Raw genomic sequence first — 72,089 nt, forward strand, 5'->3', positions numbered from 1 at the left:
GTAGAAGGGCGTCACGTAGTGTCCTTCATTCATAAAAATCTTCTTTGTAGATTTGAAATCCCTCATGTTACAGTATCTGATAACGGGACTCATTACAAAAATAATAGGATGAGACAGTTTTGTAGTAAATACCGTATCACACATCATTTTTCAGCTCCTTATTAACCCCAAGGTAATGGGAAGCAGAAGCCACCGATAAGATCCTGATCCGAATCTTAGAGTAGACTACGAAAATTGGAAAAGATTTTCAAAATGCTCTGTTGGCACATCGCACGAGAATGAGAACTCCAACAAATTCTACTTCAGCGGAGGTGGTCTACGGAATGGAAGTGCTTCTACCATTACATGTGATAAAACCTACTTTGAAGTTCGCTTCTCTCATATAGCTTCCTCTAAATCAATATCAGTAGAAGAGACTAATGTAGCTTGATTTGCTAGATGAAAAGAGACTAAAAGCGGCTGAGCATGCTGAAGCCTATCACCAAAGAGTAGCTAGACAATTTGCAGAGTCAGTTATCGAGAAACATTTCAAAGTGAATAACTTGGTCCTACGATCTGTGGTATACCTCAGAGGACGACCACAGGGTAAGTGGGCACCCAACTAGGAAGGCCGATATGTTATTAAAGAATCCTTACCCTATAACTCATAACGGTTGATTGATGCTGATGCGGTGGAACTTGCCAATCCTGTTAACTCTCTTCACCTCAAGAAATTTTACACATAGTCCTCTTGTATTCACTTTTCAGTCAATGACAAATATTTGTGTTCTATACATTCAGTCTACCATTCACTTTGGATTCTTTCTCGTCATAAAGCGTAATGATTACACTGGGACATTTTTATTATTATTATTATTATCATTCAAGATTAAAGAGCTACCTATGCAGATAAAGGATTAAACGTGAAATGCAAAGCAACCCATGTAGGTAAGGGGTAAACCCGCAATGCAAAGCAACCTGCTCAGGTAAGGGGTCAAACATGAACCTCAATCTAGCTCAAATAACCCATTCAGGTGAAGGGTTAAACTTGAAACATCACTCCAAACATGCTTTGATTGAAAAACCTGGGGTCCTTATCTTTGTCACTAAGTGTGACTAGTGCCGGCTTTGTAACAAAGAGCGACATCATTTATCACCCTAAAATTTTTCAAAAAGACTGTATGTTATTTTCATCCAAACAAAATCCTTAGTTATTTGGATTTAAATTTTTAGATCGCAAACCCAATCTTAGACCCAAAACAAATTCGTGATTATTCGATCCGAAATGAATCTTTAAACTCATGTCTGAACCCAAACACAAAATTCAAATTCAAAACCCAACTTTAGACGTGTTCAAATCCAAAATCCAACTCTCGGATCTGAATTAGATCCAAAACCTATATTTAGATCCAACTCGAGAATTTCAAACTCAAATTCTAAAGCCAATATCAAAACAACAAAATCTGATGCTATTAAGCGCCACGCGCACATGCACGGAGCTTCCCTTTGTTTTATGTTTCGTTCTCCACGTCAAGACGTATTTTTGAAGCTTAAATCACTCCCGAGAATGCATCAGCGACCAATCTGGATCTAAAACGAAACCAAAATCACCCAAAATGAAGTCACCACCCAAATTTACCTCTTTTTTAGTACACATTTAAAAATATGATTTGCACGCTATTGTTATTTTATTTTATGAACGGATCCTTGAAGGCTAGGGAGGTGAAATCCACCCCAGATACGAGATAATAAGGGGGACATTTCACCCCCCTTCATATGAACTCGGCGCGGCAAGGGCTGTCATGTGACACGGAGCCTATACTGCGTAAGCCCCTTTCTTAGCTAAAATTGCCCCTTGGGGGCGGTTTTAGCCCTGTTGAGTGGGCAGGGCTAATGCTCAATCCCACTTAATCAAAACCTATTTAAAAAAAATTAAAAATCATTTAAAAATACTTGAAATTCGCATGAAATTGTTGTTAAATTAAAAAAAATCAAATTTTGAATTTTGGCTCCAACACTCTCAATAAATACCACACAATCTTCTCTCTTGGGCATGAGCTAACCCTTGGGAACCTTTTGTACTTTTTCACTTGAAAATCTAGAGTTCTTTTTAGCTCTCTTTTCCCATTTCTTTTTTCTTCTTCTCTAACTTGGGGAGCAAGCCTCTCCAAGTTTGAATTCTTCAAGGGAGCATGAGGAGATTTGTTGGGGGGATGCCTTCATAATTTTGAAACTTCATCCGAGACAACCCTAAGATTATTCAAAGGAGGAGACTCATTCCTAACATCATCTATAGTTGAGGTATGTAGTCCTCCTCTCGTTTATTTTCATTTCCTCTTGCCACCTCCTCAGGCTGTGCAAGAAACCTCTAGAAATTTCCAATTCGAAGTCGAGAGCTACTCTTGAATACACCGAGAGCATGAGCAAGGTGAAATAAATTCATTTCTTCATTTATTTCTGAAAATATGCTTTTAATATTGCTTTATTTATCGTTTATGCTTGAGAAGATGTCCATGTATGATAGATTAATTTTCCTTAATTAATGAGCAAACACATGGTGAGAATGAGTGTTTGGTTTGTGATATTTTTCATTCTTACGTTGATTTTTGATGTTGGGATTTGTCCAACCGAAAAAAGACCTTCACAAATATGTACATGTTAAAATGCATCTTCATTTCATTCTTATGTTTAGTTTACTCTTAATCATCCGATTAGGAACCCTAATGAGTGCTTTGTTATGTTGCTCCCTATTTCTTGAGTATTTGATTTTCTTCCACACCCAATGGTGTGGGAAATAGACTTTCTTGTAATAAACAAAATAATAATGTTATATGTTCACATATAAAAATATTTGGAATCATGTTTTTCAAAAGAATTTTAAAAGCAAAAACTCTCTTTAATGAAGCCTTGGAAACTTAGTTGAGGCTCTTGCATGGGCTCAAGTTCCTCTCCGGCCTAAATAGAAAAATTAAAGTATGATATTTTCAAGTTTTTAACTCTCATGAAAGTATATGCATATATACATGTTATATACATATACATGTACATAACTATCTTTCTTTATCCTTCTCCCTTTATGATTTAACATATTTATTTACAAATTCTTATATGGGTGCCTATAAATATACTTACGTGTATTCCACTCTTTCTTTCTCTCTCTCGTTAGAATCTCTCTCTCTAGAATTTATCTCTAAAATCTTTCTCTCTTTCTTTTCTTAAGACTTTTTTCCCCTCTCCATTCGATTTAATACTTTCTTTTCACGAGCTTTCATATATATATGTATATATATACCTCTCTCTTTTGCTATTTTTAAAACTTTTGTTTTGTGATTTTCAAAATCTCTTTTTCTCTCTCTATTCCTTTCATATTAAAGTCTTTCATATTTTTCTCCTATGATTTAAGATTTTAATTTCTTATTTATCGACTTCATCAAGACCAAAGCTCAAGTAATGATGCTTGATGGTCTACAACCCCATTCTATTTTAAAAACATTTTCTCTTTTCATAAAAAATACTTATGACAATTATAAGAATGAGAAACTTAGATGTATATGATGGTATGAATGCTTTTAGATGAATGTTATAGTAGAAATGCATGGTTTCCTTCTAATCATATATGATCAATACATTCATACACCCACATTCACTTAACATCACGAATGATCACAAGTACTTCCCTAAAATAACTTAAGGAAGATGAGATGAAGTTCTAACTAGGTAGTAACCAAATTAGAGCAAAATCTCAAACCTACTTAAAGTCTTAATAAAACACTAAAATGACTTCAAAAAATAATCTTCAAAAGTTTCCAAACGATATTGTATAGATTTCTCAAATCAAAATGTTTTATACTCTCAAATGATTCATCAAAACTTGCTCAAAAATTTGAAACATTTCTCAAACACCACACCGCATTTAGAATAAAATGTGTAAGCCAAAACGAAATGCATCAAGAATAAATGTAGCCTTTAGATTGGTTACCCATGGTAATGGTACCATAAACGGTCTCGTATCGACAGGCAAGTTCCTTTCTCTCTCATTTCAAAATAAAACCTCATTTTTTTAATCACTCTAAAAACCAAAATATTTTTGGGGATACAAACACCTACACACTTTACCACACTCCCCCTGACGTTCAAAGACAAGAGGCTACTGCATATAAACAGTCTCATCAAGATCCCCATATAAGAAAGCATTTTTGACATCCAATTGACATAAGGGTCAATCATAATGCATTGCGACTAACACAATAAGATGTATGGTCCCCTTCCTCACTAGAAGAGGGAAAGTCTTCAAGAAATCAACACCATATGTTGTGTATACCCTTTTGCTACAAGGTGAGCTCTGTAATGTTTCACTCAGCCATTGGATAAATACTTTATGGTAAAAGCCCATGTGGTGCCAATGATATCAGAACCAGAGGGAGTATCAACCAAGTCCCATGTTCCTCATTGTAGTAGAGTCTCCATCTCATCCTGCATAGCTTGCCACCACTTCAGATCAAGTAATGCCTGTTGGTGATTAAAGAGAACAGAGTGCACTGACATGGCTAACACGAATTGCTGCAGGCTAACACCAATACTATTAGTGGTAGGATGAAGAGTACATTGTCATTTGCCTTTGCGAAGAGCTATGGGATGGTCATCAGCCCTATCAGAGCCATGAGTGCCATAATTTATGTTTTGATGAGACTTACCTCATGAGGAGACATTGGTGGAGCAAACCCGGCCCTTAATTGCGTTTCACATTTTCCATATATCTTACGTCAAAAACCTCGACGATTGACACATATCATTGATGGGCATCAGCTAGCCCTTATCATCTATTAAAAAAAAACAACTTTTTGTTTAATTGAATAGTGACTCTAGTTTTTTAAAGTCACTCTTCCATCTAATAGGAGTTGTTCAATTTAACATGATGAATAGTTAAAAGAAAAATAAGAAGAAAAAGATGATGGATATTTTCATCATTTAATATAAGTTGTTTTTTTTTTTTCATGTTTTTCTCTCAACCATCCACTACATTAGATGAAAAGGCCTGATTAGATGGTTAAGTAACTCTAGATAGTTTCGCTCACTCTACATTCAAACTAAAGTTGGGCAATGAGTACTACTAAAATTTTTCGTCTCAATATCACTGATGTCGATCGTACATGAACACTGATCTCCATCTTGATCAATAGACAACAACAAAAGAAAAAAAAATTCAAGAAAAGCGTGCAATGCATTAGTACACACGATTGGGCTGCTTTGGTTGTGCTAGGTTATTCCTTTACGGAAGCTTCATTACCAATATCCTCTGAATACCGCAAGCAATTATGGAGCACAGTAACCGAAAACAATCAAGGTTTAAGAAAACAAGACACAAGAAAAACAGGGCGTGGTGAACATGTTCAGAAAATGAGAGGCACAAAAGATTAGCACAAGAAGAACAACACACGGAAAGTAAAGAAGGTTGGGCTACTAAATGGAAAACCCTCAGAAGCACCTATGGAGAACCAAGCAAATCCTTCACAAAGTGAAGGCAAGCCATTGACAAATCCCTTCATTTTCAGAAGGTTAGTAGGCAGATTGATATACTTAACCACATCATGTTTGTTGTTCATGCTCTACGTGTTCACATGCAAATGCCTACAGCAACACATCTGCAGGCTGCCATGAGAGTACTCCGCTACTTGAAACTGAATCTAGGACAATTCGTACTATTTCCAAGGAATGAAGACCTTCAGTTAACTGGCTACTATGATGCTGATAGGCAGCATGCAAAGACACAAGAAGATCCACCACTGGCTACTGTATTTTTCTTTGTGGACGTCTAATTTTTTGAAAAACGAAGAAGCAAAAATTGTGTCACGTTCCTCTGTTGAAGCAGAGTACCATGCTATGGCGAATGTCTGCTGCGAGATTCAATGGCTTAAGTGTGCTGACTGATCTCAAGGTCTCACACCTAGCCCGAGTCTTACTGCTGTGCGACAGAAAATCAGCTCTACAAATGGCGTCAAATCCAGTCCAACATGAATGAACTAAACACGTGGAACTGGACTGCCGTCTGGTGCATGATTTAGTGAAGAACATGACTATAGTCACCAGTTATATTTCATCTCAGCAACAATTAGCAGATATATTTACTAAAGCCTTAATGAAAGATAAATTCGTTTATTTGAAATTTAAACTGAGCATTCACAACCCTCATGCTCCATTTGAGGACGGCATGTTAAAGAAGTAATGATGCAGCAAACTCATCTGGAAAGCTTGTCTAAGTCTTTAAGCGTATTTTTCAGCTGCTTCCAAGATTTTTGAAATTTCTTCAGGTGTAACTATAAAGGAGTTTTTAACATCTGCTTCTAGAATGTTGTTGAATAATGCAGATGATTCTTTTGTAATAGAATTGGTTGATTTCTTTTACCTTTTTACTCCCTGTAACAACCTGTACTATATATTATGCAATTTCAATAGTGAACGCACGCATAATTAATTTTCTGCTGCTCATTCTGAGTCTTCCCTGCTGTGCTCTGTTTTCCTGATAGTCGACTTCAACAGTCATCTCGGTTGCTGTCTCCATCCTCATCTTGTTCGGTGTTCTTCTCATTGCAGCCTACTGCATTTATCGCGTAAATAGAGTCGCCCCCCAACAGCTGCAACAACAGAAGCAGCAGTGGGGGCATGTGCTGCATCGACAATTCATCATGGCCATCATGATCAACTTATACCTGTAGCAATATGAACGGATGGATATGTTAGCCTCTTGTTTTTTCACTTCTTCCATTTCTTCTTTATCTTGTCTTGGCATTGTTTTCTTTTACCAGAAGTTGATCATCAATTCTCTTCGTGAGCTTCTTTCTTGCACTTCTTCTTCAACCCGCAATCTCTAAATCTTAGTTTCTTCATTCTTCACAGTGAATTGTTCTGGGATTCTTCCCCGAGTCTCATTTTGAGAACTTGTTCATCATTCTCTATGTTTTTGGTTAGCCTTGTTTTTCTTTCTTCATCGCTTTCTTCTTCCTTTTTTTTTTAATCGGGAATTGTTCTTTTTTATATTGAAATGAAAATTCTAGTAGTACTCGTTCCCCAATTTTCTGTTTTGGCTAGTTTTAGTTTGGATGTTTTTTTGCCATCCACACACACACACACACACATATAAGATCAGGAAACCTGCCTGAATACATTAGTTAAAGAATGAAGAAACACATTGCGCCATGTTGAAAATAAAATAACAAAGCGAAGGCAAGGGGGGCACTGATTTTGGAAAAAAGGAAGACACATGTTAAAATTTACAAAACTTTTTCTTTTTGGGATAAAAATTTTGAAAGCTGAACCGCAAAGCCTCTTTTGAATTTTGATGTCCCTCTATCTAGAGATCTGGTAGTTTATATATATATGTATATATATATATATATATATATATATATATAGTAAACAAGGTTGAGCCGCTTTAGTTGTGCTACATTAATATTGGTTTACACAAGAAGATCAATTCCTTGTAAGAAAAAAAAAAAGAAACAATGAAGAAAGAAAAACATGACCTAACGTAAACCAGGGAGCTGAGTGGAGGACAAGTTTTGAAAATGAGAGTAAGGGAAGAATCGCAAAATAAAAATTCACGGTGAAAAAATAAGAAATTAAGATTCAGCGAATGCTGAACAGGGTTGAATAAGAAATTCAAAAAAGAAGCTGACAAAGAGAACGGATGATCGGCTTCTGCCAAAAGGAAAGAATGCCAAGAAACGAGAAAGAAGAAATGTAAGAAGTGAAAAAAAAAAAAAAGACGCTAACATATCGATTGGTTCATACTGCTAGAGGTTTAAGCTGATCATGATGGCCATGATGAATTGTTGATGCAGCACATTTGCCCACTGCTGCTTCTGTTGCTGCTGCTGTTGGGGGTTGACGCAATGTAGGCGATAGATGCAGTAGGTGCCATGAAAAGGACAACGAACAAGGTGAGGATGGAGACAGCAACCGAGATGGTGGCGTAGAATGCACGATGGAAGTGGCTCTCGATCCAGACCGATATTGCCAGCACCAACAGTGCTGCCAAGCAGGACAGCAACCCACAATTAATAAGGGCGAACTTCATTTGTTGGCCTCTGGTCGGTGGTTAAATTGGCTGAGGGCCACCGCCCTCTCCATTGCTCCGTGTATGTCCATTCCTTCTTTTTCTGCTCCTCTTCCTCCTCTCTCTTGCCTCAACGGCACTCTTGGTGCGCAAGAGATCAGATACCAGAGCTAACTGCTAAGGCATTCAAAGAATATATAAGCAAGAAGCAAGAGGCGGTCGTTTTTAACGGAGTATCGTTCAGGGATTTCTTTTCTTATAATCACACTACAGGCGTCCAATTGAGTGCTACTTTTCAAGCGCAACAAATTTTCTCTTGTTTACAAAATTCATGCTATTATGTAGATTGTAGAACCCATACATCAACGCCCAATTAACTTAAGCTAACAACCATGTCTTTACCCCTAATAATGTCTTATCACACAACAATGGCTTTAGTACCTTTTCATCCAAATTATATAATTTATTTACTCTAGTAATAGGAAATTAGTCAGTTATTTGCAATAAAATTATGTTTTTCAGAATTATTGTTTAAAATAATATATGCCTTTCAATTTCAATCGACATCGTGGTTGAGATCATAGTCATATATCGTCTATGGGTATTACACATTGAAGAATTTTTCATGTATAATACGACAAAATTGTGAAAAAATCTCGGTAAATTTTTAAAAAATTTAAAACATTTACTAAATCTGGAAAATTATATAAAATAAAAAATAATAAAAATACGAAAAAATGTGAAAAAAATATGCGTTTAATTCACTTTTTTATTTTCTTGTGTTTTTTTTTAAAGATGCATTTTTTCAAGTTTTATACGACTGATTTATTTTTCATGTATTATAAGTGTTTTTTTTCGAATAAGACACGTTTTTATGACAATAGTTTAGATACATTAAAATGTGAAAAAAATGTGCTTTTAATTCACTTTTTTATTTTCTTGTGTTTTTTTTAAAGATGTATTTTTTCAAGTTTTATACGACTGATTTATTTTTCATGTATTATAAGTGTTTTTTTTTCGAATAAGACTCGTTTTTATGACAATAGTTGAGATACATTAGATCTAAATTCTGCTTCTACTTAAAGTTGACTCTAGTTTTACTTGAAGTAGGTAGGCAATTTCTAACAGGTGCTTTTAGCAATGGATATACTTCGACATGGATCCTGTTCCGTTTTCCTGGGAAAAAAAAAAACCAAAAACCAAAAAGTGGTTTATTAATTGCTGTTGAAGAAAAAAATAATAAACAATTATATTGGTATACAAGCCACCACGTTACTGTGCAAGGAGCTAGCATCTTAGTACTTTGAGAGAAGGTTGATTTTTCTCGTCGGTTATTTTGCCCTTATTAATGTGTTTTTGCTTTTTGTTAATTAACTTTTTTGTCAAATGTATTTTCGTCGTTGCGAAGCCGATGCCACTAAGGCTGGGCATCGGGCCGGGCCGGCCCCTTAAAAATGAAAAAATCAAAGCCCGGCATTCAAAACGGGCTGGCCCGAAGCCCGGCCCGTTTCTAAACGGGCCGGGCCGGGCCCATGTACTATCGGGCCTCGGGCTTCGGTTTATGCCCGAGGCCCGGCTTTGAGGCGGGTTGCTACTTGCTAGTCTCTAGCTCACTCAAAAAATGAGCACAAACGTAAACCATGTGCACTTAATAAAATAACAAAAACAAGAACAACACCAACCAGTAGAAAGTAGTCCTCTTGAGGAGAAGCACTCGATACAATTGACGATGAAGCAAGTAGAGCAGTTGTGCGATGGCGGCGACCGACGGGAGGACCGGAAGAGGCAGCCAAGGGGCGACGGCCGATGAGGAAGACTGGAGGAGGCAGTCTCGAGCTCGTGGCGATGAAATTTCTTAATGAAACGAAAAGAGGAAAAGAAAACCTAACCCATAACCCTAAGTTCATAATTCTCTACGTTCATTTTTTTTTAAAGAAAAAAAAAAAACCATGTCGGGCTTATCGGGCCGCCACTGATCACAGTGGGAGGCCCAGGCTGAGCTGAGACCGATAAATTTGGCCCGAAAACCTTTTTGTCAAGGCCCGGGCCCGGGCCCATGGCGGGCCGGGTACCGGGTACCCGGTGGCGGCCCGGCCCAGTGCCCAAGCTTAGATGCCACATTCTAATTATTAAAGTCGATAATATCCTTTGGGGAGGATCTTCCATTTCAATTCTTGGTATTTTTGTTTTGTTGAACGGTAGCTTTCCTTCATCCAAAAGGAACAATACTCAACAATGTTCCTATTCTAAATGTGCTTATGTAGCACTGAAGGTGTTCAATGACTTGAGCCCACTCTACTCGAACTCGCTCGTTAAACTTTTGGATCAAGTCATGCATTTGTTGCCACGTTTCTATTTTTCGTAAGGGAAATTTTAGGCTTATCCGAAACTTGTACCCTCTGTATTTAGAACGTAATACATAACCATCTTCGCTTTATGGTTTTTTGAACCTCAAATTAAACTTTTACCAAGTTTGTTTTCTGAACTGAACGCAAACCAAGTTCACTTTTTGACCCTATGAACCTTAATAAGCTTTCATCTCCATAAGCAGTGAGGCCATCTATGTATCCAATTAAAAGGAAAAAAATAACTAAAATGAACTCTGAACCCATAGACAAGTGCCCATTAGCTAGCTTGCTAGTCTCGAATTAGGAGCTCAGGTCTCAAATACAAACAAAGCATAAAATACCCTTGATGGTTGTTTGCGAATGGTTCATCGCACTCTATTCCACACCCCCTCCGCCAGCCAACCCTCCAAACAAAAATTCGGCAATTCTCCTTTCAAGTAATCATGTAGGCAATGCGTGGTGTGTAATACAAAACTGCTGAAATCCTCCAGTCATCTTGGGTTCCATCTAATCAGGGCCACCTGATCCATTACATTCCGCTGTTGTGATTGCCAACACACACACACACACACACACACACACACACACACACATATATATATATATATATATAGAGAGAGAGAGAGAGAGAGAGAGAAAGAAAGAGAGAGAGAGAGAGAGAGAGAAAAGAGACAGAGAGAGGCTGTACTGGCTTCTTTCTTTGAGAACAAACAGTGGGGCTTTAGGATTGTTCTGCCATGGGATGGGAAGGGCCAGATCAGGTCATACCAGGCGACGTGATTGAAGGGTTTGAGATCTTCATCTCTAGCTCCAGAGTTTCTATAAGAACCAAACAAATGTAGAAAGAATCACAGCATACCAAAAGGTACGTTTAGTTAAAGGATTTGAAATTATCCAAATTTTGAGATATTGGACCCCAAGATTTTGGATTCTTGATTTATGGTGAAAGCTATGAAATTAATTCCTTGTTTGGAAAGTGCATATTACATCACACCATGATTTTGTAATATCTGCATCCTAAAACCCACAAATCTCAAGTAGGACCCTTTCTCTTTACCTTGAGTTCTAAGAAAGTGCAGTAAGAATCAATTCATCAACGGAACTGGCGAGCTTGCGTATTCGGTGAATCAGCTCATTTACTTATTTTGTGAATTAAGTAATAAAAATATTTAAAAGCTAGTTCCTAAAAAATAATTAATATAAATTTAAAAAGAATTAAAATTAGAAATGTGTCACTCTTGAATCAAACACCAAGTCGAATCAGTTTGCCATAGGGGCGGAGGGAAGGGGGGGTGCCCCTAGGCCATGGCCCCACCCCAGCCAATGAATTTTTTTTTTTACATTGAAAAAGTAATATTTTTTAATTACGTAATGTATTTTTTGTATTAAAATTCAGTTTGGCCCTACCCGAATCCAGAGGTCGGACTGCCGGCCCGCCCTTGAAGAAAATCCTGGCTCCACCCCTGGACTTTGCCACTGATTCCATTTGAAGCAGTTGATAATTGAGGCCCATTTTAGTGACAATGCTGTAGATTTGAGGGAAATGGAAATTTCAAATTCATCATTTTGGTCATCATTTTGGCAATTTCTAGTTCACTAGAACAGGTATAATCGAATGTCCCCTTAGCTACTTAAAAAGAGCCAATATATATATTGTGCAGAGCTATATAAAAGAAGGACAATTTTGCGATATAGTCAACAAAGGGCAGAAAATTCATTTTGCGTCAAAAATATCATGAAATATATGGTGATGTGTCCTTATGATCAAGTTTGGCATATTTGCAGTGCTCCAAAAAATGTGGTGATGTCTAGTGTATGAGCTTTTGAGTCCTTGTCAAAAGACTGTGAAAAGCATTTACTTATGGTGTATGGTTACATGTATAGTTAGTCTTTAAATTGAACCATCATATTTATATCTTCGAGAGGGTTGGTGCAACGGTTGGGGTGGGGTCTGGTAGATGGTCAATCTTTATTTTGAATCTTCTCTATGCTGTAAAAGGGAGGGGCACCAATGTACAAATTGAAGTGCAGCATGAGCAGTATCTCAAAGTGCCAAAAGTAAGCTCTATACCTTAGTTGGATGAGGGGTTGGGCGGGCTGGGCAGTAGGAAACCCGGCTCACCTGGAGCTGTCACATTTATGATAAGTATGCTTAAATGTCATCAGATGGCATATTTGTGGATACAATAATTATTTAAAAATCTCATGTTTTCACATAATTAATAATTTAATAGAAACAAAAAATGTTAAACCATATTAAGAGCTATAACCATCACAAGTTTCAACCATAAACTTTGCCCTATATTTTTGTAGGATATAGTGACCAGCATAAAAGGTACCATTGCCTATACCCATCACAAACTGAGTCTGTATCCCTTGACACGTTGTATTCAATGAGCAATGTTTTCCCTACCATCAAAATTGCAATAAATCTGATATAAATTGCTTTTATAGCTCTTGACCTTGTGCCATTTTCTCCACATGAATCTCAACCTGCTAAACTTACAATAGATTTAGTGCATCCTCATGATCTTGCTCGCCTACATAATAGTACCCTAGAATCTATTCCTAATTCTTTGATCCTTCCCCTTTAGAGCATCCTCTCTTCCCTTCGTCACTTGAACCCGAACCACCTCCTAGAACCATACACCCTATGGTCACCTGATCTCAAAGTGGCAGTGTTAAACCTAATCCTAGGGACCTCTTAACTACCCATGTTTCCATTGAACGCAGAGACTTCTCTGTAGCTCTCAAGCATTTGGGGTGCTATTGTGCTATGGAAGATGAAATGACGGCTTTAGTGAAGAATGAAACTTGGACGTTGGTGCCTAGAGAGCCAGCCATGCATGTTATCGGAAGTAGGTTGGTTCATATGACTAAATTAAAAAGTGATGGACAAGTTGAAAGATTAAAGGAAAGGTTGGTAGCACAAGGATATCATCAGGTTGAAGGGGTGGACTTTCTAGAAACTTTTTGACCAGTTGTGCTTATGTGTGAGTGGTCCTTAAGACAATTGGATGTCAAGAATGCCTTTTTGAATGGCTATCTAACTGAAGCAGTTTTTATTGAGCAGCCACCTGGGTTCAAAGATGAGCATCTTCATCAACATGTGTGTAAATTAAATCAGGCCTCGTATTTCCTTAAGCATGCCCCCTCAGCATGGTATGACCACTTTGTTCAGTTCTTATTCTCTCAAAATTTCCAAGCTGGCAGAGCTGATTCCTCATTATTCATTCATTGCCAAGATAATATAGTGACTGTTCTCTCACTGTATGTGAACAATATTATTTTTATTGGGAGCTGTTCAAAATTCCTACTTTCTTTCAGCAACAAGTAAGTCATACTTTTTTCATGAATGATATAGGAGAACTACATTATTTTTTAGGCATTCAAGTGCAACGCAATGCTTCACGTCTTTTCTTAAGCCAACACCAATATGCAATGGACATTTTAGGGAGAGAACAAATGTTATCGTGTAAGCCAACTGCCACGCCTATGGTCGCAAATGTTTCCAGCTTAGCATGATCAAATGAAGCATATTCAAATGTTACTACATATCGTAGTTTGGTTAAAGCTTTACGGTACTTAACAATTATGTGACCTTATAATTACATATGCTGTGAATTATGTTTCTCAATTTATGTATCAATGCGACATTTTCAATTAGTTAAAAAAAGATCTTCGAAATATTCATGGCATCCTGTTATATATGGAATGCAATTCTATAAACCCAAGCAGCTGTCTCTCTGAACTTACTCTGATGCCAATCGGGCAGGATGCCCAAACACTAGGCGATCTACAATAGGATATTTGTACTTTCCTAGGACCAAATTGTATTTCTTGGGCGTCTAAGAAATAGCAAGGTGTTGCTCACTCATCTATAGCTGATGCGTATAGAACCCTTGCAACTGCAGCCGCAAAATTAATATGCCTGACCTTCATCCTAAGAAACATCAGTATTTTCCTCTCACAACCTCCTCTTCTCTTGTGTGACAATTTATTTGCATTGCAGCAAACCTGCCCACATGCAACATATTGAACTGGACTTTCATTTTGTAAAAGAGAAGGTTGCGCTTGGAGCTTTAATCACTCAGTTTGTTTCCTTTACACATCAGTTGGCTGACTTATTTACTTAGCCATTCCCTCAAGCTCCATTAGCATCACTGATTTACAATCTCGGTCTCTGATAAGATCCGAACTCTAGATTGATGGGGGTTGTTAACACACAATCTGTTCAAGGTAGTTGCAAAAGATGTAATGAAATCCGCAAACGAGATAATGATGGAATCGGCAAGGCCATCCAGCAGCAAAATGATAGTTAAAAATAGATACCGATGGATACGGCAAGCCTACCCAGCAGCAGAATCACAATCCAAACAAAAGGAAAATTACCTTTGATATTCCTGATTTTGTCAATCAATAAAGATCACACAATCAAATAAAGAATGCTGTTATAATAAAACAGGACAAATCAAATTTGAATGAGAATGTAACGTGTAATGAGACTCAACAGTATTGTATAAATAATGGAGATAAGGAAACCTCACGGCACCGAGATTTTAGCATGAGAACTGTCCATATGGGCCCGTTTGATGGCCTGGAAATGTGAAATTGGAAATATATTTCTGAAAATATATTTCCCGAAAAAAATAGAAAAAATCTTTTCGATTCTCATTTTGATGTGCTTGTGATGACTGAGAAATATATTTCCAGAAATATATTTCTGTGTTTGATGATAAAGAAATATATTTTCAGATTTTCAGAAAACTAATTCTTAATTTGATTGTAAGGAAACATATTTTCAGATTTACATAATCTTATATTTCTAGATTTACATAATCTTTTGATATAGTTTCTTAAACCCACGGCTAAATAATAAACCATCTACCAAACGAGGACCAGTGATGCAATGACCACGACCAGAAAACAATCTAGCTTCTAGGATGACAAACATCAAAATTATAAACCACCACAAATCAGCTTGTAGTTTCACCACGAAACTCCAGATTACTAAGCCAGAGCTCCATTATCAAACTCAATTTACTGACTCAGAATGCCATAATCAAGTGCCAATTTTCATGTTCAAACTAATAAAACTTAGATCCCAAAACAGCATGCTCAAAATAAGGTCTAGCTGAACCATATGAAGCAGCTGAATTCATAATGAGAAGTTACATTAAAAATTCCAAAAAATGCTGCATCTTCATATTTGCGGGCCTGCGGCTGCACTCATCTAGCAAGGGCTGCATGCAAGGGACACCATCTCTTTTGCCAATCAGCTCTCATACTTTGGCTTTCTTGTCTATCTTGCTTACCTTGAAAATCAAGCAAGCATGGAGGAGTCGTCTCTTCATGTCAGTTATAAAAATCTGGTCCTTGACCAGCTAGTTGGAATTTAAGGAAGAAAAAAGAGGAAGGGGGGAATGCCTTTAAGGGCTGTTTCTCCTTCAACTCAACCAGAATTTTTTGGTTCCCTCTTTGGGACCAGCTGCAAAGGGATGCCCAAATGGCTGTCTTAAAAAAATATTCAATTTTAAAAGCCTTGTTCAATTTTTTTGAGATTGAAATTAGGGAAAGGAGTAAGTCTTTTTTGGCCAAGGTGGTCATTTCCTCCAAATTTCAGACCAGCAATCCAACAAGTGTAGTAGGATGACTCGCCATCTTCAAATCATACATATGTAGAAGCATTTCAATAGCTTGATGAAAGAAACTCTCTAAACTTCTACCTTAACCAAGCAAAAATTTTGAAAGTTCAGCCACCGCATGACCAATTCAAACAGATGACTCAAAAATTTCAAGATAAAACATACGCCCGTCAAGATGAAGCAGATCTATAACAATCAGCATGAAGAATAAAATAGCTGAATTCATTTGCAAATTCAAGGGAAAAAGAGAATCTAATAGAAATCCTTTAAAACATTCTAAAAATTAGCAGAAACATAAGAATTGTATAGGAAAATCCGTCGAAGGCCGGTGAAGGCCCTGAATCACATTCTCCATGTAAGGAAGAGGTTTCTACATAGACTGAACACGGATGGGCAAGCAGGTGTGGGCACGAGAAAGTGTTGAAGAAGATGACAGAGGCATCTCCCAAGCGAAGGACAGGGGCTTCCATAGCTCGATGTCGGACTTAGATCCTCGGGGAAGCCCTGGCAGGACCACTCCTGCCATCGTGACAGGGGTGATGGGAGATTTCCCTCATGCATATACAAGAAACAATATGCCCTAAAAAGGATCATGTTCATGCTAAATCATTGAAACAAAATCTTAACTGTAGCGCAAGCGTGCCTGAATCCATCTGAACAAATGGACGATCGGATTGCAGTAGAATCTTCTAGGGTCTTTGCGGTGCACGTGCGGTCGCTCTCAGATGGGGAAGAGACAACCCTATGAAACCAACATTTCAGGCAACCATTCGCACGACCCCAGGGACCACTACCATTTTATATTATTGGCAATTAAGGATTCAACCTATCAAAGAGTCTGTAATTGCGTACAGGTATCTATACATTACAAAATTACCCCATACCATATAAAATGACGTAATATCCCAAAATGCAATCACTTAAGTGGACATTTACATTAAGACAACCATAATGTCTGAAATTCCTCATACACATATGCCGGCCTACTAAATGATCCTTACAATCTCTCACTTGGGCCAAATATATCTTTATACATTCAAACATTACATAAAACCTTAGGAGATCATAACTGCTATCTTATTAAACGTTATTTTCACCAATCTCGTCCATGATTATATCAACACAGAACCAAAGCGGCTTTCGCTATATTAAAATTAGCTAGACCTTCAATGATCACAAATGTTAACACAATCAATGACATAGAGCTGATATGGATGTATAGCATGAGAATTACATGTAATGTGATTAGAACATGTCTATTCTCAATTGGTCCAACTTTAAAACTTTATGGAGATCAAAAACATAAACAAAGAATGGAACCAAAGAACTTTAAACTTTATTTTGCAGAAAACTGAACATGTGTTCATACTTAAGAGCAAACAAAATACAAACTCCCACTAAACCAGCACATCATTCAAAGGTAACACCCCCATATGAACAACATGTTCGTGAAAGACCTTAGGTGTTAAACCCTTGGTAAGCGGATCCGTAATCATAGAGTTTGTCTCAATACGCTCCAAAGACACCTGAGCATTCTGTGTCCTCTCTTTAATAACAAAAAAACTTAATGTCAATGTGCTTCGACTTTGACAAACTGTTGCTGTTATTAGAGTACATGACTGCTGAATTATTGTCACATAATAACCTTAGTGGTCTTTCTATGCCATTCACAATGCGCAGTCCCGTGACAAAATTTCGCAACCACAAAGCATGATTAGATGCCTTGTAACATGCTATGAATTTTGCTGCCATGGTTGAAGTAGCTACAAATGTCTGTTTGACACTTTTCCAGATGTAGCTCCTCCAACCAATAGAAATACATAGCCTAAAGTAGACTTACGAATGTCTTGGCACCCAGCAAAGACAGAATCTAAATACCCAATGATCTCCAACTGATCTAGCTTCTTGTATGTGAGCATAAAATCTTTTGTTCTTTGTAAGTACCTCAATACCCTTTTGGCTGCTTTCCAATGATTCATACCATAATAACTTAAGTATCTACTTAACATTCTAGCGATAACTACAATATCTGGACGAGTACAAACCTGAGCATACATAAGGCTTCCTACAATAGACGAATAGGGAATCATTTCCATTTCCTTAGATTTGATTTCACTTTTAAGGTACTGTTTGAGACTAAACTTGTCTCCTCTAGCAATTGGAGTATCTCTTGGTTTGCAATCTTTCATGTCGTATCGCTGAAGCACCTTATCGATGTAGGCCTTTTGTGATAATCCAAGAATACCCCGAGAACGATCTCGAAATATCAGGATCCCCAATACAAAAGATGCATCACCAAGATCCTTCATGTCAAACTTTGGTGACCAAAATTTCTTAGTTTCATGCAATATACTCACATCATTACTTGCCAGCAATATATCATTGACATATAAAACTAGAAAGATAAATTTACCCCCACTTAACTTTTGGTATACACATTCATCAACCTTAATAGTTTCGAAACTAAATGAAACTATAACTTGATGAAATTTGTAATACCACTGATGGGAAGCTTGCTTTAGCCCATAGATGGATTTCTTAAGTTTGCAGACCATTTTCTTTGCATCTCCTGAAACAAAGTTGTCTGGTTGCACCATATATATCATTTCATCAATGTCTCCATTTAGAAACGCTATCTTTACATGCATCTAATGCAGCTCTAAGTCAAAATGAGCCACAAGTGTCATTATGGTCCTGAAAGAGTCTTTCAACGAAACTGGAGAGAAAGTCTCTGTATAATCAATGCCTCCCTTTTGAGTGTAAATTCCTTTGCGACAAGACGTGCCTTATACATTTAGATGTTTCATAATGAATCCCTCTTAGTTTTAAAATCAATTTACAACCAATAGGTTTCACACCTTCAGGCAAGGGAACAATGTTCCATACGTCACTATCCATCATAGACTTTATTTCCTCATTCATAGCATCTATCCACTTATGAGATTTAGAACTTTTTATTGCTTGTTGGAGGTTAATAGGATCATCCTCCATTAAGCCCATATCAACATCATGTTCTTGGAGATAGACAAAATCATTTGAAATTGACTTCTCCTCTCTCTAGTGGATCTCTTCAGTGGCACCTCTACTTGATTTCCTTGAGGTTGTTGAGTTTATTCTTCAGTAGGGAGACCGACATCATTGTCTTTTTCTGAATATATTGATGGAACAATGGCAGGAACAAAGACCTGACTATTGCTTTCAACATCTGTATAAGTAGACTCACGGCTCTCTTCAAAGACAATATGTTTAACCTAATCACCTCCCCCAAACTCAATATCCTCAAAAAAATGGGCATTTCCCGTTTCAAAGAAAGACTTACTGGTTGGATTATAAAACTTATTACTCATTAATGTTTGTTCGTTTTCCCTTTATACTTTCAATGCAAACGCTAAAGTTTGCAAAATCAAGAGACTCAAAAATTTCATTCGACATAAGCTTTTTTATTCTATTTTTAGAAATATGTCCTAAGCGCCTATGCCACAACATAGCAGAATTCTCATTGTCTAATTTTTTTTTAGTACCACTAGACGTAACATGCAAGGTTTCATAATATGAAGCAATCGTATCAAGCAAATAGAGGTTATCGCTACCAGATAAAGAACCAGTGACTATCAAATTTGAGTGCAGAAACAACTTAAATTTACTATCTCCAAATGAACAATAATAACCAAATTTATCCAACGAGGAGATAGAAATCAAATTCCGTCTAAAAGATGATACCACATAAGTTTCTGTCAAATTTAAATAACAGCTAGTCTTGAACAATAACCGAAAATCTGCTATGGCTTCAACCTTCGCCTTCTTGCCATCGCCCACATACATGAATCTTTCAGCATCATTTGGCATTCGACAATTTAGGCAGTCTTACATACAAACACTTATGTGAGTAGTAGCACTCGAATCTACTCACCAAGTGTTTTTAGGTACTGAAGTTAAATTAACCTCAGAACAAACCAAAGTGAGAAGTGTACATTTCCTTACACGCCATGCGTGATACTTGGTACAATCCTTCTGCATATGACCTTCACCATTGCAAAAGAAGCAGTCTGGTCGGCTTTCCTTATGTTTCTTCTGTTTCTTAATGGATGAATGGTCAACTGCAACTTCCTTAACAGTCTTTCCTTTCTTACTTTTAAAATTCGAATTATTTAACTCAGGAATAGTACTCAAATTTGCAAATATCAAAGAAGCAGCTGTACAAAGAAAAAAAATATCAAACATGTTCATAATCAATACATGTACATAGATGAAACAACAAATATAAATGAACTTAAATACAATGGTCCAAATCCCATCACAAGGTACTGGTGCAACATTAATATCTAATCTTTGGATTGAATTATTAACTGCAAGTGATATTTTTGGTCAATAATGAATATAGATAATTAGCCCTACCAAATAACGAGCTCATCTTTAGATTGACTCACTATTCACATGGAAACCTAAAAAATTATCACATATTCATTGCCCTCTATACTTAAACCTGACCAAAAAATAATCCTCCTTTGAGTTGATCATTGCCCGCTTGGATTAAGTATACTATAATCTAATGTTCAAAAGAGGCAAATTCGTACAACAGAGGTCACTTTGGCGACATAAAGTACAAACCTACTCATTTCGAACAACAGACATAGCCAAAGATCAAATTCATAGTCCAAATATTCATCTAAAGTACACCCACAATTTTAACAACATGCAAAACAAGATACATGAATTAAAATTTATGTACAAATTTTGCCTTACATTGAATCCAAAACCAAATGAATTAATAAAATAGGCCCAAAAGAGTCCAAAATTTTATAAACCGGTACCATTATGCTTAAGTGGGTCAAGAACCACTGAATTGGCCTTAAAATGGCCTGTATCGTTCTTAAACCACAACTAAAACACCCACATGCCTCTAAGTAGGGCTGAACCGGTTTAAAAATTGGACGAACCGGTCAAAAAATAATCTGAATCGGTTCTAAAACCCATTGAACCGGTTGAAAATGGTTAAAATCGGTTCTGAAACTGAATGAAACGGTCTGAAAAGCCCTAAATCGGTCTAAAAATCAACTGAATCGGTTCTAAAAAGCATGAACTGGTTTGACAATCAATTAAATCGGTCTGAAAAACAACAAAACTAGTCTAAAAGTCAACTGAATCGGTCTGAAAATCAACTTAACCGGTCTGAACTGTATTAAACTTGAACTAAATCGGTTCCGAAAAGCACGAACCTGTTCTGAAACGAGTCGAATTGGTCCTAAACCGAACGAACCGGTTCGATTCTCTTCAGAATCAGTTTTAAAAGAGAACCGTTTTACAAAGTTAAACACTGGTCGGGTCCAACTGGACCCGACTCGGATCCGAACCGCAAAAAATAATCCGGATGGATACGGATCGGGTACGACAGGACCCGACCCGGATCTGAAGTCCTTACCGCAAGTGGTCTTAGGCGGGCGACAAAATCAATTTTTTTTTAACTGATGGATCCGGATTGGGTCTGTCAAGACTTGACCCGGTTCGACCCGCGCTCGACCGCCCGACCGGTCGCGGGTGTCACCTCCACTGCTCGCCAACCAAACGGCAGGCGGGTGGTGGTCTTCCATCCGCAGGCCACCCAACTTCGTGGGTGGCCGCCGGCGGGTGCCGCCAGGACGGCCGGCCGTCGCCCACTGAAAAACGGCTGGAATCGGCCATACCCTTCCCGTTTCAAAACTGCCCCTTTTCCAAATTGTTTGCACGGCTGCAACGGCGACGAGGAAGCCACCGGCGGGCCACCCAACAGCATGGGGCCGCCGGCGGGTGTCACCATGATGGCCGGAGTTCGGCCATCGCCTAATGGCCGGTCGACGTGTGCCAAGATGGTCAGAAACCATCGCCCTTTGCTGTTCCTCTGTCGCCCCTCCTTTTTACCCTTTCTGCAATTGCAGCGGAAGGCCGACGCCTTCAACGGAAGCCCGACGGCCTCCGACGTGGTGGTGAGAGGTCCATCGCATGGAAGCCCGACGGCTTCCATCGTTCCTCTTTCTCACGGCTGAAACAGAAGCCCGATGGCTTCCATCGGCCACACGGCTGCAATGGAAGCCCCACAGCTTCCATCAGCCACACGGCTGCAATTTAAGCCCCACGGCTTCCATCGTCCAGCGTGAATGCTTGATGTGGAACATACCAAGGGACAGACGCGCCGTGCCCTCTCCATCCTTCGATGTAAATCATCGGAGAGAACCAAAGAAAGGGGAAAAACGAAAAGGGAAGAACACACAAAAATTCACTCATAAATCCAACAATTCAACAATGAACACAGGGCTCTGATACCAATTGATGGGAGATTTCCCTCATGCATATACAAGAAACAATATACCCTAAACATGATCATGTTCATGCTAAATCATTGAAACAAAATCTTAACTATAGCGGAAGCATACCTGAATCCATTTGAACAAATGGATGATTGGATTGCAGTAGGATCTTCCAGGGTCTTTGCGGTGCATGTGCGGTTGCTCTCAGATGGAAAAGAGACAACCCTATGAAACCAACATTTCAGGCAACCATTTGCACAACCCCAGGGGCCACTACCATTTTATATTATGGGCAATTACAGATTCAATCCATCAAAGAGTCCGTAATTGCGTACATATCTGTACATTACAAAATTACCCTATACCATATAAAATGACGTAATATCCCAAAATGCAATCACTTAAGCGGATATTTACATTAAGACAGCCATAATGTCTGAAATTCCTCATAGACATATGCCGACCCACCAAATGATCCTTACAAGGGGACCCTGACCTTCTATTGCCAAACCACACAACCACATATAGAGGGAGAAAAAACAGAACAAAATGAGAGAGAATTTGTCAATGATAGATTAGAACGTCTTGGGTTCCATGAGCAAATGTGGTATAAGAGAGCATGCAATGCAAAATGTTACCAAGCAAAATCATTAAGAGTATCCCAAGCTGCATTTCCTGAGAAATTAACAACTCAGAGAAGGAAGGAGAAGAGGTCAAATGAAAATGTGCCCAAACTCAACATATCCATAATTTGAAAGGGTTGTTTTCCTGTTTGGATAGAGGGTTGTGGAAGAAATGAAGGTTAGTAAGAGAGAGGGAGAAGAGAAGGGGGCCATGGGTTTTGCTTAAAAACAAAACTCTCGGCCTCCATGGCTTAGTGTTAGATAAAAATTCTGAACCCTCGGCTGCCATGGCCGATGGTTACAAAGAGAGAGAGATAGAGTTGAGAGAGGAAGATGTTGACAGTAGCCAGAAGACCTTCTCATCGGTCTACTTGCCATCGTTGCCATCGACATTGGTTTCTTTATTCTTCATAATAGGGCACCAAAAGCCCACCACGGAATCCAGAAAAAACAAAAAAGCCCTAAATCTTCACCACTCATGTTCGAACATTAACTTTTCGACGAAAACCTTGCAGATATGTTCATAGAGGAACAATTGAGCCTCAATTAGTTGGTGCAGAAACAGAAGTTGACAATTTCCTGCGAGGGCGAGCCACAATAGACGGAATCCCGGTTTCCCCACATGGAAGCCACTGCACAAACAAGAGAGGAAGAAATGGAAAATTTGTTCTTCAGCAAGAGCGAGAGAGACGAGGAGGGGAGCAGGAGAGTGAGAAGGCGAGTGAGACGATGAGGGGAGAAGGAGAGTGGGAGGGCGAGAGAGACGACAAGGGGAGAAGGAGTGTGAGAGGGCGAGAGAGACGACTAGGGGAGCAGGAGAGTGGGAGGGTGAGAGAGACGACGAGGGGAGCAGGAGAGTGAGAGGGCGACAGAGATGACGAGGGGAGCAGGAGAGTGAGAGGATGAGCTAGACGATGAGGAGAGGAGGAGAGTGAGAGGGTGAGAGAGACGACGAAGGGAGGCAGGAGGGAGGCGACAAAGGGAGGCAGCTGAGGCGACGAAGGGAGGCAGCTGCGGTCCTGTAGCAAGAGGGTGCCCTAAAGGGCAAAAAAAAATTCGAAAATATGTTTCCACCTTTCTTGGTGGAAACATATTTTCGAAAAAAAATTTCCGATTTCAAGTTTAACGGTAAAAAAAAGTTTACGTTTGATGGCACTAAAAAATTTTACAATTTTGAATTTTTTTCCAAGCCATCAAACGAGCTCTATAGGATTAATTATCCCAGCCACATTGAAATTTAACTTCTTTCTTGTTTCTTTTCAGCCAGATGGCAAGGGCCTTCTCTAATGATGACGGCTTTTGCATGATTATTTTGAGAAGAGCAATCTCGTAAATTCTTTTTATTACTTGGACGTTTTTGTTGGTACAAGTGCCTGTTTGAGAGTTACACGCAAAAAAATTGAGTACTTATTTAAGAGGCTTAAAGGTTGGTTGAGTATTGATTCGTTATCTGACCATTTATTAGGTGGCTTTTGCAATTGTTATAAGAATAAAGGAACCAGATCGTTGCTTTTCTTACTGATAATTGTTGTTCGCATTCTCTTTTTAGCGCTTTTCTATTTATTATATATTTAATAGCGTTGTTCTTAAAATTCATCAGTTCAAATGGGCACGAATTTTGTTTATTATTTTCTGTTTTAGTCGATTCAATAATGAATCGCTTGCAACTTGCAACGCGGGGAAATCAAGTAGACAAAGTTCTTGGTGGTGGATGCTTCACGTGGAACGGCTGTGCCGTATTGGTCTTCCTTCTTTTTCCTTTCGGCCGGGGAAGCCACTGTTGCACTCCTATGGCTCTGTTGCTCTCTCCTTCGTTCTTTGATCAGCCAGCGCTCCAGTCGGTAAACCGAACACTTGAAGGTGACCATTTTCCTCTAAGTAGAGGAGGAAGGGGAACGGGAAGAAGAAGAGGAAGAACGTCTCTTTCGTTCAGTCGCAGCTCCATGATGGCATCCACAAAGAATCCAAAAAGCTGGGTTGAGTATGATGACAGACTTCCGCCTGCGCAGAGAACCCTCATGGAGTCGCTTCTCATCACTCTGGATGCACAACTGGGCCCTGAGCTGAACCCTTGTTTGACTCCCTCTGATGTTAGGTACTTCAAGAACCAGGAGGGTACCTGTCACGGCTCTGTCAATCTTAGATCTGGAACAGAAAACTCCAAGGTACACCATACACCCTCCCATTTTTCCCTTTCTACTCATTTTTTTCCATGTTGGTGCTAATGAAACTAGAGCTTCTGTGTTTAATTAGCTAGTTTCGTGAAAAATTTGCGAGTTCTTGTTTGTGCTAAATATTTGATATGTGGTTGCTCTAGATATCAAAACCTAAGGATAAGTAGAACTAACAAAACAAATTAAGCTCTCTGAGAGCCCTTCAATTGCTATTGGAAGAGATGGGGACCTAATAACGAGTATATCAGATGTAAACATAAAGGAGGCAGGATAATCGCATGACGGAAAGATCCGCAATGGTTAATTTTATGGTAGAAGAAAGGTTCAGATAAAATGGATGTACAGGTTCCAGATTGGTTTTCAATTCGCTGGTTACATTGACAGATTCTTTTCTCTCAAACTAAAAGCAGATGCGGAATACCCTGGTGGAAGTTCAACAGGCACAAGTTATTGGCCAACGGCGGACTCTGTAGCTAGCTGTGTTTTATGGAAAAACTAACTGCTGGTTTCTAGTGGCCGCAGAGCAGATTAGATTCATTTAGCTCTAAATTAAATTTGAAACGGTAAGATGGTTCCTAACTGATCTCGTGACCGGGTCCTGTCTGTCCACCTTCCAATAATATTTCTCTTGTTGATTCCTAGCAATGACATTGCTTTCCTGGGGCACCAAAAATAGAAACAGGTGATCCGTGGAACTGAACTCAATGAGAAAAGCCGTGCCCCATAAAGACACAATGGAAAAAACGACAACATGGCACCTTTTGCGGAACGAAACTATCCCTTGGCAAAACAGAAGATAGAATGAAATGAAAATGAAATTGCCCTTAAAGGATCGACTTTAAGCTTTCAATAGTCCTTGGCCAGTCCTACTCACTTTGCACTAGCCAAAAATTAGTTTGTTCTAATTTAGGCACTAACCCATCTCTTTATGTATCCCATGGGCTGCGCCTGCTAGCACTTGATTGATTCTGTTATGGTTGCATGATCCAATGCCGGTTATCAAGTGCATGCCGAGATTCTTAATCGTTGATTTCGCTGTTGGAGAACGCATGCAGTACTAGCAGGATGCTTATTTCAATAGGGGCTGTTTGGGAACAGTAATATTATGATAGTACTGTCTTAGTCATTTAACCAAAAAATTGGGTAGATTCATTGCCCACCTTTAAGAAGTGTTTCAAGAATTTGTTCACTTTTAAGGGTAGGTGCATGGAATAGTACTTCCCAAATAGCAACTTTCCCAAACAACCTCTTCACAAGGGTACAATCCCAGAAAGAGATTGATCGGTACAATCTCGGAAAGGGACTGATGGCTGTAGCAATCGAATATGACACATTAACCGGGAATGTAGGGGAAGCCAGGGGGCAGGATAGTATTGAAAGGTCAAAACTACATTTTAAAAGTTTTGGAAGTTCTGATTCGGCCCATATAATACTTTTGAAAAATGTAATTGCTGCCCATCAAAATTTTAGAAATTTTATTTAGCTACACAAAATTAAAATTTGCCCCCCAAGAAAAAAACCCTAGCGCCGCCATCCATAGGAAATGTTACATAGAATGAACTGGTTTTGGTGATATTTCATCAAAATGTCTTTGAGGGACAGGCATTGTAGGATACACAACCCCCAACGAACGCATTTAGCACATATATGAAAAATATGGATCTCCCAAGAATTAATAAATGTCCAAATTGGATGAGCTTCTTGTGGAGCTTTAAAAAATCAATGCTAAAAAGTTTTAATCATTTAAGTGGTATCGTTCCATTTTTATTTTCGATGCAATGCTGTAAATGGAAATTGAAATGCTTTAAATTTAGCAACTTTGTGTTACCACCTTCTCTTTTCCAATTCAAGTTCTAATTCCTGAAGTTATTCACATGCAACATGACAATTAAATTGTTTATCCTTTTATTTGGTTTACTTCCAAAATGAAAACATGGACTCCCATAATTGATGGGATAGAACAGCCAAGAAAGCTTTTCCCTTTAGTAACTAACGATATTTGTACGCTGGAAGGAATCATCTTAAAAATATCATCTATCTCACAAGTCCTTTAGCCGACCTATTTGTTTTTAGTAGAAGAAATGCGTTCTTATCGATGGTTATGGGGGTTCAATCGCTGTGCTCAGCTCCACCTCATGAGTTTAACTTATGAAGAGGAGAAGGGACCCCATGCCTCTCTTAGTGCCAACATTAGAGCATAGCACCATTGCTTCTATTTTTTGGATATATTTCATTATTACATTGGGATTTTGGTTTTAGAGATGTCATGCATTATTCAGCTCAGTTACAAAATTACATAAAACATGACATAATTGAGCATCAAATTCATCGTGACATTTTTTTGCTGTTTTCTTATTTACATGTGAAATGTGTGCTATCATACAGTTGACTGCCTACACATATTTTAATTAATTTCCTTTTCACTGAACCTTCTAATTTTATATGGATATGCTGTTCACAGGTTCGCTACATTTTGGCTTCCTGGCTTCACTGTGAGCTCCCTTTTGGTTTACTTGATAGTACCACTCTTATATGCATGCTTAACACCAATACGTATGCACCACACTTTCTTTTCGAGATAATACAAAATAGTCCAACTTCAGCAGTACTCCTCATGGATTTGCTTCCTAGAAGAGATCTTGTTCTTCACCCTGATTACCTCAAGCAGTTCTACGAAGACACCCAATTGGATCTACAAAGACAGAAACTGGAAAAGCTGGAGTTAGTGCAGCCTTACATCTCGCCATTCCTTTCCATCCGAACACTTTTTTCTCCATCTGCAATATTGACAAACTTGAATTGTGAAGGACAGTTAGTTGATGGTAAAACTTGCTCAGTGGAAGAGTTAATTGATCAAACCTTGGGAAAGGTTGTGAAGGAGATTATGAGTATTTGGTTTGAGCAGTATGCTAGCCCTCAAGAAACAAAAATGGATGAGAATGAGAAGGATGGTATTCTGCTACGTGACAATATGATATGGAACATAGGCGTGGACAAAGATATGAGGTTAAACTTGCCAAGATTGTTTAATTCAGACATTGCAAACCGAGTCTTGGCAGCTATAGAGAAGGAAGTTTATGTGCAATAAGAAACAAAGTTGCATCTCATTCAAAAACTCAATGTATTTGTATATTAGTAGATTTTGTGAACCAAATTGTAATGTGAGATGGGAAGTCTAGTGGTTTTTGTGGTTGCTCCGGTGTATACTTTTCATCTAGTTCTTTAAGGGGCCGTTCGATGGCCGGGAAATATATTTTTGGAAATATATTTCTAGAAATATAGGAAATGGAAAAAGAGAATGGAAAAGATTTTTCCGATTCCAATTTTGGTGTGTGTGTGATGACTCAGAAATATATTTCCAATTCCATATTTATGAGTTTGATGGTACAGAAATATATTTTCAGAAAATTAATTCTTAGTTTGATGATAAGGAAACATTTATCCAGATTTACAAAAATATGGCAAGAACATGGTTATGAATGTATGGATGTATAGACCGGATATAATCGCCCACACAGTCGATTATAACAATTATGATTTGCCGACCTTCTGCCCCTTTTCAAGTTGACATTGATTTGAACCTTTCGGTTCAAATTCACCCACCGGTCTAATGATGAACTCATTCACCCGGTTGGGAGGATCCATCTTCCTCAACCGTAAGGATTGCATGAAAACAAAATCACAATTTTAACATTCTAAATTGAGATATTCATTACGAAGTACTGAATTGTTGCCCAATTGCATCTCACGCTCCATTACGCGGATGCAACAACTCAATTCTAAGGAACATATAACAAATATGAAAGCCATAAAAAACCAAAATTCAACAGCACGTCAATAGACTATCAAACATACCATACAATTCAACAACAAAGCGCAATGTCAGCACGACAGAGTGAATAAAGAGGACCATCTAAAGCAGGACAAAGTGAATAAAGAAGGATCGAATCATTGTTCCCATCAATGATAAAATACTAAACATAGTCCCATCAGTGATAAAATGCGCATCAAACCACATACAAAGTCCCATCAGTGATAAAATATTTACATATTCCCATCAGTGTTCACTGTTCAGAAGAGCTTCAACGTTCAATAGAAAGCCAAGTGCATGTGTCGAGTATCCATAGAAGCAAATACATATGCAGTGTCTTTGCACCATAAGAAAACAAAAAACACAAACAGAATCAAATTTTCCCCTTGCACGACCTTCGAACATTCGTCACAATCATGTCAGTCCTTCATCTTCCATCAGTCCTGAAAACATAAACAAAGACATCACATTTTCGAAGAGATTAAAGCGTAAAAAGCGATAAAATGAAATTGTTATTGTACTGCGACATAATTGTTTATGTGTGTGATAAGTTAATCCGCACCTACGAATTTGAAAATCTGTAAACATTTGAGATGTTATTGTGCTGCGCAGATCATTATTCGATCCTCGACGAACACTTTGTGTCGTACTTTCATCCTCGTTTACAAACGATGTGCTCTCATTTGCATCGTCACATGCACTTTCATCAACATCAAACTGCTCTGCTTCAAGATTATGGTCTAAAATGAAATTGTGTAGAACACACGTGGCTAACACAATCGCAACTTGTGTATGGTAAAGGTACGACACTTGTGTTTTTAGTATAGGGAACCGTCCTTTTAATAAACCAAAACCCAAACTATTACTTCAGACCTGCTAGTTTCTCAACCATAGCAAAAGTCAATTCTGTCTATCAGCAATATCTTGTGTTGTTGGGACCTGAACCTCAACCAGAACCAATCGTATCAGCTAGAAGTTTGTTTGCTGCTAGATGTAATCCTTGTTCAGCAGAATCAGACATCCATCATCTGTTGTTTATATCTCAGTTCAACATACAATTAACTGCTTGTTCATTATCTTCCATCTTAAGCAGATGTAATGAACAAAACCGACACATCCTGCATATTTGCTGCAATGCTTGTCATTAGGCATTCAAAATTCAACTTATCATTTGTTTGCAGCTCAACAATTGTTCGTGCGAGTTAATACCTTGATTGCACATGGTATAAGGGATGGGTATGCTTGCCTGAGCCCTGGCCAGATCTGACCTGAGCTGATTTTTGGCCAATTAGTCTGTTTTTTACTGCAAGGACGTGGCCTGGTTTGCAGGTGAATACTGTCTGCCTAATGTGTAATCGAGCAAAAACTAGTAGGAAAGGACGTGCTTATCAAAGCTATACGTGCAATGGTTCAACTGGACCTAATAAAAGGACATGGTTGAACCTTAATCTAAGATATGAATCTGATAACCCTTAAGTAATGCAAATGCACATCACATTCAGAAACAATATTAGTAACAGTTATGATGACAAAATATGAAATGATCAAGACAAATGTTAGATATCATTGTGATAATCAAAATATATGTGAATCAATCAAAACGCTTCTTAAAGTTTTACTCTTAAATCATTAAATAAATCTGAAGATTCTGAACTGATTAGAAGACATATTCAGGTATCATTTCAATGACACGAATCAGCCAAATCTGATAATAACTCAATTGGATAAATCTGAAGCAATTTGAACACATATTGTAGTTTAATGTGAATATGAGAAATTAACAACCCTTGCGAATTGGATAAGAACAAAGAGTGTCCGTTGACCCATCTCAATGCTTGAGTCGTGTCTTCTACAAAACAAATGTCTTGTTTTGGAGCCAACACCAACTCATTAAATTGCTACAACAACCAGAAATCCCCCAAATGGCTTCAGTAGTTGGAAACGCTAAAACAGGCTTTTTCAAAATGTTGGAGATTTCATTTCCATCAAATGCGTGGTTCGAATATTCACACAAAATGTTTGACAAAAAATCAGTGAAATAACACGTAAGAAACTGATATGCAACTGAGAAGTTGTGTGCTTTACAATGTTGAAACATCATACCAAAAAACAAAAAATACTGAATATTACACAAAAAAAGAGAGGAAAAAATGAGAAACCCTAGCTTAAAACAGAGCAGATAGAGAGAGAGAGAGACTTACAAAGGACTTCTGGTGAGAAGGAGGATCAGGAGCAGCGCCACTCAGCAGCGGTTCTCTCTGACGGCAAGGAAAAGAGACGGTGAGTTAATCTGACGATCTCTCGAGTCCTCTTTATCTTCTCCCTGTGTCTAGATTGCAACGGATGGGGAAAGAAAGAGAGAGGCGAAGACGAAGAGGTTGCGCAGATTGCTTCAGCGGATTAAAAAGGGCTCCATTGAAAAGGCCGACTTGGAGAGGGGAACAAGAGAGAGAATGAGAGAGGGAGAGAGAGAGACACTACGTTGCGAGAAAGAGAGGAACGGGAGGCTCGCGGCTGCACTGCTCGGGTGGAGTGGAGGGAGCGGCTGTGAGACGACGCGGCTGAAGAGGGAGCGCCTGTGAGATGACGGGAAAGAAGAGGGAGCGGCTGCGGCATAGGAAGGAAGAGAAGGAAGACGCGAAGAGGGAGCGCTCGCGTGCCCTAACGGGCAAAAATTTATTTCCGAAAAAAAATTTCCGTCTCTCCAGGTGGAAATTTTTTTCCGGAAAAAATTTTCTGAAACCTCAACGGTCGAATAAATTTTTCTCCGTTTGAGACGGTGGAAAAATTTTAAATTTTTGAATTTTATTTCTCGATGAACAGTGTATTTCCTGTTCATCAAACGCCCCCTAAAGGCCAACTCACTTGCAAGTTCCTGATTCTTTCTGTCTAGTTGGATTGGAAGTGTTTATGCCTTATTTGACCCAACTATAATAATATTTTTTAGATAGTTTTCCATGTATTCAATGCTGATGATGCATGGCTTCCCTTTGAATGACATGTTGAATATTTGAGTCTTACCAGCATAGCCATGGATTTAATTGAGATGTCAACCATTTGGAATCAAATTGTATATCTGATAGAGCTGAATCTGAATAACTGGTTTTGGTGAAAAATGTAAATCCAAAAATAATCTTTTTAGTTAGTCTGATCTGAGAGCTGATCAATAACTAGGTTAACATGAAGGAGGGTGTGAAGTGGTTATGTGTTCCAAACTCTTAACTCTTTCATCTATAGATGTCATTTCACATGGCTAGTAGCACCCGCATTTAAAACTTTTTCTTCATGATCATGTAAAATTAATTTTGGCTCTTTTCCTAAATCGGCTTAAAAGATTATATTTTGAGTCAATTAGTATTTTACTAGTATATTTGAGAAAATCAAATGCCCAAAAGTTATTTTTGTGAAATATTTAAAAGTAAGAGCAAAGGACATACAGATTCCTGTCTTCAATGTAGGGACTTGTTGCAACACATACCATGGGAGAATAATACCCGTAACAAGTTAGTGTGGAGTTCAATATAAAGTGCATGACCAAATTTCATTTAAATAAATAAATGTTACAAACTATAATGCAAAACAATAATGTCCATAATTGTGTAACCGTGATTCCAAACATATCTACACACACGATAAACCCTAACCTACCAAAAATTGTGACTTTTTTAATGGATATAACAACCATTTGATTTTTCAGTATGAAACAATAAAACATAGTAACACTCAATTTTCTTACATTCGACATTCTATTTGATGAAGTATTGATATATCTCTATACATTATATTAACAAGATGGATCGTACCAAAGAGATATTTGTATCAGTAAAGTTATCATATAAGAATAGTCACCTTAATTGAATTCTTTTGTTTCGCTCAATAAATGTTCAGCGCATGCAGCTCTAGTTGCTGATAGTAATCATATGTCTATATTCAGCTTCTTAATTGATTTAGCAAACAATTTTTTGTTTAATACCAGTTTAAGATACTAGATTCACTTCAAGGTATAGACAATAACATAAAAAGTTATTCTCAACTCATCTTGACCTCTTACGAGATGATCTCATATGTACCAATTTCTAATCAATATCTTCTTTGTGGCATAATATTTACCATTTTCACATATATTGTTTTCAGTATAAAGCGGCAAGTTTTTTCTTCAGATTATAATACGGCAAAACGGCAAAGTTGTTTTTCTCAGGGCAAATTTTAAAAAATATAAAAATTAACAATATAATGCAAAAAATGTGAAATAAAATTTGGCAATTAAAAACATGGAAAAACACAATAAAAGCAAAAAAGAAAACGTGAAAAAAAAGCAAAAACACAAAACAGGGAATAAAACACGAATAACACTCATTTTTCACATTTTTTATAGCTGACCTGTTTTTAACATTTTTCTCGTGCTCTGTTCGAATATTCGGTGACAATCATATATACATAGTTATTGGTTTATGCATAAATTGGGACACATAATATACTAAATGAGCAATATTTCGTTTAATGAAAATGAGGTGCCGAAGCATACCAACTGTGGATATTTAATTAGATCATTGTACAAATTTCCATTCCGATAGAAACTTTTGGCATAGAGCCCATGTCATATGGGTACTTTATTTGAGTGACATGCCGACAGGGACACCGGTACGGGTACCAACTACACTAGAGATTACAGAAACCGAGGCATAACACCATAGTGCACATGTTCTCTCTGTAGAACAAGAAAACAATTGTAGCAGTCCACACCTTAATTTAGGTAAAACTAATTACTAAACTAATTTTCATCTAAAAACTATTTCAAACAAGAAATAACTAGTTAACCTTTAAAAGTATAGTAGAAATTACATTAAAAATATAATAAGAAACAAGTTAAAGCACCCAGACACTATATATAGGACCTGAAAACCTGAAAGAAGCAGTTTGCAATATTAAATTAAATATAATTAAAAATTAAAAAGCTCCTACCAAATGCACTATAAATTATAAAAAAAAAAAACAGCAAATACCAAGGTATAATATCAGAGTCCACACTTTCTATCTCTAAAACATATAAAACACTAGTGGCAATCCACATCTTAATTTACCTAAAACTAATTACTAAAAACTAATTTTTTGTCTAAAAACTCTTTCAAAGAGAAAACAACTATTTAACCTTTTAAACTATAGTGGAAGTTAAAGTAAAAATAAAGTAAGAAACCATGTAGAACACCAATACACTATAAATAGAACCTGCAAACAGTAAAGAGCAGATTGCAATATTAAATTAGATATAATTAAATATTAACAACTAAAATTTACTTAAGAATTAATCCAAGCGAACAATAATTATTAAATACAACTAGGAAAACAATATTTAAACTAGAAACTACAGTTAACTACTGTAAATTGAACCAACACTAACTGGCAGACCTGTAACGATCAATAAACACAATACAAACTCTTAAAGTATAAAACATAACTAACATCTACATTACATGCTGCAAATACATTAAACAACTAAAAAGCTATTAAATTTAACAAGGAAAACAAGGTTTTATAGAAAAGTCTCTGGCCAGCAATTGCGTTACTTGAGCAGACTAGATGGCTGCCTCTAGTGCATCTACGCTACACTACACTAATACACTTACAAGTTACAACTACTGCAGTCACAAACTAAAATCATCACAACCCACAAGATAATCACCTAGGCTATGCATTTATTACAGTGAGTTGTAAAAACAAGATGTAAATTAGATAAAGGCAAAGAAAAACATAAACTTATGTTTCTAACTAACTAAAACACAGTTTACACACCAACATCAATTACTAAACATGTTTAACACCTAATCTATGAACTCTAAGAGATAAAAGTAACTAGATGACTATTAAACCTAGATAAAGAACATCCTCCTGCACATAAAGAATGATAACTATTAAACCAAGATAAAGAACATCCTCCTGCCCATAAAGAATCTAAAAATCAACTGTGGGGCACCTAATCTATGAAGTTATTGCAGAAATTAAACTAAAACTAGATGCACATTAACCTAAGAATTACAGAAATACAAAATTATGCTTCTAGCATGCTATAACGCAGTCCACATATTAAAACACTATACTAAAATGCCACGTGCCGCAAGTTAAACTAAAATTTACAAGGTTCAATGCCAAATGCATCCAAATCCAACTGGTATTACAGGAACCACCATAAAGTATAACAGAAATTATTGTAAGAGAACAAAAACTCAGTCTGGCACATGAAAACCTGCATGAAACCCAGTCTGAACACTAAAGTCAAGCACACAACATTACTAAACAACTAATGCACTTAATCTAAGTAGCCAAAAACAAGATAAATATAAAATCTATATAGGAGCAGAAAAAATCGACCACTCAGCCAGCCATCAGCTGGTGGACATCTCCAACACATTCTAACGAGCTGATTTTAGGCGATTCTAGCCAACACCTACCAAAACCCAAATTTAAATTAAAAGAAAAAACTAAGCATTCACCTACAAGCAGCCATTAATATCCTAAAACTAACTAAAACACACAAATTGAAACAAAATAAGAGCTAACACTACCTGCAATTAGAGGAAACAACAATCAAATTAAGAACTGAATGTGGCCAAGTCGTGGCAGCGAGCTCATGTGCCAACACTAAAGCCGACTCCGATGAAAGCACCAATGTTCTACTAAAAAAACACTGCTAAAGCAAACACAACACCTAAACGTCTAATCTACACTAATATGCATAAATGTACAATGAATAGAGGTTGGAAACAATAGAAATTGCAGAAAATCAAAGGAAATTAGTTAGTTACACTAGACTCCTACTCCAAAACAGCTATTCCAGTGAAAATGCATAAAGAACCCAGCTCAAACAGCAGATGTATGCACGATTTGTTACTACTACATGCTGGATTTTACAGAAAACACATGATACCTGCGATAAACTGAACTAAAACTAAACAAAATCCTAATCCATATGGTGAAAACAGTAAAATCTAGCTAATAGATAAAATACAATGCTAAAAGCCATAAAAACAGCCTAAACGAGGGCTTGGTCCAGTTGAATCCCGGATTTGCTGCAGCACCCGACACTAGAATCTGTTGGGTAGTGGTAGTGGCCATGAGCCCTACCCATTCATCTCGTAACTGCAAGGGGGCCCACTTGCAGTTACGAGCTTTAATGCTCACCTAAAATCTCTCACACTTACGTCGCTGCTAGGGTTGGGGAAAACCTAAGGGGCTGGACTATATATTCCTAGCATATCCAGAGTTTGAGGATCTCTCTAACACATCATCCGTGAGGAGCCCCTTGGAAGGAAACCCCTAAATCAGTTTTCTTCTTCTTTCTCTTTCCTTTGTCTTGTTGGTTTCACAGGGATATTCGCTGCACACTGGAGACGTTGGAGATTCTTCATCACCGACTTCCGCTACGACTCCTATAAATCCATCAGTGGTATCAGAGCCATCTCTATCGAACACCAGTAAGTGTTTTCGATGGTGCCTGTGCCTGTGCAGATTATACTACTGTGAAGCATGTGTCATCTGTGCATCATGAGTGTATCATGCTGTGATCCATTTACTGAAAATAAAGCATGCTAGGCAAAAGTAAGTTCAAGCATGAAGCATGATAGTATTGTTTGGGTCTGGAATCCTCTGCTTTACATATTATGTCGCTTTCTTTTTCCCTGTGTCTGCGAGAGACTGAGACCAGGACTGAGCACATCAGCTCTGTCAATACTTTTCTAGATCAGCACCCTCGTAAAGAACTCCACTACTTCAAGTAAATTTTTTTTGACCTGCGTCTCTGCCAAACGGTAGCAAAGGAGGCAGAGCCTGCTCTGCTCGACATACAACAGAGCCAAAATAAAATAAATAAAGAATAAGGAGGAAATGGAACACAGAACATTTGCTCTTTTTTGAGAAACTAACCCAATGGCTACTAGAAAAGAGCCGGGATTCTCCCGTCTGTCAAATCCGGAGGAACAATTACTGTTTTTTGTTAGGACTTAAAATCCTTTCTTGAACTCGACCTGTCTGCCTTTCTTCTCTACCGATGAAAAGTAGCAGTCGCCCGATCGACTGGAAGACAGTCGTCTTCCTCGTGCGAGAAGCACAGATCTCTTGCTGAAAGCAAGGAGGCGACTTGGGTAAAGGGGAAGACAGCGTTACGCCTTGGAAACCTCCTCCTGTCGTTCCTCTGTAGTCTGCCGGTTCACCGTTGTCTCAGCGAAAGCGGAGACTGAGGAAGCCATTTTTTTTAAGCTTCTGGTTTGGGGAAGTTGTCTTCCTCAAGGTGGCAACAGAGAAGGAGCGAGGGCAGAGAAGGAGGAGGTGGCGGCTGAAGGCATCGGTGGGCAGGAAGAAGCTGCAATGTGAAACCCTAGCTCAGCTCTCGCAAGAGGAGAAAGGGTTCACGCGAGAGGGGAGAGAGTATCGAGCGAAAAGAAATGAGTGAAAAAACGGTTCGGAGGGGTATTTATACCAAAAGTGTAAAAATTACAAAATCAGTCCACCCGTTTTGCTTAATTTTCAAAAAAAAAGCTGTTACAATTTTGATAAATTAATGCCGCAACGTTTTTGCGAAAAACTTTTTCAGAAAGAGGTTTGCGAAAGTTAATTTTGATGAAAACCTAGAAATTTATACGAAATTGCGTAGGGGTATCCCCTGAGTTATTATAAATTTCTAAAAGAAGGTTCTGATAAATTATTTTGCAATTTCAATAGAAGACCGTGATTTTATATGAAATTGCGTCGTAATACCCTCAGACTTATTATAATTTTCTGAAAGAGGGTTCCAGAAGATTGTTTTATAATTTCGGTGAAAGACCAAGCTATTTTGTAAAATTGCATACAAGTACCACTCAGACTTATTAAACTTACAGAAAAGAGTTCTAAAGGCAATTTTGAAAATGAAAAAGGAAACTCACGGTCTAAAATTTTAATATGACTTTTCCTTATTTAAGTGATACCTTAGAATGGTTTTGGAGATATTTGATATATTATTCTCCTTATTGATTTCCATGTATTATTGTTCTATATTTGTCACGGAATTAATTTGGTAATGACTTTTAGAGTGGGAGCCTCAAAATTGGTCAAGAACCAAAAACTACATGGTTTGTAACATGTATGTATGTTCATGCAGTTTTGTTATTTATGGATGCATGATCAAATGGCGGTATAAACTCTGTGCTTGTACACTAACTAAAATCTTATTTGGATATGGATATGGTGTTGAAACACATTCATATTGGATTTTGATCCTCTTTATTTGTTAAAAACACATATCAATTAGTATTGATATTATTGTGTGTGGATCGACATGGGTAAGATCTGAAACTAAATCAATATTTGGATTTTGTGCTTTGGATCTGATTGTTGCTTAAATCCATATTTGGATTCAGTTTGAATCATGACATATTCAGATCTAAATTTGTTTGGATGTTGGTTAAAAATCCATATCTTGTTTATGTTGGTTCAAGTATATGTTATTATACTTGATTTACGATTATTTATCGTCATTTTGGGTCTATGCAGATATTAGATATGACCAAAACTTTTGTTTTAAAAATCCATATTCAGTTGTTGAATTTGGATCTCACACTGAACATTGCACTCTTTTGGAGCATGATCTAATTTTACTTGTTCAAGATCTATATATTGTTTATATTAGATCTAAACATATTATGATGAACATTGATTTTTAGAGCTAATGGTTTTACAAGTTGTACATTTTCAATGTGTAACACTAGAGTGCTAAAGATGAATTCCAGTTAGAAGGAATGATTATGTTATTGCATGTTGATATGCTAAGAGGTGTAAATCAACACTCTTAGACATGGTGAATCCTTATAACGTTATGTTGGGTCTTGATCCATTAAGATCCAAATTAACTTGGTTGAATCATTGGATCCAAATTCTCGTGCTGTTACTAAACACAATATATCATGTTTGCTTTTTGGATTCAATGATATTGTGATATTTGTTGTCCTTTTAGATTCAAATCATTCTAGAGTGCTATTGAACAAGGCCTTATTTACTCCATTAATGAGGTGAACTTGTTTTAAAATATATATTCAAGAAGTGTAATGTAGCACTCTTGGACTGGAACTCGTATAAGTTTGAATGCCTTGACTTAAAGACTTATTTTATTTGCTCTTAAGGGTGATGGATAAGTTTGGGTACAAACGTGCATCATCTGAAGGTAAAGACACTTTTCTTGTTTCACCTTGTTCAATAGTTGGACTATTGTTTGGATCCAAGCATGGTTATTGAAATCATATTGCACAGTACTTCATATGGATCATTTGTGTTTCAAATTCAGATTATTGTATTGTGGATATTGTTGGTTTGATCCAAATTTCCATATTTGAACTAATGAAATCCACATTACGTAAAGTTTAGCTGCAGATCTAAACTGACTTGTTTGGATATGTGAGAATAATTCATATCTTGTTGTTTTAGTTTCAATATATGTTATCATGTTTGCCTTTGGATATGATCATATTGTAATATGTGTTGTCATTCTAAATTCAAAGGTGATTATGGAGAATTATTGAATAAAGCTTCATTTTTTTTTCCTTCTTAGGAAAATGAATTTGTTTTAATGCATACTCAAGAGATGTAATATAATACTCTTGGACCAAAATTCATATTGGCTAGAGTGCATTCGTTTGAAGCTTTGTAGCACTAAAGTGCTAGTACATGATAACTTGTTTTTCTCAAAAGAGAGATGAGTTAGCAATGATCCAAATATAGTTGTTGAATCATAGTGTGTAATATTTCAATGAGGATCATGTGTTTTAAATATCATATTAGTAGTATTGTGGATGTTACTAGTTTGGATCTATGATAATATAATCTGAATCTTTATATTCATGTGGCTTTGGATATATGGTTAAACATCCATATCCTGTTTATATTAGATCCAAGTATATTATGTTATTTGTTCGTTTTTGGATCAAACAAAGCTAGCTTGCTATTAAGCAAGTTTCTGTTTGAGGATGAACGTGATTTTAATTTTTCATGAGGTATAAAATAATACTCAAGAATATAATGAGATCCACACTAATTAGATCCATATTGAGATCCTTGGAGATCTATAATGCATGTTAAATGCATATCTAAAAATGAAACGATATGTTTGCAAATACATATGTATTGGATACCCAAATGAAAGTAGGGTATATGATATTTTTTATGCATGAGTTTGAAGTGTTCGAATAAGAATAACAGAGACAATAAACCAGTGGGAGATCATAACGATCTATTGGAGGATCTGATTTATTCAGATAATCAGTCTGACAATGAACCGATTGAAGAACAGTTTGGCAATGAACCAACTGGGTAACAGTCTGGCAATGAACCGACTGAGAAACAATTTAATAATGAATCAATTGTGCATGATTCGTATGATGATCAGTCTGGTAATGAACCGATTGGGTAGTGAGTTTCATGATTATATGTGAATAATTGTTTGGTGAACAAGTTTGATTGATTGAATATGCTAATAAGCGGTCAGGTAATGAACCGACTAAGAATCAGTTTGGTATTAAACGTCCAACTGAAGCTTATTAGTGATCTTATTGATCATCTTGTGGTATACATATGTAGAGATATGTGAATTGTTGATTGCATGCATGGGTTGTCAAAATTATGTATTGACCTTGATGAGTCTCATTGTATGAGAGAGTACATTGATGAAAATTATACAAGATGAAAAGTGCTTGTATGATAGACTATGAGTTGATTGTTCATTCTCTTAAATAGGCATAATAAAGATTACGTGTCACTAATCAAGTTGATGACTATGTTAATATTTGATAAGTGGGAGCACACTTGAATATGCCATTTGCTTTGTTGAAAAGCTAATATTGCTTTGTCATATGATATAATGCATTGCATGAATGCTATGGAACTCTTGTTGTTAAAAGGAGTTGAGTAATTGTGGAAAACAATTAAAGGAAATATATCATTGGCTTTCGATGTATATTAGTTTGTGTGCTGGAAATGATACAAGCATCTAATTTAACTTGTCAGTATACATGGAGAGAGTCCAGGTTAGCCTTGTTTTAAGGTTGATATGTTCTCAGATATATGAATTAAATATATTCATACGATTGCTAGCAATTTTGACAAAAAGGATTTCAAATGATTTATTTGCCAAACATGTAGCCCTTATGGGGCTAGAAAAATCCTGGTTTGCCTTTTTATGAGGTGGTTGAAAAATATCCAGGTTGTTTTTGTTGTTGAACAAGAAGAGAATATGCATGTACGTTTCAAATGTGTACATGATTGCTAGCATTATTATCAAGAGAAGTCTTGATGTTTTATGTAAAACTTGTGGTCCACATGGGACTAAGTTTTAATATGTTATAATGTGAAATATATTGAATACTTGAAAGGTTGCGATGGAAAACCATTGAAAGGAAAACCTCGCTACAATCCTTGAATGAAAATTCAAGTTACGATGGCCAAGCCAATTATGGAAAACCTCGTAACTAAAAATTAAGAAAACCCATAGATAGTGGAAGCAAGCTGGCGGTCTCATGGCCAAGTGGGAGATGTTGGGTAGTGGTAGTGACCATGAGCCTTACCCATTCATCTCGTAACTGCAAGGAGGCCCACTTGCAGTTACGAGCTTTAATGCTCACCTAAAATCTCTCACACTTACGTAACCGCTGCTAGGGTTGGGGAAAACCTAAGGGGCTGGACTATATATTCCTAGCATATCCAGAGTTTGAGGATCTCTCTAACACATCATCCGTGAGGAGCCCCTTGGAAGGAAACCCCTAAATCAGTTTTCTTCTTCTTTCTCTTTCCTTTGTCTTGTTGGTTTCACAGGGATATTCGCTGCACACTGGAGACGTTGGAGATTCTTCATCACCGACTTCCGCTGCGACTCCTATAAATCCATCAGAATCCTCTACCGACTCCTCCTCTTCTTCGAGCTTCATTGCAGGGCTTTAGCAGTTGAGAAATGGAAGAAGATCGGTCACAAATCAAAGACTGAGGATCACCAAAAAGGGGCATCAGATCACCGGCTACTACCTTCTCCTCCAAAAAGCCTCACCAACATAGGTCGGAAAACGAGAAAAGGATGGGTCGACCTAGTTTTTCAAAACCAGTCCCTCAATGGTATCGAGTTTTCAAATAAACTAGTAATTCTTTTTTCTATTTTTTTCAGTCGTAAACTAAAGATGTACTCTTACTTTATAATATGTCAAAAGGAAAAATCACAAAACTAATGAAAGTCTTGTGTGTGCTTTGTGTGTGCTAGCTAATGGGTGGTTTGATCGATGTACCATAGGATAGGGCGGAACAACAAGACGTCAATGTTGTTCTTCACAGTTTTTTCCTTATGTCCAGCATTTGTTTTATTTCTAAGTGTACTATTTGTCTTGTTCATCCTGCCCAATGTTTGTTTTTTAAAGCCTGTTGTTTCATTATAAAAATACTCAAAGGAAATATTTGAATATCTACGATGAAACAATAGTTCTCTCTTTCTCTCTTTATATATATATATATATATATATAGAGAGAGAGAGAGAGAGAGAGAGAAAGAGAAAAGATACGGAGAAACAAATCAACAATTCATGCAAAAGATAATTGCTATTTATACAAAAACAATTACATTGTTCATGAATTATCAACTCTTCATAATTGTTTGTACAAGTATAAACAATCTTCTAGTTACTTTCCTATACTCTCAATAGTGGTCTCCCCATTCCTATACTCTTTCTTTCTATAAAATAGTACTCTACAATGGCCATCAAGAGTCTACTCATCATTTCCATTCATCTTGTAAACTTGATTTGGGCCATGTATTTGCTTCTTGTGAACATAAAAATTGAGCATTCTTATATTAATTTAATAGTAGAAGGTGAAATATAGATAAAAGAAGAGGAAAATGGCAAACCAAAGAAATAACAAATCATCAAAAGAAATGCTGAGAAAGTTTTCCATCTTGATAGAAAGACATGGCTGGTTTGCATCCTAGAGTTGCCTCATCGTCAATTGAAAATTTGTTAACTACATATTCAATGTTTCATAAAAAAAAAAAAACGGCTCCACCCTTGCATTTCTCAGTCTATTTGTTATTTGTTGATAGAAACTCAGCCTCTTCCCTATAGCCATCACTTGATGAAGCAGAGGTCTACTATAGCACCTGTGGTGATGAACCTAGCCTTAAGAGTTTTACCTCTAATATCTACTTATCAAACTTTAAATATAAACATCATGAATATCTGTTATTTTGTGTAACCTTGCATGATTATTTTTAGAATATGCTGGTACGTGTATGCCTACTTATCCCGAGCTTATAACATGAAAATGAATGAACCGTTACCTTTTGCTGCCAAACAATCTTCAGATTAGAGTAAGATCCTGATACCTTAACATTGAATATCGATTGTGCTTTAATATAAACATGGATATCAGAACTCAAGTTTTCCAAATTTCTACCACTCCTTGATGATAACAATATAAGGGGAGAAAAAGGCAACGACAATCCAACGGTTGATTGGGTAGCCCATTATTTCTTCTAAGATCAAAATTCATCTACAGGTTGCTAAGATCGCAAAAAATAAATAAAGTACAAGTTTCAGGTAGAAGGCTAAACATGCTAGGAGCAAATAGACACAACACATGAAAAGATCCAATTCTTCCAGCTAGGTCCAGCTAAATTCTAGACAGAAATAAAATGTCTATATTTTTAGAACATGACTATCTTTCAAGAGAATTTGGTTGCAAGGTTTACAAATCCATTCTGCTCATTAAATTTGGTAACACAGTCACAAGGACAACCTCCCTTGAGAAATCAAATTTCACTATATTGAGTGGCTCCATTTTAAGTCAAATTTAAACCACCATTCCAAGTACAAATATGGGGGTTTAAGCAGTAAAATTCACCAGAATTGCATGAGAATATTATTAAAAAATAATGCATTACATGCATTATCAACAAGCTCGGTAGGATATAATAAAGCTCCGTTTGGGAATTAATAGTGAAATTGAGTTGGAATTAGATTGTTTCCTTATGAATGGACCCATTTCGTTTCAATTCGACTGGTTTGGTCAAAATTAAACTACAAAAGGCTGAACTTTACAAACTACTAAAGTTGGTTTTGTTATACTAGACTTATGTGAACCTTAGTTGGAAATACAACTACAAAACTGACCTAAAATTGAGCTAAAATTCGGAGTTGTTCTGGCTCAATTGACCTCCATCAGACACCAAAAATTTGGGCATTTACACTAGCATATGGGTTTTATATAGAAGGTACATGGTTGAAGGAAAATTGGGTTCAACTAGCTAATTTCTCAGATTTCCTGGGGTTTACCAAGCAGTGCGAGAAAAATGGTATAAATGGCAAGGGATGGCCTTGGATAACTGGGTCGTAAGTGGGGACTAAGTGTCTCCACCTAAACTAGATAGGTTGACATCATTTTCAGGCAAAAGAGCCAATATAAGTTGAAAGCAGTTCAAATACGGTCCAAAATTAGTTGGAAAACCGGTTGAAATCGGTTTAAGACATGAAAACGGGTGGCCAATGCCTCAATAAAATTACAAAGGAAAATTTGGGGTGTTGACATTAGGTACGACATATCTCTTCATCTTTTCTTTTGCCCAACAGTTTATGAATAAGAAGTGATACTACAATGTAAACTTCATATCTTTTCACTTATTTCTTTTTCTAGTATGTCGATTTAAATATAATTTATAATGATTGGCTTGAATTTGGCTCGACAATGATTTTTTAAAGCAGCAAAAGAGATGTGCGATTCTTGAGGTAAATGGCTTGGCAAAGCCCTCAGACCACAAGACTGGTTAGGATCTTTACCATAGTGACCAATCACCAACATTTAGTAGGCTGAACATCAAGTTGCTAGTTTTAATTGAAAAATAGAAATGGAACCCACTGATTTGGGGCGTTAGGATGTTAAAAACCAAGGGTATTCAAACCCTACTTTTGAACATGATAGAAAAAGGCATCGACCGTCATGAAGGCTGCTGCAAAACAGACCATGGTGGAACCATTCTGCCTCAGTTAGCAGCCAGTTAGGGTGCTGAGTTGGGTCAAATGTTATGGCTGAAATCATCTCAAGCCATGGCAGCTGATGAGTTGCATAGCCTGCTTAGGTGGAGTCCGATTTGAAGACCCTTTGATCAAGTGATTGGCTAGGCTAAAACACCTAGGATGGGGGAGTGACTAGGCTAAGTCGCTTTTTGCAGGCACGCCTAGCTGTTCCCATCTGCAGGGGCGGAGGGAAGGGGGGGTCCGCCTAGGCCATGGCCCCACCCCAGCCAATGAATTTTTTTTTACATTGAAAAAAATAATATTTTTTATTTATGTAATGTATTTTTTGTATTAAAATTCACTTTGGCCCTACCCGGATGCAGAGGTCGGAGTGCCGGCCCGCTCCTGAAGAAAATCCTGGCTCTGCCCCTGCCCATCTGGGCTGTGACACCTTGAATGAAGAAGTCGGCTAGAGCTGGGGTGCCCTAGACGAGCTCGATTTTGAGCTGAGTTGAGAACACCTACCTCGAATACAGCTTAGAGGTAGAGGTCGGCTGGAGTAGGAGCTGCCTTGGAGGCTTGGATGGAAGACGCTTTGGTCTGAGCTCAAGATGACACAAAACTAGTGACGTCCTAGGCTGGAGGTAAGGCTGCACAACGAGTCGAGCCAACTCGGGCTCGACTCGAACTCGCTCGCAAAAGCTCGGCTGGAGCTCGACTCATTTATAAACGAGTCGAGTTCGAGCTGAAAGTTAAACTCAAATCAATAAACGAATCGAGTTTGAGTTGCAAGAACTCGACTCGTTTAAACTCGTCTCGATTCGTTATATTAAATCAATTAGCTAAAAGTTAAACTCGTTTTCAAATTTTCTAATTTTCTTCCTTTTTTTCCCTCTCTTCACCCTTTTAAATTTTCTAATTTCCCTCCTTTTTTTCCCTCTCTTCACCCACGTTTCTCTTTCCTCACCACTCATTAATTTTTTTCTTCCCTTTTTTCTCTTTTCCCAACATGCTTCCTCCTCCCCCTGTCATTTCCTTTTTTCACTTTTCCCAACACACCCCTTTTTCTCCTTTTCCCCTCCCCACGTCTTCATTTCCTTCCCTTTTTCTCTTTTCCCAATACGCTCTCCTCCCCACGTCGTCCCATGCATAGCCAGCTAAAAAGGAAGGCATTGTCAATAAACGAGCCGCTCGAGCCGAGCTCGAGCTTGAAGACAGTCACTCGAGTCAAGCTCGAGCTGAAGCTATGAAGCTCGTGTCGAGCTCGAGCTGTCTAAACATGAGTCGAGCCGAGCTCGAGCCGGCCGAGCTTGAGCTCGACTCGGCTCATGTGCAGCCCTAGCTGGAGGAGCTTGCATCCAAGATTGACGTCTTCTTCGTGATGGCTGTTGCAGCTAGGTAGCCAAGAGTCTCTTGGCTGGAGAGAAAGAAAGAGAGAGGGAGAAAGTCACGCTAACTTAATTTTCTCTCTTCGTGTTAGAATAAGATTTTAATCCTTCCTAACGAGAATTTTAATCTTGATTGATAATTTAAGTTCTCAGATTTTGATTTGCATTTATCTCAAATTTAATTTTAGATTTTTGTCTAAATTTGACAAAAATCTTAATTTTCACGCTAACTTAATTTCTCTCTTCGTGTTAGAATAAGATTTTAATCCTTCCTAACGAGAATTTTAATCTTGATTGATAATTTAAGTTTCAGATTTTGGTTTGCATTTATCTCAAATTTAATTTTAGATTTTTGTCTAAATTTGACAAAAATCTTAATTTTTGAAATTTGTTGGATTTTTGCAGTTGGTTCCTAGACTTGGATCTAGAATTGGATTAGACGAACATCAACTCTGGTCCAAGAATTTTCTTACAATTTTTCAAAAATGCCATTGAGAAAAATTAGATAAAATTTAAGGTGTAAATAGATGTCTTGCTTTGCTGCTGAGTAAGTTGGAGACTTTGTGGCAAAGATGCACATAGCAAAATTTTGTAAATTTTTTAAATTTGTTTTGAAATTTTACCTCTTGGGCATTGAGTATTGCTTTCTTTTTGTGAAGAATGATTTTTGGGGCAGGAGTTTGCGAATATAATTTAAATTCCCATGTTGGAGAAAACATTGTAGATGAATTGATATTGATTAGAGAAATTTTGAAATCATGAAAGGTTTTTGCATTCATCGCCTGGAGGACTTAGTGCTTTGAGGACTTAGTGCTTTGTGTTTTCTGTCCCTTGGCAAGTGTTTTTTCTTTTGCTTTTGCTTTTGTCTCTTTTTGGCTTTAGCATTAGCTTTTGCATTTTTTATTTTTTATTTTTTTTATCATCCCTTCACTCAAAAGCAACTATGAAGTTCCACGCTTTGGTGGTTTTGTGTAGTTTGCTTTATGCAACATCATGCTTAATAGACTTTTTACTAAACACATGCAGTGAATTTTGAGTTGGTAGCTGCCAAACCAATTGACTTTTGGGTTCCAAATGTAAAACACCCCTTGAACTTGCTTGCTCGAGTCCAAAAGACTTTAGGAGGCCTGACATAAGCAAAGTGTTCATGGATTGCCTTTAGCTTTACAGTGTAAGCATAGGTCGTATGCCACCCACTAATGCAGAGCTTTGAACCATAGGAACTTCTACACTCACCTCAAGTTCATCGCTCGACTCATTTTGTTTGATAACTTTGACTTGCCAAGGTCTTTTGGGCTACAAAAACTTCTCTGAAGGGCATCTCATGCTAGACGTTCACAGTTTGCTTTGTTTGTCAACATCAATATCAATTTCTAAACATTGATCCCTCAATTTCGTTGGATACATTGCAAATCAACACCCCTTGTCTTAGCTCGGTCACAGTCTGATCGCAAACTCACTCTTTGAATTTTGAAAAGTGTTTTGTAGGAATTGTTTGAATTTCATGAGGAAATTCATTTGGAGAGAACATGTTCAAATGTTGATGATTTTGAATTATGGTTACTTTCAAGTATAAATTTTCTTGAGGTGTAACACATTGATTGAATCAGGGATTTCCACCCTATCAGCATCGATTAGTCGACATGAATTGCAGGAAATGGCCTCTTTGATGACATAAGGTCCTTTCTTATTAAAGGCCCATTTTTCTTTTGGCCTGCTCCTAGGAGGAGCTATAGATGGGAAGACTAGGTTGTTCACTTCGAACTTCCTTTCCATGACAGATTTAGCATAGTGCCAAGCTATCCTTTTGTGGTAGGCTTCAACATGTTCAATAGCTTGTAATCTTCTTTCATCAAAGAGATCGAGTTGTGTCAATATTTTTCGTTTGTATCTGCTCATAGGGACCTTGATTAGGCCAGCAAATTTTATTGCTGGTTTTTGAGTGTGCAATGAGAGCATAAACTCTGTCTCCTATACTAATTCAGCCAGTGTGGCATTTGTGGGCATCCAAATGGTGGTCTAATATGCCTAAAGTGTATTGTGTACTTTCTTGTGTCAATCTTGGCCTGTTTCAACAGTCCTTTCTAAGACACGAATCAAAATTTTGTTGGTTGCTTCCACTTATCCATTACCTTGGAAGTAATATGAAACAGAAAAATGATGTTGTATTTGATATTTTTGGTAGAGACTATGCATGTTCCCCTGCGTCTAGAGTCTGTATAGTCCTTTGCTTTCCAATGTACTTTCTTTGCTTATGTTGAGTCTTGGTGTAAGCTCTTAGTGTTCACCTGTGTCGGAGCACCCTCCCAAAACGGTCCCAAGTGTAAGATTGGGATTCCTTGTTTTGGATGGTCAGCATGAGAATTCTGTAAGCGGCTTCAGCCATCCTTTGTAAGTAAAGTGTAAAAGCTTACTTGTTTTCCCTCGTGATGTACTAATCTGCTTAAGTGAATATATTGCGAGTTTCCTTTCCACACTCTTTGTGTATTTTGTGTCTTCTATTTTCAAAAAGCGTTCAAGTGATATGCGCTCACTTGAACGAGGTGAAGGATTGCGACTTACTGGTGAGAGTTTGCCGTGCCGCACGGTCTGAAGGAGTCAGCCCATGACAGCTGGTATTAGAGCCCAAATTTTGCTCAATCTGGGGAAGCGATCGGGGAGTCAGTGTAGAGTGTCACGCCGACTTGCTGCTGTTGAGGAGACGAGCCCGGCCCATGACTAGGAAGACCTAGAAGAGACGGTGAACCGGTTGGTCGCAGATGTGGCCACCCATGAGGAAGCCCTTGGCTTTGCTGTCGAGACCTTTGAGGGATTCAAGGAGGAGATGAAGTTGATGCGGGAATAGATGGCCGAGTCAGTGGCCATGAACCGATCACTCTCTGACTTGGTGAAGACCCTGCAGGACGAAGTCGCTGGACTTTGGGCTTCAAATCAGAGACTACTACATACTAATTCAGCTAGTATTAGCCAAGAGAGGACCAGTAGGGTCGATGTTCAACGTTCGGCGAAGTACAGTGGTAGTCGGGATGCAAGGGCGATCGACAACTTTCTGTTCCAAGTCGACTACTACATGTACCTGCAGAACGTAGTAGAGGAGGACTTGAAGATCAAGACCGCAACGATGTTGTTAGAGGGAGATGTTGTGGCTTGGTGGAGGTGGAAGATGTTAGATATTGAGAATGGAGACTGCGGTGCCTTGAGAGATTATATCCGGGTCTATCAAAAGGTCATGTTGGACGTGCCTATGATGCCAGAAAAAGATAAATTTCACTGGTTCATCATAGGGCTCAAATCTTGGGCCCAAGCCGACGTGGAGAGATCAAATCCTGAGACCTTAGAGCATGCATATGTGGCAGCCGAGTGCGTGGCCGACACCCAACGTAGAAGCTACACAGATACCTTCAAGTCTATGACGAAGTCTGACCACAACGGTAAGAGGGAGGAACGGCGAGACAATAGAAGTGAATCATCGTCCCAGCAGCCGGTCGAGAGGAAACCCTTCTTTTGTAAGGACTACAATGGGCCACCAAGAGAAGTGACTTGTTGGGTCGACGGAGGAAGGCACTATACGTGTGTCTGCCCAAAACGGGTGAGACCTACCGAACAGGCCAATGCCGTGAGGGCCACCGAAGGCGGGACTGAAGAAAGGGAAGGATCGAGGATTGGTGCATTTCAGCTTCTGAACTCACTGAAATGTAAAGAGAAAACCAAGGTGACAGCGACGCCTTCTTGGGAACTCATGTATATTGACATTCTAATGAATGGAAAGCCTATGATGGCTATGATAGATACGGGTGTCACGCACAATTTCGTCTCAGTTGTGGAGGCGAGGAGATTATGCCTCACTCATAAGAGGGGAGAGTTGCACATGAAGGTAGTCAACTCAGAGGCAAAACCCATCCATGGAGTGGCCCTGGATGTGGTTGTGAAGATTAAGAGTTGTTCAGAGAAAGCCAACCTCTCCATGGTCCCGATGGATGATTACCAAATGATTCTCGGCATGGAGCTCCTTAGTGCAGCGAAGATGGTCCCGATGCCGCATTTGCGTAGTGTCAGCATTATGGATGAGAAGTTTCCTTGCATGGTGCCAGCAGTAACACTGGGGAAAGATAAGGACAAGGTCACGATGATATCTGCGCTTCAATTGGACCCGAAGCACGGCGACAGGATGGACTTGGTGGCAACCTCGGAAGTGTCTAAAAACTCTCCTGGTTTGGTCCCAGAGGAGCTTGCGCCTGTCTTAGAGGAATTCGCCGAGACAACACTACGAAGCTCCCTAGATGGCGACCACCTTGGCATAAAGTGGCCATGCCCCTACAGAATTGAAGAAACTTGCAGATAGAAGACGAGGGTTGATGGAATTTCGAGCGGGCGACCAAGTCCTCGTGAAGCTTTGCGCAGACCAGGCGGGCATCTTCCGTGGCGACACCGAGCACGGATCAGAAAGTATGAAGGGTCATTTACTGTGGTCAAGAGGATGGGGAAGCTGGCGTACAGGTTAGATCTCTTGCTAGACTTCAAGGCGCATCCTGTGTTTCACGTCCGCAACCTTCAACACTTCTATGCCGGCACTAAAGACCTAGAGAGAAGCTAGCCGCAACCAATCTTGCAATGAGCTCCTTCGACCCGGAGGGCCACTGATCGACAATTAGACCAGATCGTTTGACACAAAGTCAACTACCTTGGTGAACCGAAGCGATACTTCGTCAGGTGGGTAGACGAAGAACAGTCAACATGGGAGTATGCTTTTCGTTTGAAGCGAAGTCATCCAGAAGAAGTCAGGGTCTACCATGAAGCTGCTAGCACCGAGGATGGTGCTTGATTTGAAGGGAGGACCATGTTCCCCTGCGTCTAGAGTCTGTACAGTCTTTTGCTTTGCAATGTACTTTCTTTACTTACGTTGAGTCTTGGTGTAAGCTCTAATGTTCACCTGTGTCGGAGTACACTTCCAAAACGGCCCCAAGTATAAGATTGAGATTCCTTGTTTTGGATGGTCGACATGGGAATTCTATAAGCGGCTTCGGCTATCCTCTGTAAGTAAAGTGTAAAAGCTTACTTGCTTTCCCTCGTGATGTACTCATCTGCTTAAGTGAATATATTGCGAGTTTTCTTTCCACACTCTTTGTGTATTTTGTGTCTTATATTTTCAAAAAGCATTCAAGTGATTTGCGCCCACTTGAACGAGGCGAAGGCTTGTGGCTTACTAGCGAGAGTTTGTCGTGCCGCATGGTACGAAGGAGTTGGCCCGTGACAATGCATTTCTCATTTTTGAAATGAGTGTCATTGTATGAAACAATGTTATGAGGAATGCTATATATATATATGTAGTTGGATTTTGTGGATGAAGGACACAACATGTCTTCTTTCAATTGTTTTTAGGGTGATTGTTTCCACCCATTTAGTGAAATAGTCACTGGCCATAAGAAAATATTTGTGACCATTTGATGCAAGAGGATTGACTCGGTCGATCACGTCAAAGGCCCACATTTAGAAAGGTCAATGTGAGCAAACTGAATGGAGGTAAGCTGCTACAACGTGTATTGAAATTTCTTTATAAATTGGTGGCAATCTTTCTGCATGGCGGGCTAGTAATATCCAGCCCAAGCTATTTGTTTCACTAGGGTTTGATACTCTACATGGCTTCCACGAATTCTTTCATGGGCTACTTGGATAATTTGCAATGCCTCTTGATCATCGAGACGTCGGGTGTACTGTGCATTGAATCCTTTTAATGCAGAACTCCTGCAAGAACAAAATATCTTGTAGACAAGTATCTTAACGTCTTTTGCTTTTTTGGAGGACATTTATGGTGGAAATGTTTTATTTAGAATATAGTGTTTGATGTTTTGATATCAAGGTGTTTCCCATTTTCTGTTTGGAGCACCGATTCTGGTATGATGTATGTAGGTTGTTCTAACTTGCTAACCTCAAAAGATCTGAATTATTCTTCAAGTTTAAAGGTGATGGTGGTGCCCAAGCTAGCCAAACTATCTGCAATTGAGTTTAATTCCTATTTGATATGTAATAGTTGACATTCTTCGAATTGCTTTATGAAGGGCATCGCCAATTTTTGATAGGCTCCTTAACTTGCCAATCGCCATTGACTTGACTGATAACTAGGAGTGTCTGTAGAGATATGAACCCTTCAGACTCTGAATTTGAGGAGCATTTTGAGCTCTTCGATCAAGGCTTCATATTTTTCCATGTTGCGTGTACAAGAAATAATTAATTTGAGAGAGTATGAAGTCATCTTGGTTTTTGAAGTAACTAAAAGTATTCTGATGCTAGCTCCTGCACTGCTTTGGAAGCCATCGACGTACATGTTTCATAAGAGACTTTGTTCGATCATTACAGTATTTTCATTTGGGAAGTCATCATGTGTTTGGATTTCTTCTGATAGGGGAACTTTGCCAATTGGTCTATAGTGGCCTACTCCTTAATTGGTTTTTGTGATACATACTCCAGATGGTACTGCATCAATAGGACTTGCCACTTGGCTATCCTTCCATTCAAGAATGGTTGTTTGAGCATATACTTCACTGGGTTAAGTTTTAATAGAATTTTACTTCACAGGATAGGAGGTAGTGCCTTAATTTTTGACATATAAAAACTAGTGCTAGGCATGTCTTTTCCATGTGAGAGTAATTCTTTTCATATTGTACGAATGTTTTGTTGACATAGTAAATGGCATGTTATATTTTACATCCATCTTTGTATTGTGCTAGCAAACCACTACAAGTTGAGTGATTTACTTTGATGTACAGTAATAGTGGTTTGCCAAAATTGGGGGTTTCAAGATTAGAGGAACAAGAAAGTATTTCTTGATATTTTTAAATGATTGTTGGCATTTAGGTCCCCATTCAAACTTAACCTTTTTTCTTAGGAGTTGATTAAACAGTTCACATCTCATGGCTAAATTGGAAATAAATCCTATAATTGATTGGATTTGACCTTGCAAACTGCACAACTCTTAGATTTGTTGGTGGTGGCATGTCAATGATTGTCTTTGCTTTAGCTGGTATATTTCAACCATTTTTTTGCTAATCATCAACCCTATAAGTTTTTCAAATTCTACCCCAAACACACATTTTTGTAGGTTTAATCTAAGTTTGTATTGTAGGAGCCTTTCAAATATTTGAGAAATGATATTGATGTGATTTTCTCTTGTCTTTGACTTAATTAGAATATTATCAACAGAAACATATATAATGTCATGCATCTGATCATGAAATATGGTGGCTATTGCCCACTAATAAGTTACCATAGCGTTTTTCATCCCAAAAGGCATTGCTATATAGCATAAGGTTTCTCATGGGGTTGTAAATGAGCTTTTAGGTTAGTTGCAAGTTTCCAATTTAATTTGTTTATACCCAAAATATCTGTCTATGAAGGAGAACATTGCCCGACCTATGGATCCATCTACTAGCAAGTCAATGTTGCATAATGGATAAACATCCTTGGGAGTTGTTTTACTCAAATCTCTGAAATTGATGCAGAAAAGAATTTTACCATTTTTCTTAGGAACTACAACGATGTTTGCTAATCATTCAACATAGTTGATTGTCCAAATAGACTTTTAATGGGTCTTGGAGCCCTTCTTTGACTTGTCCATCAAGTCTGGGGCCCAATTTTCATAGTTTTTGTTTAATTGCCTGCATTCAAGGGTGGCCGGTGCTCGACTAGTTTGGTGTCAAGGCTTGGCATGTCTTTATAGGTCCATGTGAAAGCTTCTTGATGTTTTGTGCTCTTTTCCTCTGCAGAGAGATTAGTGCTAATTTGTAATATTTTTTGGCTTGTCTGTAATGCCTATGTTAATTTCCTCGATCAGACTATTACTAGAGGTGATGGTTGAGCTTGTTTTCCATCTGAGTGAGCTCCAGATATTCTATCTCTGAACTTTGAATTCATTTTTGCTAGTGAAGCTGATTGCTTTCCCCTAGATGCCATCCAGAGTGAAGGAATGAAATTGTGAGATGAAAATATACATCTAAATGTAGGGTCATGACAAGGACCATTGTGGTAGGTTGACTCTGGTTGGTATGGTTCGGAGTCCAGATCAGCCTTGGCATTCACTAAAGAGAATGTGATCATAGGAAAATATGGCGTTTTAAGAGTCTATCTGGATACAAGGAAGTTGACTGCATTAGATATTTGATAGAACTGATGTGAGACAAGATGAAGTTTCATTTTGTGCGATGATGAAAAAAACAATCATTTCCTAGAATTTCTATTGATTTAAAAAATAGTATTGGACTCTTAACAAGCCTTCATTATACCAAGAGCAATGGTATTGGCCCTTGTAAAGTTTATCTAGGGTTTGGGGCTCTCTATTTCTCATTGTTCACCCATCAATATATGAGGGATTATTGTCTGTTTCGGCACTAATGGAGGGATTTTTTAATCTACTTGGATGGTCGAGTTGTAAGGCTATATCTTAGACTAGGTCCCAGAAATAGCTTGGCAATGTGATGGCTGGAATTGTGTGTGGGTCCCACCTGGTGTGCCATCTGTTTGGACCATCCCTGGTCTTTCCTAGCAACTGTGTGTGGTCGAAGGAAAATTGTAAGCAAAGTAGAGAAATTAAGGTTTTGTTTGAAAATAGATTTTATGCGGATCAGCCATTTCTGTCACCTTTAACATGTGTAATCAATCCAAGGTCTAGCTTTTCTCAAGCTTTGACAAGTTATTTTTCTTACATGCATGTTCAGGGATTGGAATTTGGATTAGAGTTTATTTTAACAAAATTGGGAATATTTCTGAATTTTGGAAATCGGAGAACTGAAATTTTGTATGGAATCTTTGGATTAATTCCAGATTGCAGTGAGTGATCTTTGATTTGGCCCAAAAATTGGAATTTGAGAAATTGAAAATTTTGATCTTGGATAGGAAATTGAATTTTTGATTGCAATTAGGATTTGAAATTGAATGGAATTGAAATTGATTTTTTTTTTATGGAATTTGGGGTTGAAATTGGATTTTTGAATTAGAATTGAAATTGGATTTTTGAAAACAGGATTCAAGATTGAAATAAGATCTTTGAAATTGAATTCTTGAATTGATAATTGCAAACTGAAGATTTGGACTAGATCTTACAAATTCATGAAATTGAAACTTATTTTTTAAACTAAAGGTTGGTTTTAGAGAATTGGATTTAGATTTTAGAGTTTGAAATTTCTAAGTTTGGGAATGACCCAAAATAGACCAATAATTTGGGATTTTGTACTTGATTTTTGGAAGTATTTGATTCCACTTGACTGGTGGGTTTGGAAATTGGAATCTAGGATTATCTTATTTTCAGCAACTTGATTTTGGGAATTTTGAACATGAAATTTGTTGGATTTGGGTTTGAAAAATGGTTTAGTTTTGGACAAAATCCAATCATGGATTTGAAATTGATTTTGAAGATGTTGGTTTTGGCAATCATTTTAGAAATGTGTTTTCGCGACAAAATAAGTGAGGTGCTCAAGTTTTTTTCTCACAATATGACTTGGTCACCATACTGACAACAACTTCACTCACTGAAATTTTGTGAAAGTGAGTTGTTACCTTTCTGAAGTGAGTGTGTATGTATGCATGCATGAAATAAACTATATGTTTATTCATGTTTCACTCAATTTCTCTCCATAAATAATTTTATTTGAATCTCATGTTGGTCCACCTTAAAGGTGGAAATGTATGACGTCTCCAAGCTTATTCTTAGTATCAAGAAAAACTTTTTGGAGATAATGTCCATGGGTTTAATTTTGGAGAATTTGGTTTTGAAAATGGGAGACCAAAGTGAGTTTAGAACTGTGGTGAAGACCAATTTAGTGATCATTGTTTGGGAATTTTAGAAATTTTGAGAAAAACCTTTTTTGTTTTTTGGTTGAGGAAATTTTGTAAATTTCCCTGGAATTGGCTCTTGGGTTTGATTTAGGAATGAGACAAGTTGATTTCAACTTCTCTTTGACATAAAGTGTAGATAAAGTAGGTTTCTTAGATCAAAAACCTAACATTTGAAAATTCTTCATATTGAGTCTAGAGAAATTTTAAAGGTTGGCATTTTGTAAGATTGTTTTTGAGATGAAAATTGTTTGGCTTTTCATATAATTTATTTGAAAATGGTGGGATATTAGAAAATTCATTTTTCCAAAGGATTCTTGACTCTAGGGGTTTCGGATTTGGCCAAAAACACTTGTTTTGGATCTAAGAGCATCTTTTGAAACCCAATTAGATGAGCTTGTTTAATAAGACTTTTAAAAACATTGATATTTCTAAAAAATTCAGAAATGAGATAAGTTTGATATGAGCCATTTTGTTTTGATTTGTTCCATTTTAAGGTGGATATATTCATGGATTGAGTAGATCCAATCTTTGATGGAATCATTTTGTGAGATTATGAGATTCAATCCATCATACATTCAAGATAACAGCCATGCTTCATTCTTCTTTCTCTCTTTGCATTCATTCATTCAAATACATAGATGAAAGGATGACATTCTTACCCAAACCATGGTAATATTCCTCCAATATCGTATGAATATGATTTTTTTAAATCAGAGTTTGAAAATATCATTTTTTGATTTTTGGAAAAACAGAATTTAGTTCAAATAGGTTTGGATGATCATGGGAATGCAAGCACATGTGCATTAACATGTACATTATCTTTGTATTGACTTAGCTGGACATTATTCCCAGCTTTTAGAAATAAAAGAAATCCCAACCCAAACCCACAATTCATTTACCATCTCCTTTCGTCATTCACTTGAAGAGGCATGCATAGAATATCCATCATTTCTAGCAAGGTAATGCTTAGAAACATGTCACAAATTGTCATGTATGAGGTTTACTGTTTTGGAGCAGCAAAAGAGGGTTGCCATTCTTGAGTTAAATGGCTTGGCAAAGACTTCAAACCATAAGACTGGTTATGATCTTCACCACAGTGATGAATCACCAACGTTTGATAGGCTGGAAATCAAGATGCTGGTTTTAATTGAAAACCAGAAATGAAACCAATTGATTTGGGTGTTAGGATGTTAAAAACCAAGGGTATTCAAACCCTAGTTTTTAACATGGTAGGAAGAGGTGTTGAGCATCACCAAGGCTGCTGTAAGGAAGGCCATGGTGGAATCATTCTGCTCTGTTAGCAGCCAGCCACTTTGTTGCTGCTAAATGAGACTCATTCTTTTTTGAAAAAGTTATGCATGCATGTCAATATAATTAATCTTCATGCAATTTGGAGTGATTACCGGCCTGATTTTCTGAAAATTTTGATGCATAGTTGACCTTGGATTGATGTCCAAAACAGAGCAAAATAAGGTGCCGAGTTGGCTAAATTTTGGTGGAGTCCGATTTGAAGACTCTTTGAGAAAGTGATTGGCTAGGCTAAAATGCCTAGGAAGGGGGAGTGACTAGGCTGAGTCGCTTTTAGTAGAAACTCCTAGGCTCACCCGGCCGCGCTGTGATGCCTTCAATGGAGAAGTCAGCTAGAGCAGGGGTGCCTAGATGAGTTAGATTTTGAGCTGAGTTGAGAACACCTACCTAATGCAGTTTGGAGGCAGGGGTCAGCTGGAATAGGAGCTGCCTTTGAGTTTGGATGGAAGACGCCTTGGGCTGAGCTCAAGATGACGCCAAACTAATGACCTCTTAGGCTGGAGGGGCTTGCATCCAAGGCTGACGTCTTCTTCTTGATGCTTGTTGCAGCTATGGAGCCAAGAGGCTGTTGGCTGGAGCAAGAGAGCTTGGAGATAGTTTGGGAGCTAGAAAATAGGGACTTGAGAGCTTGGGGAGCTTGAGAGGGAATGCAATGCAGAAGTGGCGTGGAAGCTTGAGTGAGCTTGAGCTTGAGAGAGATGTCCAGCCTTCTAAGGATTTGCTAAGGGTGGTTTATACAGGCACCAAGTCATAGTGACTTGGAGGTAGAAAATTCAATCTCCTTGTTTTTGTTATAGAAGCAAGGGCTGCATGCAAGAAGCACCTTCTTCCCTGCCAATGAGCTATCTCAATTTGGCTTTCTTGTCTATCTTGCCTACCTTGAGAATCAAGCAAGCATAGAGGGAGGGGCTGTCTCTTCGTCTCAGCCATAAAGATTTGGTCCTTGACCAGCTAGTTGGATTCAAATGAGAAAGAAAAGGAAGGGGGAACACCTTCAATGATTGATTCCCCTTCCAGTTGAACCAGTTAGGGGGGGACGTCCAAATGGGGCTGTCCCTTTTTTTCAAATTAAAAAATACTTGTTCAAATTCCTTGACTTTGAAACTAGAAAAGGGGGAGTAAGTCTTTTTGAACTTTACCTCTTGCATTTTTAGCAATTCTTGATGAGGATGAAGAAGGATGTATTCTTGGAATGCCTCCTTGGTTTTTCACTATTTTGAAAAAACAATTAGTTAATTTTAAAAAAAAAATTAATAGAGTGTGTTCGCTTGAGCCACCTTTTATTAGGTTGTTCTAGATCATGGCTGATCTAGTCCCAAGCACTTTGTCATGACACATTGAGGTTAAAAGAGTATTTCGACTCGTTTGAATTGGGAATGGATTAACTCGGTTGTGTTTAATTCGAGTTAAATCCGGATTATGATTCTTCTGAATTTTTTTAAGAAAATTGAGAAATCATCTCTCTAAGCGATTCATTCCTAAATTTTTCTAGAGAGAGAAAGAGAGAGGGAGAGTCACACCAACTTAATTTCTATCTTTTTGTTAGAATACAATTTTAATCTTCATTAACAAGAACTTTAATCTTGATTGATAATTTAAGTTTTAGATTTTGATTTGCATTTATCTCAAACTTAATCTTAGAATTTTGTCTAAATTTGACAAAAATCTTAAATTTTTGAAATTCATTGAATTTTTGTGGGTAGTTCCAAAACTTGATCTAGAATTGGATTAGGTGGACATCGACTCTAGTATGAGACTTTCTTGAAAATTTTGAACAATGCCATTGAGAAAAATTTTAGAAAATGTGAGGTATAAACAATATTGTTAATATGTATTTACCCTATCTAATTAATTTGTATGCCCTTCAAGTAGCAATACACACAAGTTCACTCGACCTTTGTTCATGCAATCTAAGAAATAGCTCAAATCACAAGATAACAACGAATGTTGGGCCAACCTATTGAAAATATGTAGAATATTTGAGGAGTTACATCAGTATATAGGCACGTGATCCTACTGTTCTGCCACTACTATATCATAATTTTTTTGAGCTACCATCATTATTCAAGATAGATCTATGGTTGCATGTATAGATATGTAATATTTTCATTAGAATTATTATATGAAAACATGATAAGTGTGAATTTCCCCCAGAAAAAACACCTCTACAAAAGTGGATTATGTATGAATGTGCATACCTACACAGGTATTGAAGGCATGAGTGTAGAAAAATATTCAAACTACCTGCACGTCCTTACATTAATCCAAAAGCAGGAATTCATTAATAAGCACAACATTTGACAAGATCATTGGGAGTCAATTAGAAACTACTTTACTGAATATAAGTTGAAGGCATGTATATGTCATGTATCTTAATGGGTTTTCTATGTAAAGAAAGCATTACAAAGTATATGTGCTTTCGTGTTTCAGGAAATTAGCAAAAACATGCACATGCACGTCCTAAACAGAAATATTTGTACACAATAGGCACACAGAGTTTTGCACATTTCAAAGAGAATGGGTAAATGTTATGTGTGTTCATGTATGATATGACTGACTGATAAGTTATGTTTCAATGTACAGTTTGGTGAAAGCTCAGAACAGCCATCACATGCTGAGTTGTTCATTACTATTAGAACTAATAAGAATCCAAACTGCTCAAACCCTAAAACCAATAGTGTCATTGTAAGTCTCACTTGAATAATTACATTCTTTTATCTTAGCAATTATAAATAGTTACATTATTCATGATATATTTTATTATATTTATTAAGATCAACTAAAAGAACAATGCCAAACATTGCATAAAGGGTTGCAAGATATGCCAAGAAATAATGACGTCCATTCCCAGGTGACAGAACAAAAGAGACATGGTAGAGTACGGATGATGGAGCTTGGTGTCAGTCCTTCTCAGTTCGGTTCAGCCTCTAACACAGGCATCATACGTGCCCTAAAAAAACAAAATGCATTACTCAAAGATAAAGTTTCTATGCTTGAGTCTCAAATACTGCATTGCAAGAATTTCAAGTTTAGGTTACTTAGCTTATGACACAACAACTTAGTGGTTCCAGTTATGTAAAAATTTATGTAATGAGTTCCATTTGTTAAACTTCATTCTTGATCGTCCTAACGTGCTTTCTTAATTTCATTGTAGGTTTGTTGACACCATCAAACTTTGCACAATTTCCACTTCAATGATGATTGTGGGAGCAATTTTTGCTCTTACTTTTAGGCTATAGCACCTTGTATATGTACATAACTTCAAACTTTCATTATTGCATTTTTGTAACTTTGAACTTCAGTTAGTCAGTTGTTGTGTTATATATATTTGTTTAGTTGTGAGCATGTAACTGTTTGGATGGCTTTATTGTAAGAAGGTTTATATTTGCATATGTATTTCTGATTTATCGAACTTATGTCAATCGTGAATTAAGAAAAAAAAATTAACAATTCTTTGCCAATGCATGGAATTGTATCAATAAATATTATTACCAACATCGTGCCAAATGTCAGTTAACGTATTACCAACGTTAGGGAGCATGTCGATACAATTTTTACTGACATCTAGCTGATGTCGACGAAAATTACTACCGACGTCCATCAACATGTTGGTAAAAGTCTTTATCACCAATGTCTCAGTAAATGTGTACTAAACTATGTTTAAGACACATTGGTTAAGAAGTCTACACCGACACACTCAGTGATGCGTGTCTCGGAAATGTCGGTGATAGTTTGTACCGACATTCTCTTCACTGATGATCTTTAAAGACGTTGAGAAAAGTTTTACCGACCTTTTTTGGCTGTCAATGAATTTTTTCTTTTGTATGGCATGAACAGCCATGCATCTTGACTATGCTGATCTATGTCAAGTTTTAGTGATTTCTAAAGAGGAATCCATAGAGGAACATGCCATCCATGGCTGTTATTTTAATCCTATGATCTTTAAAGAAGATCAGCTGGATTTTCTTCAAGATTTGCCTCTTTAAGATAGGTTTTAGAAATTAGAAGAGCCTGTCCATCTGGTCAGCTCTTGTCTGCTTCTCTTAGAAAGATAGGATCAGCTTCATGGTGTCTTTTTTTTTTTTTTTTTGAAAAGGAAATTGGAGAGCATGCCTAGGTTGGTTGACTCTTGATCTTTTTTTCTTTTTAGCTTTGCTTTAATTAAAAGTAGGAAGGGAGGGCACGCCTGCTAGAGGCTGCACTTCCAATAGTCCTTGGAAGTAGATTACTGCGATTTTCGTAAATCACACTGAGCTAAGAAAGAGAGTGAAAGAAAGTGTATGGGTGGCGCTCTAACCTGTCCCTCTAAGTTAGTTCTGCTTGAGCTAACTTAGATTCATTCTTTTTTTTTTGGGAATCCTACTTGAGGAGGTCAAACTGGGCTCTTGATTGAGCTTACCCAAGAACCTCTTTTCTCAAGAGAGAATGAAGGAGAGCACGTTACAAGACAATGGCTCTTGGATTGAATTTTTGGAAAATTTTCAGCTTGATTGAGCTGGTTATACATTTAATTTAGAACCATCCATAGTGGTCTAGAAAAGCACGCCCAAATGGGCTGCTTTAATTAGAAAACTTAGAAAGTGCACCAGCTTTAAGTGAGCTGGTTTTTGAAAATAACTTGAAGGCAAAGACACACCAAAAAGGCAATTTCTTTTGATTGAATGCCAAGTTTGATTGAATTAAAATAAGAAATGAGTGATCTCATTAGAATGACTCTAGAAGGGAGAAGCCTGCACGTGTAGGATTTTTCCTTTAATTGTGCTGCATCTAGTTTTGGTGATTTTTTTTTAAGGGAAAGAGAATTGTCTTCAAATTCTCATTAACCATTTTCTTAATTGGCTTTTAAATAAGAGAATCTAATTTACAACTTAGAAATTTTGAATCAGATGCCATGGTGACTATATGGGATCTATCTAGTCCATGCGACTTCGACTAGACTTTTGACAATTTTTTTTTTCCAAAACATAGATTTTATCTTGTTCTGAATATTTCTAGCGAGTGTGCATCAACTTGATTAACTTTTCAATGAGTACAATTTAATTTTACAGTGAATTGATTTTTTTTATTTGTTTGAGTCAGATCATGCGACCACATACTTTGAATTGTATAAATGGACTTGAGTTTACCTCAAGTTAGGGTTTTTGACATGGACATTTTAGTCCAGAGTTCTTGTAACATGGAAATTGTCTAAATTAACATTTAATCTTTGTTAAGACTACGAATTTGAATCCTAATTGAAAAGAAATTTTGAATCCCGAACTTAGCTCCTTGGCATTGGCTTGAATTGATTCTAGAACTTCATTTATTTCTGAAAGAATTTTGTTCAAATTTGACAAGAATGTTGATTTTGGAATTGATAATTCAGTGTGCATTTAGAGCTAAAATTGTAAATGATTCCTAGACTCTGGACGAGGAGTTGGGTTGGGTGGACATCTGGCTTCAAATTTTGCTTGAATTGTTTCTAAAGTTGCCACTAATAAATATTTGAGAAATTGTGAAAGAGGGAAGCAAGAGACAAGTTTTTTACGTGGTTCAGTGAAGCACACCTACGTCCACGAGAGAGGCTCTTCCACCGTGTGTGGGTGGAGAGATTCTTTCCACTATTTATAATGTTACACATTAATCTTCTCCTTGATTTTAGGAGAGGTTACATAATTGCTCTTATGAGCTGTACACAAATGTTTGATGGGGGTAGCGGTTTGGGATTGGCTTTCCTTGTTGGGTTGTTTCTCTTCTGGATCGTTATCCTCATTTGTAACCATAGCTCGTTTTCCTTTATCATCATATTCTTTAGTAAATGACATGCTGATTCCGCATTTTGTGTAACTGATTATATCCTTTATCACTGATTTAGCATCTGGCATAATCTTCATTCTAGCTGGTTGCTGATTATATCCCTTTACCGTTTCATCCCCCCTCAAACTGGGCGGGGCTTTGGTCAGGCCCAGTTTGTCTCTAAGTGAATTAAAGGAATTGATGGATAATACCTTGGTGAATATATCAGCAAGTTATTGAGATGAAGGTACAAATTGTGTGGTAAGTTGACCGATCGCAACTTTTTCACGAAGGAAGTGAATCTAATTCAATGTGATTCATCCGAGAGTGGAAAACTGGCTTGATAGAAACCTATAGGGCAGACATATTATCACAATATAGGGTTGGAGCACAGGTCAAATATATGCCAAAGTCTTTCAAGATATATGTAATCCATGTAAGTTCAGCGGTTGTAGAGGCCATAGACCTATACTCAGCTTCAGTCGTGGATCGTGCAACAATGGGTTGTTTCTTCGCTGTCCAAGATATATAATTGGTGTCGATGAAAGTGCAGTACCCAGTAGTTGAGCATCGAGTGTCATGACATCCCGCCCAGTCAGAATTAGATAAGGCATGAAGCCAAAAATCATTCTGCGGAGGGAGAGAACAGCCATCAGAAATAGTTCATGAATGTAGCGGAGTATACGATTGACAAGCTGGAAATGACTATTCTTCGGTGTCTGCATATATTGACTAACATAATTAACACTGAATGATATGTCTAGCCTTGTAAATGTCAAGTACTGTAGCCCCCCAACCAGACTCCGAAATAATGTTTGATCTGAAAAGACTTCATCATCAACAGGAGTTTGATAATGTTGAACCAAAGGTGTGATCACAGGTTTACAGCCAAGCAAGTTCGCATGTGCGAGTAGACTGAGGTGTAACGTTTTTTATTTAAGAAGAGTACAAATCTGGTCTTAAGCACTTCTACTCCTAAGAAGTGATGGAGATATCCAACATCTTTCATGGAAAACTGAATACTTAACTCTTTGACAAATTGTTGAAGGATACTATTGTTGCACGTTAATATGATGTCATCAACATAAAGAAGGAAAAAAATTGTACCTTGAGCTTCTTGATAGACAAACAGGGAAGAGTTGGATATGCTAGCATAGAAGCCTTTTGTTAATAAGAATGAACCAAAGCGATCGTACCAAGCTCGAAGAGCCTGGCAAAGTCCGTATAAAGCCTGGTGAAGAAGCAGACATGTGTGGGTTTGGAAGGATCAACAAACCCTGGTAGTTGTTCAATGAAGATAGTTTGATCCAAGTTGTCATGGAGGAATGCATTTTTGACGTCAAGCTGTTTAATCTCCCAATGATTAGTCAAGGCAATAGTAAGAACAATGCGAATCGTAGCTGGTTTGATAACGGGAGAGAAGGTTTCCATAAAATCAATCCTTGGAATTTGATTGAACTCTCAAGCTACCAGCCTTGCCTTTAAGCGTTCCAAAGTACCATCGCTTTTTAATTTGGTTTTAAAAACCCAGCGCATGCTAACCACATTCATATGTGGTTGTCAAGGAACTAGTGTCCAAGTTTGACAATGGTGAAGGGCATGTAGTTCTTCCTTCATCGCCGCCACCCAACCATCATGCAGTAAGGCATCTTTCACTGTTTTTGGTTCGAGCGGAATATTCATAGTAACAAAATAGCGAGGATTAGGTTTAGCAATATCATCATTTGCTCGAGTGATCATAGCATGAGAATTTGATGAAGAATGAGTGGATGCAATATGGAGATCCCTCGTTGGTATGGTGGCATTTTGGAATGAAGGCGATGGTGCAGGTATAGGACATTGGAGGCTCGCTTGAGGCAGAAGCTCATTAGAAGAAGATATTGAGTCAGCGGCAATAGGGGATAGCACTGCTTGTTGATGCGTGGAGAATTCGGGAGAAGCCGGGGCAGGAGAACTAGCTGGTAACACTTCTTGAGTTGGGAGCTCTTCATGATGCATACAAGTGGAAGATCCAACAGTGAGCTGCCTATCATCCGGACTTTGAATATTATTAGGGGGCTCGGTCCAATCCTTGAATGTTGCAGGTTGCAGCTAATGTTCAACTTTGGAAAGTAATATGACAGGCTTGTGATAAGGAAAATAAGCTTTATCAAAAACCACATGTCGTGAAGTATATATACGGCCAGTAGGAGGATATAAGCAGTGATAGCCTTTGTGAATGGAACTATATCCCAAGAATACACAAGGTAATGATCTTGGTTCAAATTTATGTTTGGCATAATCTTTTAAGTAAGGAAAGCAACGACTTCCAAAAATATGCATGCATGTATAATCTGGTTTCTTCCCAAAACATATTCAAATGGCGATTTCATTTGCAAGGTGGGTGTAGGCAACCGATTGATTAACCATGCTGCAATTAAGAAAGCATCGACCAGATATTTCATGGGTATATGAGCATGAAAGAGCATGGTGGGACCCAATTCAACTATCGATCGATGACGCCGTTCACCCGGTCTATTTTGCGGTGGCATTTTGGGGCATGACTTAATATGTCAGATGCCATGATTTTTCAAATAATTTTCATTGGTTTGAAAAAATTTTAATTTTGTCTCAAATTATCGTTCAACTAGTTTATGGAAATCCATAAACGCTTGACAAAGTTCAGATTTGTGCCGAAGAGGATATAACCCAACAAATCTTGTAGCTTCATCAACAAATATAACATAAAACTGATATTTTTGTGTAGACGTGGTAGAGGCTAGTCCCCATAAGTCTTAATGAACACGTTCAAGAAAGATTTGAGAATGCTCTTCAACAGGAAGAAATGGAAGCTGACACATTTTGGCAAGCTGACAACTAGAACAAACTGACATTCTTAATTGAGGTCCACTCACCTCAATATTATTTTTGCTAACAAGAAAGTCAACTATCTAATGATGAGGATGGCCCAAACGCAGATGCCACGTTTCTTTATTGACTGACCCAAACCTGCTGGAAAAGAAGACTGCATGCTGCCGATCCTTGGGGATTTCTTGAAACGCATAAAGATCTCTGGTTCTACTGCCCGATGCTATTAGACGATTGTCCCTCTTGTCCTTAACAGAAAAACCATCAGCAGAAAATTGAAAAACATATGGATATTCAATGTGAGAGGTAGACATTTTTTCCCGTTTTGAATATCAGCATTTCCAATGTGAGTGATACTTAGTTTTTCACCATTCCCCACCATAATTTCATCATTGCCATGAATATGATATTCAATATAGTTTGTAAGGTTACTTGGATCAGACGTTATGTGTGTGGACGTCCCCGTATCAGGAAACCATTTGTCATCATGTCTGTCAGCTATCTTCATTGCTGCCAATGCGTGTGGTGCTTCGTGCACTTTAAATCCGTGATTGAACCGATGCCAACAATTAGCCGTGATTCATTTTGTGGCAGATTTGACATTGAACACCTTTGTTCTTGTTTTGGTTCTCTCCGCGTCCACCATTTTTTTTTTGATTGAACTGAAAATGTCTTCCTCCTTGGGCCAACTGAAAATGTCCTCCTCCTTGGGCCGACTGAAAAGGTCCTCCTCCTTGGGCCGCTTGTGTGAATTCTCGCCCCTTTGAGTTAAAGAACTGATTTCTATTTGTTTTAAACTTGGAATTTGAATAGTTTTTGTTGTAAAATGCAACCTGCTAACTAGTATCCTCATGATACATACTCTGCATAGTTTCATGACTCTGGAGTAAAGCTACCACATCTATGTAGACATATCTTCTTGAACCCACAAATATAATCAGCAATAGACAAATTTCTTTTCTTATAAGTCTCAAGCATTTGCATAAGCAAGTGTTCCCTCTCTTGACGTTTATGAGAGACATGTGTCATAAGAGTATTACATACCTCTTTAGACGTTTGAAGTCCAATGACGGTACCCATGACTTCTTCTACAAGAGTGCCGGTGCTTGATAGATTGGATTCACTCGTTCCTCCACTGTACCGTCTTCTTTGGTATGCTTGACCATGGGTTCGGGCGCAGCCGTCTCTCCTTCAATGAACAGTCATATCTTGGCTCTCAATGAGTCCAAGCAGTAGGGCTTTCCATATCAAAAAATTGGTTTGGTTCAACTTAATGGTCACAAAGTTTGCGACGTTTAAGTTGTAAGGGTATGTGTAAGGAGAGGAGACGATGGAAGCCATTGAGGGTATACTAAAAAAAAAAAAAAACTCGGCTCAAGACCCTAAAGTTCTGATACCATGTGAAAGAGGGAAGCAAGAGACAAGTTTTTACGTGGTTCAGTGAAGCACACTTACATCCATGAGAGAGGCTCTTCCACCGTGTATGGGTGGAGAGATTCTTTCCACTATTTATAATGTTACACATTAATCTTCTCCTTGATTTTAGGAGAGGTTACATAATTGCTCTTATGAGCTGTACACAAACGTTTGATGCTGGTAACGGTTTGGGATTGGCTTTTCTAGTTGGGTTGTTGCTCTCCTGGATCGTTATCCTCATTTGTAACCATAGCTCCTTTTCCTTTATCATCATATTCTTTAGTAACTGACGTGATCTGCAGCCTGGCTGATTCAGAATTTTGTGTAACTGGCATAATCTTCATTCTAGCCGTTTGCTGATTATATCCCTTTACCGCTGATTTAGCATATGGCATAATCTTCATTCTAGCCGGTTGCTGATTATATCCCTTTAAAAATTTGGGTGTTAACAGTTTGCTAACTTTCAAAATGTGGAATAGGATGTCATCCATTGGTCAAATTTGGATGATCTGGGACATGAAAATTCTGTTCCAAGCATTACTTGAGCTGATTATGCTTGTGCTTAAAAGGATGAAGTCTATTAACAATATATTCTTTAATGATCTAATCCCTTGTGTGTGCCTTATATGTGAACGAGTTAGCAATGAAACTTTCTCACGCAACAAATCCCAAAATGCAGCCAAGTTGGTGGTTCCAAGTTATGTTTGATGTAGAAATATTGCACTAAGCATTTTGGTGCAAATGCTCTTCATTCTATGGTGCATCTCTTCTTGAAAGGTAGCTGCTCTCAGAGAAGTTGACAATTGACACTGGATTTGGTGCACCGAGATTATGCTAAACATTTTTGTGGAAAAGGCAGGCTTTTTATTTATAGCATCAGTCTGAGTTTCGGCCTATTAACAGCTTTCCTTTACTTTGTCAGTGCATATCTTTTATGATAGGCTCAAATTTTGTCACTGACCTTTTTTATAACTCATACACTGTACATATGGCTCTCATCTTCTTCTTTTTTTTCTTTTTTTTTTTAATCCAAAGTCTGGGAGGCTGTAGAGGACATTCAGATGTTGCATGCTGGTCCATTTTCGTTGATATTTTAGAAAAAGATATGAAGTATGTTCCTATTGCTATGGCTGCAATATTCATTCATCTTGTCATTTGTCAATTGTTGTATCTACTCTATGGTTGGTCAAAAGATAGTGGAAAATTTGATAGATTGGGAATGGATGGATTTTTGTTCTGCTAGAATGTTGACATCAAGATCTTGGCTATTCTGATAGCCGCAAAGATGAAGTTGTTGCTACCGACCAAATGAGTGTTGTATGGAACCTCCAACCTCCTTAGGTCCTCCTTTCACTACCTTGCATGTTTTCCTTTTATTGCAGCCTTATCTTTCTGCTTGTCTTGGTTAATATTTCCTTTTTTCTCAATGTAGCATTTCCACTAGCCCGTACTAATGATATTCTTTCTTCCATTGCTGCAGTTCGCAACATTGTCATCGTTGGTTTTACTTGAAGTTTCCCTTTTACGCCTTTAATGTAGCAGCAGCATTATTTCCATTTGCCTCAAATCAGTTCATTTGTCATTGTCCTAATACCTCTCCTCATTTTGTTGAAATAATTATCACTTTTTCTTCTGGAAATCCTTTTTCCTGATGTCTCTTCTTGTCTCCTTGTTATGCCATTAATGCCTAGAATGCCTAGTTCAACTAGTTAATACAGATTTTGCCCTTTTATTTGTTGTTAATTTTTTGGAACGAGTTATTACATATAATTCTAGATGCCTTCTGTTTCATGGATATTTAGGTGATCAGTAAGTCTCTGCCATATGATGTGGTAAAGTTACATGACGATATGAGAAAAGAAATGCAAAAGAAGGCAGGATTTTCGTTAAAACTTTGATTATGAGAACAGGCCAGGAATTATAGACATGGTCAAATTATGGTACTCCAAGCTGATCACCTGGCCCACTACATATAGCAAAATAAACTTGGGCGGTGGAGAAGCCAACAAAGTCAAGTTGGCACCGACCAAATTATAATCAAGATCAGCAGTTAAGAGCAGTGACGCTGCTTAGGACTAAGTGAGGTGGGGCACATATAGCTTAACTGTTAGCTGATAAAAGGTCGTCCTTTACATTCAATTATTCAGTATTTTTCCAGTGTTATTGGTATGTTCTTATTTTAATATCTGTGTGTGCTACTTTTTTTGGTTTTCAAAAAGTGATGTATGCTCCGTTAACCACCAAGCATCGATGCAATCCAAGACCCTGCATGTGAAGGTAATGGTTAACCTTAGAGCTTCATTAGAACGATCGACAATTTCATTCACCGGAAAGGGGCTGTTCACTGTTGCCTTCACTTTGGCTCCGTCACTCCCTGCCGCAAAGCAACAAGAAACAGAAGTCGGACCAACATTAAATACGTAGTCATTAATTAATTAGCATGGACGCGTGGCACAGACAGGCTGCGAAAAAATCGCTCGAAAGGTCATAAGCGGTATGCAGGTTCCTTGAGCAGTTTGCGTTTACTAAGCGCAAATATTCAATCATCAGCTAGTTGTGGAGAAGGGGTCACGAGGTTTTACGCTCTTACGCAATCGAGGACGTCCGTCAACTCTGATTGCAATTGTCAATTGTAAAGTCAGAAAGAAAAATCATCAACTAGGCATATCAATGCATTATATTATTTCAACCAAATATGCGACCTGAAGTTTATGTAATTTTAGATGACTACTACCTATCATGCATTTGTCAAAAAAGAAGACATTTATTTAGCACACTTTTTTTTTAATCTTTTTGGGACAGAACATACGAATTTGTAGAGTGATAATATGTTTTATGAAAGGTATGACATTTGGATTTTCAAATTTGTGAGAAAATAGACGACTATATGCTTCGTAATAAAACAACCAATATATCAATTGTCAATTGTAAGGTCAAAAAGAAAAATCATCAACTAGGCATATCAATGCATTATATTATTTCAACCAAATATGCGACATGAAGTTTATGTAATTTTAGATGACTACTACCTATCATGCATTCGTCAAAAAAGAAGACATTTATTTAGCACACTTTTTTTTTAATCTTTTTGGGACAGAACATACGAATTTGTAGAGTGATAATATGTTTTATGAAAGGTATGACATTTGGATTTTCAAATTTGTGAGAAAATAGACGACTATATGCTTCGTAATAAAACAACCAATATATTGTTTCTCAAATGTCTGGGAAAAGATAGAAGCATTACCATATTAAATTAAGTTCACGCAGCATTTATAGTTTAAGAGACGTATAGAACAGCAGTAGCACTGCTTGAAGAATCGGCAACGAGCTGATAGAAAGTGAGGGAGAGAACATGCCAAATTCTCAAACCAACAGAGTTATTGCAGCAGGGATGATTGTTCTAGAAACAGATTACTAACAAATTCATATTACTAAAATACGACGACGCAGATATTTCGGAATTCATCAAACCTGCTTGTGAGACTGAAGTGGACAAATGTTATTTGAAATCTCTTTCTCTTTCTATTTGTTCGGTGTGCATGAAATGTGCATATGATTGAGATTGGTGCCTAACATCTGTTTCTCTCTCTCTCTCTCTCTCTCTCTCTCTCTCTCTCTCTGCAGCAAAATGAGACTGCCCCTTGACCAATCAATGAAGGGGGCAGTTGAAGAGTTACTGCCTCTAGTGTGGGTGTGATAAAAAGCAGGAAATTGTAGATAAAGGGTCAGATACAGTAGGTCCACGGTCATCAAGCCCAGGAAAAGAAAAGGCCAAAAAGCAGTTGTGGTGCTCTACTCCACAGCCAGTCAAGAAGAGGAGGCCCAGAAAGTAGACCCACCAATCTGTTTCATTTATATCACCTCTAACCACTTCATCTCTATTCTTTTCATACTTAACAAATGTGGACCCTCTGTCAAACCCAGACTTTTTGTTTTGGACATTTTTGGAGCCGCTTATAATTTGGAGGACATTCTTTTGTATGGAGGAAACGAGAGAGCACATGAAACCAATATTGTCCGTCTCTTCTCTGTCCCATTCATGATCTTTTGTTAGAGGCCTTTTCTCGCTGTCCAGTTCTCCTTCTTCTATTCCTCATCCACTTCCGCTTCTCCTTGAACTCCTAAAATGCGACGGTACTAGAAATTTGTGGATTATCAATCAAATTTTCTTTTCATATAACTGTTCTCATATATAGAGAGCTCCTCTTTTTTAGAATAATACGAGAGAGAGAGAGAGAGAGAGAGAGAGAGAGAGAGAGAGAGAGAGAGAGAGATCTGTCATCCAAAGTATGAATATAGATTCGTTTGTGGAGCCAATATGGCAGACAACTAGACAGCACCAACGCATAGAAACATCATTTTGATATTGGTGCAGCATAATACGTCGAAGTCTCTAATTATGCTTCAAACCTTTAATTTCCTCTTTTACGACATGGATTCCCCATCTCATAAATGGGCGCGTGTTGGTTTCAATTCAATTAATGGACTTTCAAAATGTATTCGTTATGGTTCATTTCGTGCGAAGACAGAGCTAGAAATTTTTTATTAGAATTTGAACTATAATTATAAAATTTTAATATGGACCGAAAATATGATTTTTCAAAATTTT

General features: G+C 37.7%; 1 protein-coding gene and 1 long non-coding RNA gene across 2 annotated transcripts; one reads left to right on the forward strand and one right to left on the reverse strand.

Moving 5' to 3' along the window:
- Positions 1–24,584: 24,584 nt before the first annotated feature.
- On the forward strand, positions 24,585–28,296 carry LOC116253048 (red chlorophyll catabolite reductase-like). Its single transcript, XM_031627774.2, has 2 exons — positions 24,585–25,094; positions 27,565–28,296. Exons 1-2 carry the CDS (start codon positions 24,720–24,722, stop codon positions 28,189–28,191), a joined length of 1,002 nt encoding a protein of 333 aa, XP_031483634.1. The 5' UTR covers positions 24,585–24,719; the 3' UTR covers positions 28,192–28,296.
- Positions 28,297–29,067: 771 nt separating this feature from the next.
- LOC116252450 (uncharacterized) lies at positions 29,068–37,331 on the reverse strand. Its single transcript, XR_004172212.2, has 2 exons — positions 31,116–37,331; positions 29,068–29,357 (listed from the first exon to the last, which is right to left on the reverse strand). It is a non-coding gene; the product is annotated as an uncharacterized LOC116252450 (long non-coding RNA).
- Between the last annotated feature and the right edge of the window lie 34,758 nt (positions 37,332–72,089).

The sequence above is a fragment of the Nymphaea colorata genome, chromosome 4, assembly GCF_008831285.2.
Source record: "Nymphaea colorata isolate Beijing-Zhang1983 chromosome 4, ASM883128v2, whole genome shotgun sequence".
NCBI lineage: Eukaryota > Viridiplantae > Streptophyta > Magnoliopsida > Nymphaeales > Nymphaeaceae > Nymphaea > Nymphaea colorata.

What these genes read in the sequence shown, in the direction of transcription:
- LOC116253048 (XM_031627774.2), top strand. Translation starts at nt 24,720, where the DNA reads ATGGCTCTGTTGCTCTCTCCTTCGTTCTTTGATCAGCCAGCGCTCCAG. An exon ending in CTGGAACAGAAAACTCCAAG is followed by an intron (nt 25,095 to 27,564) that starts GTACACCATACA and finishes TGCTGTTCACAG; the next exon opens with GTTCGCTACATTTTGGCTTC.